Below are 72,089 nucleotides of genomic sequence, written 5' to 3'. Positions count from 1 at the left end.
AGCAGCCTCGCCCCAGGGCTTGAGCAAGCTAGTGGTGGCTTCCTCCCCATGGCTTTCTCCTCAGTTGGAGGAACCCAGGAGAGAGGAGCAATCTGACTGCTTTTGAAGGGTCATGCTTGGCTTGCAGCTTGACTCTGGAACCGAACTCTGGCCCCTCCTGCTCCCCCAGTAACCCCTTGCTTGTGAGGAGTGACCTCCCCTCCACCTCGGCTTCTTCGCCGGCTTCCTTAGCTCTGCAGGTGACAGTGGGGATTGGGGTTCTCTTGCTCAGGAGCCCCCTCAACCAGGAAAAACCTGTGTGTTTTCATTTACAAAGATGTGAGCGGGAAGGAGGCCGTGGGAGTGCCATGGTGAGGGTGTGTGTGCATGTGTGTGTACACGCACAAATGTGCCTGGCTCTGAGGGCACATGCCTGTGTGCGACATCACACAACATGAACGTGCACATGTGTGTGCGTGCACAGATGTGCACACCTTTGTGAGTATGTGCTTGCGCACAACATTACGCAATAAGCACACACGTGTGTGTGTGTGTATGTGTGAGAGAACATAATGTATGCTCCTTGGGGGTCACTGCTCACAGCTCTGGACTTTCTGGCTGATGCTTTGAAGCACCATCAGAAGTTGAGGGACATCAAGCTGTCACAGCGACTCATCTGAGGCTTGGAGGAGGATGTGAGCCAGACCAGCTTTCTGTTGTCTGACTAGCTGACCCTGCCTGGCTGACTCAGAGGCTGGCCAATGGACACTACTGAGCGGCTGCTGCTGTCTGCCCAGTGGCTGGCCCTCCCAGTCACTAGCTGGCTGGCCTTCCTGGGCTGACTGACTCATCTCACCCAGCACCCCATTCTCTGGAAAGCCTGCTTTAATCCCAGCTCAGCCTGTGGGTGATTAGCTTTTTAAAGCCATGACTCCTGATCACTATGGCTGAGGTAGGGAGAAGGGTCTTCAGACTCTCTGTCTCCCCAGGGAATAGAGGGGAGTCTTGGTGGAATGTGTTCTTCAGAGCATGGGCTCTGGCCCTCACCTAGGTGCACTTTCCTTAGTTTCCTCCTCTGTCAAAGGGTTGTAGCAAGAGAGTCTAAGAAGGGCAGAGCTAGTAGATGCTTGGGCTCAGGAAAGGCTGCCTAACACCCAGTGGTGCAGGCCCATGCTGGGGCTACTGCAAGTGCAAGTGGGTACACAGGGCCACTGAGTCAAAGGGCCCAGCTTGGACTAGAGGACGAAGGGTAGGGGAGCCAGGGAGTGCAGACCCCATGACCATCCTTCCACAGGGTGTTGGCTCAAAGAATTGTCCGGGTCACAAGGACACAGTGTGGCCTCACAGTGAATGTGGGGAAAGAGGCACAATCAGGAAGTGGGGCTGTTTTTTACAGCAGTGGAGAGAGGGGAATGTGGGGGAAGAACATGGAGTTTGGAGTCAGGCTTGACCCTGATCCTGTGACCTTGGGGAGGTCATGCACCCCTCTCCTGGTTTCTTTTTCTGTAGAAAGAGATAATAATAGCTTCTTTGTCTTATTATTGGAGCATGAGTCCAGGAACATGTATGTGAGGTGTCCAGCACACAGTAGGTGCTCAATAAGTATCCACATTGGGAGTGGTTGAGGAAATGATTACCAAGGGCACTAGGAGACCTGAGGCTCTCCATTGAAATGTGGCCCTGTGGTCCCTATCATGCAAGGGAGCTCTAGAGTCTGCTGCTCTGACACTTCCTCCTCCAGGCTCCCACAGTGCCCTGTGTCCTCCTCTTTGACAACCTTTCATGATGGACCATAGTTATCTGTTTATATCTCTGTCATCTCTGCAATTCTCTGAGCTCCTGGAGGGGAGGTGTCATGGGAGGAATGCATGTGGTTGATTGAATGGTGTCTGTCTGTCTGCCTACCTGCGGTTTTGAGTGGAGGGGAAGGTCAGGGGAAAAGTAATAATCATTTATTCAATGTTTACTGGAAGGTCTATACTTGTTATCTCATTTCTCACTAAAACCTTACAAAGTAGGTATCATAAACCCATTTTTCTGATGAGAATTTTGAGACTCAGAGAGAAGAGAGACTTGTCCAAGCTGGGCAGGAGGGGAGTTATGATTCCCACTGGTCTGTGTTTCTAACCACTGTGCCAGTCTGGTTTAAGGCAAAGAAGGGAGACCTCCTGCCCTGGCCCCCATGCCCTGGGGCACAAAGGCCCTCCGCGTATCTGAGAGCCACTTCAGAGGGCACCTCTTCAGTGAAGTGCCCATGTGTCCCTGCAGAGCCAGGACCTCAATCCTCTGGAGCCTGCAGTGTGGAGGAAGCTTGGGGGGGGGGTTCCCTGGAGACTAGAGACCTCAGGTTCCATTCCCAGGTCATCTCCATCAATAGCCTCAGGTTGTGTGTTCCTGGTGTGTTTCTCCTGTCTGTATGTGCTATCTCCACATGTGTGACTGCTCCCTGGGTGGGCCTTTGTGCTTTGCTGTGTGTTTGTACCCATGTAGGGATGTGTGTAAGCCTACGGGTGCACCTGCTGGGAGTTTGTACCAAGTGCATTTCTGTGCCTCCATGAGTTCAGACGGTGCATCTGAGTGTCTGTATTCATGTATGAATTTGCAGATTTTGGGGGGCTGTGTGTGGCTGTGTGTGGGGCTGGGATGGGCTATAGGCTGAGAAGCTGCCAGAAGGTTTGCATGGAGACAGGAGCCTCCAGCAGACCTATCTTAGTCTGACCTTCCCTCTCAGGGTCTCTGCTTCTTGAATTGAAGCATTGAAAGTCAATGCTTTCCTTTTCTCTACCTTGAAACATTCCTGGCATGGCTCTTTACAAGACGGTCCTCAACTTAATGATGGTTCAACATAGATTGGTTTTTCAACTTTACAATGGGTTTATCTGGATGTAAACCCATCATAAGTTGAGGAACATCTGTAATTAGAGAGTTCTCAGTTTGAATACCAACTTCACCATTTGCTGTTCAGGAGGCTGGAGAGTTCCCTGTGTTCCTGGGCACTGGTCTCCTCTGCGAGAAGAGGGTCGTCAGACTGTTGTGTGGATTGTAGATAGTAACCTTGTACCTAGCACCAAGAGTGTTCTCTGAGCTGAGTGTGCTATAAAAAAAAGTCTTGCCAAACCACGTGCTATCCCACTTGCAACCCCACATGTGTGTAAGAGGGGATGTTTGCTTGACATTCTTGCAAGACAATCTCCTTGCTTCCTGGCCCTGCCCACCCTTTTCCCTGGCACCAACTAATGCATCAGGAAAGCATTGCTTGTGTGGGCTTTCTCAGCTTTGCCCTGTGATGAATTGTGCTGATTTTTCATTCTCGTGGAAGGCTAGATATTAAGCTCTTTAACTAAAGAAAGAGGTGTCTCTTATTTTAAAACGAATGGAATACACAGAATTTTGAAGCAGTACACTTGGCAAACCAAGGTGCTACTTTGTTTTGCATTATGGCCTTCTCAGGCAGGGTCCACCTGGTGGCGAAGTTGAATATTGCAACCCAGCTCTACTCTGGTTAGTATGATCAGGGAAAAGATGCAGATTAAAAATGTTTATCTATGGGCTGACCCTGTGGCGCACTCGGGAGAGTGCAGCACTGGGAGTGCAGAAGCGCTCCCACCGCGGGTTCGGATCCTATATAGGGATGGCTGGTGCAGACGACACCACACCAAGGGTTGCGATCCCCTTACCAGTCACACACAAAAAATGTTTATCTAGTTCCTGTACTGAGCCAAGCATTGCACTGGATTTGTTGCCCATGTGACCTACTTTATGTTCCCTGGTCAGACAGCAACCCCAACTTACAGGCGAAGTGCCCAGTCTGCTCAAAGTTACTCATGATTAAGAGATAAAGGCGGGATTTAAATCTTGGTCTCCTAGCTCCAAGTCGGCTCCATGAAGACAGCTATTTTTCAAGCTCTTTGAAAGAAACCGGATCCTATTTTCAGATGAATTTGATGTGGAAGCCAAACAAGTGAGAAAGTTAGTGTGAGGCTGTGCTGTTTGTGCTGGTGGTGGTGGGCTGGGAGATCCCCTGCCTAGGTCCCCTGAGGTGGCCTCTGACTCCACAAGAAAGACTGAGCTCTGAGAACTGGGTGGGCAGACAGCTCAGGAAACCCTGGGGAAATATAAAGGTGACTGACAAAAGAGGGAAAATGTGAAAAATACTAGAAACAGCTGCCTCCTACACAGGAATGTAAGGACAGGGAGCTGCCGGTGTCCAGTATTCCCTAGGATACATTAGGGCTCTCCCAAACCACCCCAACAAAATTCCTGGGTCCATGATTCTGTACCCTGTGGCTGTTTCTTGAGGGAACATATCTATGATTTCTAGGTACATGTTGCAAGAAAAATAGAACTCTACTGCCTCGAAGAATTTTTTGAGGTACATCATGGTTTAAAAAACACACTTACAAAATTTTTTCATAACAGCTTATCTCACTATCATGAGCTGTAATGATCTTGCTTATTTGTTTCTTTTCTTACTATTATCTGTTTCCTCAGCTAGACCGTGAGCTACATTAGTGCAGGGACCTTGTCTGTCTGGCTCAATTTGGCATCTCAGTGCCTGGCCCCGTGGCTGCCTGTGGTGGGTGCTTAATAAACATTGGTGAATGACGGACCAAACCAACAGGAACATTATTTCCATTTTACAGATAAGGAATGCAAGGCTCAGGGACATTGCAGGGCTGGGCATGATCAAGCAGCTTCTAGACAGCCAAGTCACAATTTGGACCCAGTTCCTGGCTTTACTGTTAGCTGTGGAGAAACAATGAAGTGAATGAATGTATTCACCTCATGCCCATGCAGCTGAGTAGACGTGGAGATTGCCCAGGTTCTGGCAAAGGTCTTGCCCAGCAATTCCCAAATCCACCTTCCAGCCTTCTGGTCCAGCACTTTTCAGTCTGAAAGCCACCAGCTGTCTGCAGAATGGGGACACAAAGACAGGGAGATCTCTCTGGGAGTTGGGGAGGATTAATCAACAATTAGTGTGCAAAACACTTTCTAGACAAATGTTAAGTATTAGTATTTAAATTTAGTTTCCTCTTTCCCTGCATCCCAACAACAAAAGAGAACAGATGGCCCTGGCTCCAGGTGGAGAGGGGAAGGGTGGGGCCCTCTCAGCGCCAAGTGGGAAGTTTTTAAGGCACTGGCTTCCAATTATCCCCTGCCTGATGCAGGAGCCCGTGGCAACACCCTGTGGGGTTGTGGGGAGGCCTTTTCTGTAAAAGCCTAGTAAAGGTCACGGGAAAGCGCGGCTTGGGGTCTCCTTACAAAGCCTCAGGTTGGTGATACTGCCTTGCAGGGTTGGAGTGGGAAGCGAATGAGACCAAAAGTGAGAAAGCAACTGCCCTGTGCCCAATGAGCCATAGTTCCCTTCTCCCTGATTCCTTTAGCACATGCATGTTGTGTCTGGTTTCCTCTGGAGAGTTTTTCTGAGAATTGAAAACACTCAGGACTTGGAATCTTGCAGATCTGAACCCTTTGGCTCCACCACTGGTGTGATTTCCTCCACTCTGGACCTCATGATTCTTCCCTGTAAAATGGGCATGACATCGGCACCTGCTCTGCCTGCCTCACAGGGTGAAGATCAGCTGAGACAAAAGTGATTGGAGTTTTGCAGGTTGCAAAGGGCGGTACAGATGGGAACGATTACAACTGTTTCCTTCCACTTCTCAGCAGCTAGCTTCCTGGTGACATTTTTAACAGCCTGGTTCCAGCTGTGCCCGAGTTTTCAGAAGAATGAACCAGTACTTTGCCTTCTTTTTACTTGTCAGTTTGTTTCTAAGAACCACTTACAACTGAGACTTTTCTTACTAACCCACCTACAATAAATAATTTGATCTTAACAAAAGCTTTGATTTCGACAATGGGGATAGTTCAGACAAGAGTGTCTGGGAATAAGGTTCAGATGTTTGGATTCCATTTGCTAATTTTCTGTGAAGATTTTTTGTGTTTGTGTTCATGAGGGATATTGATCTGTGGTTTTCTTGTAATGCCTTTGTCTGGTTTTGGCATAAAGCTAATGCTGGCCTCTTAAAATGAGTTGGGAATGTTCCCTCTTATTTTCTAAAAGATTTTGTGTAGAATTGGTATTATTTCTTCCTTAAATGTTTGGTAGAATTTACCAGTGAAGCATGATTCAGATTTTTGATGCTACAAATTACTTTAAGAAAAAAAAGGAGCTGTTTTGCTTACCATTTCTGTCTTATGTGTGGATTGAACTAGTTTCCAACATTTTGTTTCCCAACATTTTCCCTGGATTCTCATTTTGGGCTATACAAGACTCCGGTAACTGTCATATGATCTAAATTTAAGTGTTATGGTTTTGAGATTTTTACTTTTTGAAAAAATCAACAATTTGTTTGCAATTTATTTAAAAGAAATGAGCAGATAATGGTTAACTTTTCTCTTTCTTGAAGCTGATGTGTCCTGCTTACCTTTTGATCTCTTGCCCTTTGCGGTGTTCCAAATTGACCCTTCTGTCCTGCCTCCCACCTGTGTGCCATGTCTCTCTCTGGAGCACTCTTGCCCTGGCCTCACCTTGGCTTGCTCCACTGGGATATTGCTTCTGCAAAACATTTCTGGACTTCCCAGGCTGAGCTAGGCAACTTCCCTGGCTACCTGCACTCACCATGCTTCCCCCTACCCAAGCACGAATCATATTATATTGAAATTGACTGAGTCTGTCTCTTTCCCAGACTTTGAAGTCCTTGAGGACAGACCCTGTGTCTATTCAGTTCATTGTTAGATTCCAGCTCTGAGCACAGAGCTTGGTACACGGGCCCTTGATAAATAACTTGAGTGAATGAACATTTACTGCTGTTCATCGCTAGAGCATAGCAATGATACCCACCTACATTTACACACCTCTGAATAGTTTACGTACGATTTTCACATGCAGTATCTCATCTGAATCTTCACAGTAATTCTGTGTAGTTGGTGTCCCTACCCCATTTTATATTTGTGGACACTAAAGCCCAGAGAGATGTAGCGACTTGCCAAGCTACATAAATGGCAGAGCTTGCATCAAAGGCAGGCCTTTCTGACTTGAAATCTGGGGATTCCTCCTGCTTATCAGTTACATGCCAAGATGCTGTTGGTTTGGAAAATGCTAAGCAAAATCTTGGGCTAAAACAGCAGCCAAAGAGGGTGCTCTAGGGAGGAATGTTAAGCCATTTCTCCAGCTGGGGGCTGGAGCCAAGTGTAGGAGCCAAGTGCCTTGCAGAAGCCTGGGCTTCCAGGTTAAACGGGTCCCCAGCTAACCAGGAAAGGGGATGTAAGGCAGGGAAACTGGAGCAGGCAGCAGAAGGCAGGTAGTAGCCCAGCCCAGGGTCTGAGCAGAGTTTCCAAAGAAGGGGCAAGGCTCTGGCAGGAAGGGATGGAAAGAATCCCCTGTAGTCTGGGGACTGACTGATGTTGGCTGTAGGATCTGCTATCCCCTCTCCAGCCTCACATCCTCACCTCAGATTCCTGTTGCCAAACTTTCCTGGACCACACTTGTCCCATGGAAGTGTCAAACCAGGGCTTCTAAAAGAGTCATGGGGTGGAATTTGGGCTTTGAACTGCATCCTCTGATCTATTGCATACTATTTCTTCCCATTTCCATTTGTCTGACTAACTTTAACTCATCCTCAGGTCTCGGCTTAGATGTCCACTCCTCCAGGAAGCCTTCCCTGATTCTCTATGTTGGAAAGGGAGTCCCTCGTGTAACACTACCTGCCCCCCAGGCTTCTTTTTAGTCACAGGCTTGTGCACCGTAGAGGCTCACTGTGTGTTTGTGTTTCTTGACCACAGATTCTTTGAGGGCAGAGGCTGTGCTCTTTTCATCTCCATGTCCCTAGCAGCCAGTGCTTCTCATTTGAGAAATGAGGGTGGCCATTCCTAATCACAGGGTGAATTATAAAGACTCAGTAATAAGTGAGATTTCAAAAAACTCCAAAACTTTCTAGCTGACATGAGTGCAGGTTAATCATTTTTTTCTTAGCTAATGTTAAAGAGGCAAACAGAGTGCTTTGAGCTTTATTTGTGCATCCTGGTTGGATCTTCTCAGTGCACACGCCCTTCTCCTTTTTTTGGTCGGAATAGCAAGGAGTTCTGGGCAGAGATGCTTCCTGAAAGGCATGGAAGACTGAGGGGTCCACTCATGTCCTCTGAATTCCTTGCTCTCCTCCACTCTCACCTCAAACCTGCTGGGCCCATATTGGTTCCTTGGGTGGGGAGGATTGATTCCACTTTCTTTAATCCCAAGGGCAGAAAATCCCTCTACTGCCTCGGGTCCCCTAGCTTGGCATGAACTGAACAAAACTGAAAGCTTAGGGGGCCCAGTAGGAAGATGGTTAAGGCAAAAGAACAGCAGAAACAGCAGTTTCCACAGCCCATGTTCCTGGTTGTGCAGGTAGTCCACCAGGTGCTGCAGAAAGAACACAGATTCTGAGTCACACAGACCTGGTTCAGATCTTAGGACTGTGTACAACCTCAAGCAAGTCAGTTTATCTCTCTGAGCCTCAGCTTTCTTTTCCAGAAATGGAGCCAACAGGACTTAACTTTCTCTGTTGTTGCAAGGACCTGTGCCTGGCCTAGCAAGGGTCTAAGTGAGCTTCCTTTCTCTTTCCTGTGGTCTTCTCCATACCATGCACAGACCACAGGACCAGGCACATAGGCAGTGAGGAGCTGTGGTTGGTTGACTATGTATTACTCCCACCCCTTGTCTTCAGACATTGAGACTATGCTTGAAATCACATCCGTATCTCCCATATGACTCTCAGGGCCAGGAACCATTTTGGTGCCTAGAACACATCTGCTGAAGGAATGAATAAATCCCAGATGGTGGGAAAGACAGGAGTACAGACAAGAGACATAGAGGGCAGACCAGGGAGGAGCTGGATCTCTCTAGAAAAAAGCATCAGGAATGGATAACATGCTGTTGTAGAAGATGTGCCCCTAGCTTGGGATGCCTTTTCTCTTTCAATGTCTGAAATACTTATTTGCCTCTTTGTCAAATGTCACCTCTTCACTAGCTTTGTTTGACCCTCTGGGCAGAATCAGTTGTCTCTGCCTCTGTGACTCTTTGGGATTCTGTTCATGCCTCCTATAGGCACTTTTAACCTCACGTCATAGATTTTGGTTCACCTTATCTGACCTCCTGCCAGACTGTGGGTTCCCTGAGGGCAGGAACCATGCCCAGACTCTCTTAGGATCTCTGTGGGTTCAGGGCTATGAAATGAGTAGGCTTAGTTCTTGCTTTCCCCAAAAAGACTGTTGAACTAGTCAATGTTCTACTCAGAGCAGATAACAGATGTGTTTGTGTCTGGACACCTCCCCGCTTACAGCAGCCAATTAGAAGCCCAATGAGGTGATGGGCCCAGTTGATCCTTACCTGTATGGAGATAGGGGGTGGGGGGAGCAGCTGTTGACCTTGGCAATGGAGCTTGTATGGGGCAAATGAGTACATAGGCTCTGGGAGCCAAGAAGCAAATCTGAGTGCCAATCCCCTCTGCAGCTGACTGAGCTTCTCTCTGAGCTTTGAATTCCGCTTTGGTGACTTGAGCGTAGGGAGAGAAGGGATTGAGCTCCAGAGATAGCTAATGCTTCTTCTACTGATAAAATTCTATACATTTATTTTCTGGGTTTCTTGGAGACTGACAGATGCACATAAACACTCGTGCATACACACACCTACACACATGCACACAGAAACAAACAGATGCAAACCTACCCCCCTCCACATGCACATGCAAAAGCAGACTCATATCAACGTACTGGCTTTAGACAGGCAGAGACATACATGTGTCTAAATGTCACATTTACATAGGATTTGGAGACACTCAGGCTGCCACAAACATGCACACACCTCTCTGCACAAGGTTTGACTTTGCAATAAACACACTGATGCACAATCTCATTGACACCCACAGGTGTGTAGGCACAAGCATATGCACATTCTCCTTGGAAATCCAAGGCCCCTTCCAGCTGGTGGAGTCAGTAGTCATTTAAGCAGACCCACATCTTTTCCCCTGGCAGATGACATGTCCTCTTCCCCTCTCCTAGACCTGGGCCAAGCAGAGGAGCTGCTGGGCTTCTTGGATGAGCCATAAGCAGGGTGAATGCAGGTCTCGGCCCACAGGGGTGAAGATCGGGATGGGGATTCATCTCCCAGGTTACTGCCTGTGGATGCTGCTTTTAAAAATAGCTTCCTGCTGTTTCCAGGAAAGCTCTGGGGAATGAGAACTCCAGAGACTGGATTTTACTTGTCCCTTGCTTGTCTGAGGAGCTATGTGCCAGGGTTCCCCAAGGAGACTACCAGAGTCCCTGTTAGTGCCCTGTGGCCTGTGGCAGGGGGAAAGAGGCTAAGCGGGGCTGGATAGCTGGGGTGGGTACTTCACACTAAACCTCCTCCTCCTAGAGGGAGGCTACCTTGCTCCGCTCTCCTGGGTGGGGGCAGCACGCACCTTGAGAAGGGGTGCCAGCATGACATGATGGTTTATACCTGGGCTCTGGTGCTCCCTTGGCTGTGAGATCTTGGCCAAGTTGCTTCATGTCTCTGAGCATCAGTAATTTCAACTGAAAAATGGGGCTAATCATCTCTCCCTGTCTCATGAGTTTTGAAAATTAAGCTACAGAAGGTAGGCCTGATCATCTCTCTCCTGCTTGCCTGTATCCCCTTCCCTACTGCCCCCCTGCTAGCTCCTGTGGGCATCTCTGGGCCTGCTCTACAATGGCAGCTCCCTTCCTTCTGTCCCCCCCCCCAGCCTCCTCTGCCCACACTGCCCTTCATTTGCCCTCCCAGCTCACATTGCTTCTATTCTAGAAAACCAGGCACCACACGTTTCTGTTTGCAGAACCTCAGAGAGTGCAGAGGGACATACAGCCTTGACAGTGGGCAAGAGGGACCAGCAGGCACTGAACTGGGTTTGGCTCCCTGCAACAGCAGAAGGCACAGCAGCTTTGATGGTGCAGAAACTGGGCTTCAGTGAGGCCCTGGGAAGGAGAGGCTGGAAGCTGGTGGGGCCCAGGGCTGATCAGCATATTGGTGGCTTACCCCACATCCCTGTGAATCTTGTGGTGATGGGGCCTGGGCTCAGTGTCCATGAGAGTCCTGGGTAGGCACTATCAGAGTGTTAATGATCTTGGCCTCCCCCTGGCTTTGTGTCTTCCTACCTGTATGATCTTGGGCACAAAATGCAACCTTTCAGGTTTTTCATCTGTATAGCGGGGTCCTCCATTGTCCACATGGCAGGGTCATAACAGGGCAGATGAGTGGTGGAAAATGCTTTGTCAGCCCATGTATGGCCAGAAGGTTTCATCTCCACCAACATGGAGACCTGGGGATGGGGGGACTTAGAATGTGGAATCCTAGAATGTTAGTGCTGGAAGGCCCAAGTCCCTTATTTTATAGATAGGGGGATGGAGGCCCAGAGAGGGCAAGTGGCCTTTCCAAAAGACCTGGCAGAGTTCAGAGGGCAGGTGGAGCTCCAGGCCCACCCAATCTCCTTCATTCATTGGCAAACAGTGACAGAAGAACTTGGGGGTCAGATCTTGCTCTGTCTGACTGTCCTGGCAAAGAAGCACTGCCTCGGAGGGGTCGGTGCCTTCTTTTGGAAGGTGAGCTTCTACATAACCTTAGGGAGGGACCATTGTTGGGCAGGCAGGTCTGGTCCAAGGCCCTCTCCTCTGTTTATTTGCCAGCTGGCCTCAGAACGTTACCAGCCCCTCTGAGCCTCAGTTTCCTCCCCCACAAGTTGGAGATGGTAATGCTGCCCTTGCAGGGCTGTTGTGAAAATCAAATGAGAGAAGCCTTAAGATTTCTTATGGAGACACCTGGGGGAAATGCACTTCCCAGCTCCAAGATGTTGGGATCTGCATCCACCTCTGTAGCTGCCCTTTGCCTGATTAGCAGTGAGAGGCCAATTCCCAGGGTCATCTGTGGATTAAGGGCCAGTCATGGGGACAGGAAGGCGGCGAGGTGGGAAAGGCCCATTTGGGTTTGATGGTGGTGGTGGTGGGGGGGGGGCAGTGCATCCTGCCCCAGTGGCTAGTTTCCTCCCCCAGACCTCACTTCTCCACCTGTCAGATGGGGGAGGCATCCCCCATAGCTATGAATCACAGTGTCTCTAGGAACAGAAGGTGTAGACAGAAGCTGCCTCACACCTGTGGGTTTGGTGGGCTGGTCTGCTCACGCACTGGGAGTCTCAGAATGTGCACAGGGCAAAAATTGCCTGAGTGTGCAGAGGCAGGTGTGAATGCCTGAGATGAGTTAGGCAAGGTATCTAGAAGAGGAAGAAACTACGGAGATTATGTAGGTCACTGAGGTTCAGAGACAGGCAGGGCCTCACCCAAAGTCACACAGAAAGACAGTGACTGAACCAGAACTACACCCTATGGTTCAAGAATCTCCTGGTTGGAAGAGGCTGAAATCATTTGGTCCAGCTTCTCACTGAAGAGTCCCTTCTTATACAACTCCAGGAATGAGAGAGAAGCTTACCACCATATATGACAGTCTATTTATTTTGTAACAGATCTGGTCCCTAGATATGTCTCTTTCACATTGAGCTAAAAATCTATTCTCAATCACTACAACTTCTACCTTCAGGATCAACAGCATTGCTTCCACTTACAGACACTCGACAATAGAGATCACAGCACCCCCAGTCTTCTTTTGTTCAGACTATAATTTTGCAGTTTCATGTTCTAATAGAACAGTTCCCAGACCCTCACCCTCTTAGTCAGTGAAGGGACTACAAATCTTCTAAGGATTTACATCCAGATTTCCAGAGAAGAAGTCAAGAAACCCCCAGAGGCTACCCCAGTGAGGGTGTTCAATAAATGTAATAATAATTAGGTATTTTTATTAGTGAGGACAAAATTGACTTAGAAGTAAAAGAGGATTTTTGGGCCGAACCCGTGGCTCACTTGGGAGAGTGCGGCACTGGGAGCGCAGCGGCACTGGAAGCACTGAGGCGGCAGGTTCGGATCCTATATAGGGATGGCCGGTGCGCTCACTGGCTGAGCGCAGCACGGGCGACACCAAGCCAAGGGTTATGATCCCCTTACCGGTCACAAAAAAAAAAAAAAAAAAAGTAAAAGAGGATTTTTAAAGGCTTTTTCAATTCATAATTTTCATGTGAGACAGTTAATCTAAAAGCAAACAAAAGCATCCAATTGCCAGAAAAAAGTATTTTTAAAAGAGTGCTATGGTTTGAATGTGTCTACCAAAAGTTCATGTGTTGAAAACTTAATCTCCAATGTAACAGTATTAAGAGGTGGGCCCTTTAAGAGGTCATTAGGCCATGAGGGCACTGCCCTCATGAATGAATTAATGCTGTTATCATGAGAGTGAACTCCTTATAAAAGGATAAGTTTGGCCCCCATTTTCTTTCTCTCTCATGTGCCCACTTGTCTTTCTGCCATGGAATAAGGCAGCAAGAAGGCCCTTGTCAGATGCCAGCACCATGCACTTGGACTTCTCAGACTCCAGAACTGTGAGCCAAATAAATCCCTCTATAAATTACCCACTCTGTAGTGTTTTGTTATAGCAACCAAAAATGAACTAAGGTAAATCTGAGGGTAAATAGAGGGTAAATCTGACTCTACTAACATATCAGAGAATTATACCTAAAATAGACTCTACTGGCTGTAAATTCCTTGGGGCAGAGTCTGGGTCTTTCTGTCACCCATGGCAGCCAGAGTTGACCGGGCACACAGGGGGCAAATAAGCACATATGAATAGTTTCAGTTGGTTGAAATTTTGAATGTGCATAAGGTCAAGTGCATCTCTCTGCTCATTCATCTTTTGGACCTTGGAAGTATGTTGTTGAGGTCTGGGTATAGAACCATGTTATGGGTGCCAAATGCTGGAAGGTATGGTGGCCTCTCTGGACAGCCCAGATGGCTGCGGAAAGGCTTTCAAGAGCATAGCTGGTGGTTTTGCATTTTAAGCCTCCATTTCCCTTTCCTTTTTTAACAGCACTCCTATTTTCTTTGTAAGAACTGCTCCTCCCCCAGTCTCCTTCCGTGTGGTTTAGGTGGGGATAAGGCCGCAGCCTGGGGCTCCAGTAGAGGCCACATGACCAGGGTTTAGCCAATCAGTGTAATCTGTCCCTCCAGCTACAGTGATTGGTGTAAGGAGTGGCATGTGACCCAAGAGAGGCCAATGAGACTCAGTTCTGGAAAATTTGCTGGAGCTGTTGGGAAGCCTCCTTTTGTGGGGGGTCACTAGTCTCGAGCTGCAGGGTCCTCCCTGGGAAGAGAGCCTGCCTGGACATAAAGCCAACACTGAGGAAAGCAGAGCCCAGACATGGAGAGAAACTGAGGTCTGGTGTCATCATTTGAGCTGCCTGATCCAGCTGTAGTGGAAACCAATCATCCCTTGAGTGTCTCATTACATACACCAATAAATTCCCCTTTTGCTAGAGTCACTTTGAGTTGCGTTTCTTTCAATTGGAACTGAAAGTGTGTTGACCAGCATAAGAATCACAAGCAGTAAACTTTCTCTTCAGTGTTGAGGGAGATAGCTGATAGGAAGCTTTCCTTCTCCAAGCTTCCATGGGAACCCACCCTGAGCAGGATAGAGGGCAGGTAGGGGCACCATTTTGGGAGATTCCTTCTTCTCTCTCATCCCCACATCCATTTACCCTTTGTAAAAATCTCTCCAGCCTGGTTCAGGGCCCCTCTGATTCATGCATGGTCTGATGTTTTGCTTTTACTTTGGAACATCTGCCTCCAGTTTTATCCTTGTGACTCTCTTTTCTATAAACAGAAAGATCTTTCTTAAACACCAGTCTGACTACAAACACTCTTCTGCATGGCTATGTGGCCAAAGGCCAGAGATCATTCCCATTGGCAATGGCATTCAGGACCTTTGACCATCTGGCTCAATCTAGTGCCCCTACCTTTCCTTTTCTCTATTCCCTTGCATTTGGACAGCCCAGAATCCTTAAAATGCTCTTGTATGATCTTGTCTTTCCATCTGTCCAGTCTATCTGAAACTGCCCATTTCTCACCAGGCTCAGCTCAAAGATCCATCTTCTTTGAAGCCTCCCATGCTTCCCTCCCCACACAGTCAGCCCTTCCTTCCTCCGGGCTCTCACAGCAACCTGCATGTGCCTTTGTTAGAGCTCCCAAACTGCCTGGTGGTCCTACTCTGTCTTCATGTCCATCTCTCCCCTCAGATTGGGAGTTCCTTGAGGGCAGGACCAAGCCGCGTTCGTCCCTGAGTCCTCAGTGCCCAGCCCACGCTGGCAGAGGGAGGTGGGAGGTGCCTCATAAGCCTCTGATACATTGAATTCCTGCGCATGGAACTGCTTTCTGCTCCAGTTCAGTTACCAAGTTTTTTGCACTTATTCATTTAAACCTACTTCTAGGGGGAAACTGGAGAGTTGGTTACCCAACTTCCACCAAGTCCAGCACGGTCACCCTCTCCAGCTGCTGGGCTGAAACTTGAGGATTTCACACATGGTGGAAATTTTCAAGCTATCTCCAACCTGCCGTCTACAAAACCATATGTGGAAGCAGATGATAGTGACCAGCAGAGCATTCAAGCTGGAGGGAGAAATCCTCATCCCACCCTCGACTCTTGTCTTAGAATTATTAGACCATAGGAAAACAGTTCATTGAATTTATAACAGAGGGAGAACAGGGCAAAGTTCTTCTGACCCACAACTCGGGAGATCTCCAAAGATGTGAGCCATCAGATCTCACAACTTGGCTTCTGCCAGCTTGGATGACTTTTTCACTAGAAAAGGGGAGAATGGAGGGAGAGGATACCATTTCTAAATATTGTGTCCCAAGCTCTGTGCTGGGGGCTTTAACCTGATTTGTCTCTTCTTATCCTCTACAGTCACTTAAGAAACAAGATGCTATCTCAATTTGTCAGATGAGGGAATAGAGGCTCAGAGAGGTGAGATCATTAGACAAATTTGAGCAGCTTCTAAGTGGTAAGAAGAACTTCTAATGTGGTCTAAAGGATCTCCTTGCCTCCATCTCAGCCAGGCCAGTGAGGTGAAAAGAGTTTTACAGTCAGTTGGCCGAACTTGCTGGAATCCCGATCCTTTTACTTCCCAACCGAGTGATTACGAGATTCATGGAGCCTTTCTGATGCTCAGTTTCCTGCTATGCACAGCAGGAATGACAATCTCACCTCCCAGAGTTATTGTGTGAGAACAAGGTGGTAGACTGTGTCCAGTGGGTCTGGCACATAGTAGGGGCACAATGAAGGGGTTGGCTATGATGCTATGATGACTTCATTTTTTTTCCCTGTCCTGCTCTCGACTTTCAGATTCCTTGGATGGTCTATTTCTTTGCCAAGTTCTAGGTCAGTTAAACGTGGAGAGGCCAGACCTCGGCCTTCAGATACCACTGATTCTGTCACCTCAGGCAAGTCCATTCACTTTTCTGGGTCTCAGTTTCCTCCTCTGTGAAATGAAAATGTTGGGCAGGATCCCTGTTCTCAGCTTGGGGTTCTTCTGTCTGGGGTTTTTCCAAAGACAATAGTGAATGGGGAATAGGAAGAGAGGGCACTTTCTGGCAGCAAAGTACGCCTGGCTAGCAATATGTCATATTTCTTAGCTTAGGGTTGGAGTGATATCACCTCATGGCTTACCTCTTGCTGACCAAAGCTCTGACTGGCAGTTAAGTGTCTTTGATTGATAAAAAATGGGGGAAATGAATTAACCATGACTTAAATGCAGCATGTTTAGAAAACAGTATCTTTAAAAAGTCAAATTCATTGGGGCCAGTGGGAAAAAATTGACCTTGAGGGTGAAAGATTAGGGTGGATGTCCACGGAGCCCTTCAGTTGTGGAAAGAGGACCTGTGTGGCCAGCTGGGGTGGGGGTGAGGTCTGTGGGTGCCTCCACTAGGGACCTGGGTGCTCTGTCCCTTTAAGGCTCCTCTCCCCCCACCAAGCCCCAGGCCTGTGCGGAGGAGGACATGCATTATTGAAAGCGCATTTCAATACCTATTCACTCTCCTCCTCCTCCTGTGGGTGGCAATCACAGTTTACATAATCTGTCTCTCTGTCCTCCCAGGCAGCTGCTCCCTTCTGGCTGAGTGGTTTGAGGAGGGAGAGGGAGGGGAGAAAGGAGAGGCATTAACTCTGTGCTGCCACTTCAAGTGGTGGCCAGCCTGCCTCAAAATGAGCGAGTGAAAGCAGGGTTTGACATCACATGTCCTGAGTCCAAGTGCTGGGTGATCATGGTTGTACCACTTTGCCCCCTCCCCAGTGATCTCGATCCACTCCCATGGGCTCCAGTATAGTCTTGATGCTAATGGCTCCCAAACCTCTGTTTCCAGCTCAGACCTCTCCTGAACTCCAAGTCCATCTATCAACAGCTTGAGGGACAGCTCTCTTTGTGTGTTCACAGACAGTCCAGGTTTAGCACATTCCAAACTTAGCTCGCCAGTTTTCTACCAAAGCATTCATCCATTCATCCCTCCATCTACCCATCCACCTATCCAGTTGTCCATCGATCATCTACATTCGCCTATTCATTCATTCACCTGTTCATCATCTATCCTACCATTCATTCACCATATATCTATTATCCATTCATTTAACCACTCAACCATCCATCCATCCATCCACCATTTACTGAGTCTAGCATTTGTCAACATTAGGGGTACAACAACGGGCAAAACAGGCACTGGGTTTGTCCTCCCAATACTTAAAGTCCTGTGAAGGAGACTGACAAGTAAATAGAAAATTGCTATAAATGTGACAAGTATAATGGTTAGGAAAGAGTAAGTAAGGTGCTGCAGGAGCACAGAGTAAGGCGTTCAACACATCCTTGGGGGATCAGAGAAGACATTTTTGAGTTGACCCTAGGCTGAGACCTGAGAGCTTAGATCTTTTCCCCTTTGTTTCTTGTCTCCATTACTCAAGGAGATTGATTCCCAGAAAGTATTTTCCCTTCTTCCTATAGCAGTGAAACAACACCTCTTCAGGAGGACTTACCCCTCTTACGTTCCCAGTCCTTATAGATTGAGTGGGAAGATCACATCATCACCATCTCCAGGCAATAGCATATGACTCAGGCTTGGCTATGGGAATGGGTTAGGGACTTTCAACCCCAGAATTTTGCAGAAATCATTGGGAATGGGGTGCCCTATTTCCATTGGAAGTGCTCAGTTGATAGAAAGGTGGTGGATCTGTTGTCACCCTGAAGAGGACAGGCCATGTAAGAGTGATGCCAAACAGAGGAAAGCAGAATTGAGAGATGTGGAAAGACAATCTTGAGGTTATCATTTGAATCACTGGATCTGATGCCAGAAATGTCCCTTTCCCTTTTTCCTTTAAGCCCTTTTGAGTTGAGTTTCTGTCACTTGCAGCAAAAAGAGCCCTTATTAACAGTAGGAAGCATTACCATGTCTTTTGTCTTCTTTAATTTTCACAACAGCCCTGTGAGGCTGTTTACAGATGATGAAATGAAGGCTTAGAGAGTTGAGTGAGCAGACTCATACCTAGGTCTGGCAGACACCAAAGTTCATGCTTTATTCAGGATATCTTGGAGGTTAAATAGGAAGGATGCTGGAGAATAGGACTTAGATTTTAGAGGAGAGGATGAAAGGAAAAGGAAATTGAGGGCAACACTCAGAAGTACTATTTTACGGTCTATGAAGGGACCAGTGGGGAAGAAAAAAATACGGATGGAAGAGAGAAGGAAAAAAGAGAAGGTGGTGAAATCTGTAAGGGAGTGAGTTGGAGAACTGTAAAAGTGGAAGAAAGGTAACTTTCGAATTCCCTTGATCCAGCCAAATGAGTTGGCATCTGAGCAACTGGCCCTCTGGAGAGGACCTTCTCACCACAATCAGCCCACATTTTATTGCATGATTATGTTTCAAGGTCTGACTAAAAAGTCACTTCCTCCATGAATCCATTGGGGAGCCCTCCTCCTCAATGCTCCACAGACCCCATCAATGTCTCCTTTCTAACACCGGCCTCTTTCAGCCTTTCCATTTCACTTATTTAAGTGCATAACTCACCTCCCTTCTGGGGCAGTCCATTCCTTACTCATCTTTGATTGGACCCAAGCTGCTCACCCCATGCCTGGCACCAAGTAGTGGCTCAATGCATTTCAAAAAAAAATCTATTTAAAGGAAATTAATGTCCGGATAAGAAGTAAATTTAGGATATGAATTAGAATGACAGGGAGATAGCGAGGGAAAAGAGAGATGAGACACAGAGTCAGAGAGACTGAGGCAGGAAGGGTGTGAAGGACAGAGGGAAGGGGAGACTGAGGTAGAGTCTTGGCAGTGGAGATCTGAGAGCATTTGCTGGCCATGCCTGGGCTTCAGTTGACCCTGGCCCTGGTATTTTGTGGGGGAATCATCTGGAGAGGACTCAGTTTGCTCAGAATCCAGTAGAGTTGGGAGGAAGAAACCCTACGGGATGGGTGGGAGAAGTGGGTGGACCAAGGAAGAGCTCTCATGGCTTCTCTCCCTGTGACTGGGAGCAGGAGATGCGAGACAATTGTGAGGAGCTGCTGGGAATTGAAGTAACTGGTAGGACTTGGCTGTGAGGAAAGGGCAGGGAAAAATAGCTGGGGGTCAGGAGCAACCAGGACATACTGGGACCTCTCCTTCAGGGGTCTATGTTGTGACCTTTTCCTCCAGGAGCTGACTTTGGAGTCCAAACCACAGAAGGACACACCCTTGCAGGTAGGGGTCCTGTGAGTCTCCCCACTCTTCTCTGGGATGGAGTGGCCAATGACTGTCCCTCTCCATCACAGCTTTCTCCTTCACCCTCTCCATGGTCCTGAGCACCATGGTATTGATCCATCTGCTTGTTTATTGTCTGTTACTCTTGATGCTGAGGAGACTCCATGAAGACAGCAACCTTGTGGGTCTCCTGGTGCCTAGCACAGGGCCTGGAAATGCTGACAAAATGCTGACTAAGCAGATTAATGAGTAGAAAGATGGGTGAGATGGTTACATGTGGTGTGTGTGTGTGATGGGGTAGGGGTGTTGCTTGGAGGTGGCATTTATGTTAATGAGGCACTTTACCAAGAAAGGCTTCCCAAATAAAGGCATCTGGGCTCTGAGATGAGAGCCCTCAAGAAGAGTAAGGCCCTTCTGCGGCTAATTGTGTGGCTGTCAGCCTGAGTGCAAGCAGCAGCAGGAGACAACGGTCCTGGGGGGAGGGACCACCTGCTCTCAGGCAGAAAGGAAAGTTCCAGGGGCTTGCAGTAGCTGGCATGAGACAAAAGGATGCTGATCCTGCTACTCAGGGAGGAGGGGGCCCAAAGACTGGGCCCTGGCCAGGGTGGGGAGCCCCACCAGTGCTGGAAGTGTCAAGTCGGGGAGGGCACGAACATGTGCCAAGTAAACTACTGCGTTATGCCAGGCACCTGCTGGACACCTCCTCAGTTTTGTCTCACTGACTTCTTTCTGAAAGGCTCTGGGGGAGGGATTATTGAAACATGTGAAGAGTCTAAGCCTCAGGGAGCTAAAGTGACCAGTCCAGGGCCATATGGTGAGTGCTGGCAGAGCGAGGATCTGACCTAAGTTGTCCCAGCTCCTCCCTTCACATCCCTGGGCATGCAATACAACATCAGGGCTGGGGCTGCTAGGCTTCCAGTGGCTGCTCACCTCTGCTGGGACTTCTGGTGTGATGCGGAGAGAGGGGAGGGAAGAGGAAGGAAGAGGGGAAAGAAAGGGGGAATTTCCTTTTCTGCAAAACAAGGAGTGAGATTGTAGATGCTCTTGTAGCTGTTTCTCCACCTTTCTTTCTGTTCTATTCCTTCCCGGGACTGCCCACTCCAGTCTGAGATTGGAGAGGAAATGAACACAGGGCCAGAAGCCCCCAGTTTTGGGTTCCACTCCAGCTCCAACTGTGAGATCTTGGGCAACTCATTCCCATCTCTAAGCCTGCTCACCTCATCTGTGAAATGTTGATGACAATTTTGACTTCTCTGGGTGGCTGTGAGGATTTAAGGAGGCAGAGGAAGTGATGAAGCCTGGTACCTAGGAGAGATGCCACTGGTAGTAGACAGGAGTTCCAGGGCACCTACTTCCACAATTCCAATTAACCCACTTGGCTTCATAAAATGAGATGAAGACCTTGTCTCACCCCTTCCAGGGACTTGAATAGACACTGCATGAAAGAATATATCCAAATGGCCAGTAAGCATTTGAGCACATGTTCAGCCTCACTAGTCACTGGGAAAATGCAAATAACAACTGTAACCACTACACAGTCTAGAATGGCAAAATTGAAGAGAGAGAAAATGCCAAATGTTGGTGAGGATTTGGAGTACTGGAACTTTCATACAGTACAGTAGGGTGTGTAAATTGGTACTATCATTTTGGAAAAGAACGTTTGTCAGTTTCTGCTAAAGCTAAACCTGTACCCCCTGTGATGTAGCATCCGTATTCACTGGCATGACCCAACAGAAATGCGTATATATATTCACCCAAAGACATGAACAAGAATCTTCATGACAGCAGATTTCCTAAGAGCCTCAAGCTGAAAAGAACCCATGCCCATTAACACTGGAATGGATAAATGCATTTTGGTATAGTGGGGTTAGAAACTAATCTGTGGGGTTAGAAATCAGGATAGTGATTCCTTTTGGGGAGGAGATGGTGACTAGAAAGGTGGGGAGCAGAGGGGACTTTCTGTGATGCTGGTAAGTTTCCATTTCTTGATCTGGGGCAGATGACAAGGGTATGTTCACTTGGCGAAAATTTATTTGTCTGTAAACTTATGGGCACTTTATCAACACAGGTTATATTTCAATAATTTTTTTTTCTAGGGAAAAAAACAAAAACAAAAACAAAAAAGAAAACCAATTCAGCCTTCCATGGCTCCATCATAGCCCAGGACAGGATCCCAGCTCTGTGGTTGTCATTCAAGGCCCTCTGCTGCCCTGCTGGGCCCACCTATCATCCCTCCCTGCAGAGGACCATGGGTAGTTCTTCTACACACCAGGCTGTTTCTCATCTCTGTGCCTCTGCCCATGGTGCTCTCCTCTGCCTGGCATCCCTTTTCTCCACCGTTTTTGTCTGCTTCCTCATCCTTTCCTGAACACACCTCCACAGGCAGGCCAGGTACCCTCCTCTGAGCTTCCACAGTCCCTATCACACATTTCTCTTTATGTTGGTAATGTCCACATGGTTTTATTATCATCATCTATGTGCCGGCCCACTCCCCTAAGATCAGGGCCTGCAACTGATTCATTTCTCTGTCCCCTGTGCTCAGCACGGGGCCTGGCCTGGTGGACACAGTGAATGTTGGTGAAATGAATGAAGGAAAGCTCAGTCTTATTTTAGGCTCCTATTTGCCCCTCCGTAGCTCCCTATTTTTAGTCCCAGGTTGAAATTCCATTATTGTCTTGTAGCAGTTCTCCTGAGATTTCTCTTCTCTGAATAAATGTCCTCAGTCCTGACCCTGTCTCCCCAGTGATAGATTTCTCTGTTTCTGTCTGTGAATCAGAAGTGGATACACATCCCCCTACCCTGATCCCCTCACCTCCTTCATTCTCACCAAAATCAGTTCCTCGGGACAACTCCTGAGGGCCAAGGTAGTGCTTGGCCAACCAGAGGGGGTAGTCAGGCCAAGCATCTATCCCTCAAGCCCTGGTCCCTTTGGGACATCAGATCCTGTCATCGCAAACACTGTGGGAATGGTTCAAGAATGGAGCAGGATGCTTGGAGGGGGGAGTAGGGAGTTTCTCATCATCAGAGGTATGCAAATGGGAACTGGTTGACTGCAGTCAGGGGTGCTATTGGTAAGAGGTTAGACTTAGTCCCTCCGACCCCAGTGGAGGAAAGGAAGAGGAATGACATCAATTGAGGTCCTACTGTGAACAAGACTCGTTAAATGTGTAACCTGACAGACTTTGCACAATTGTTCTGGGAGGAGGGAGTTATCATTGTCCCCATTTTAGAGATGATGAAACTGAAACTCAGAGAAGTGAAGGGTCTTGCTTAGAATTTGACTTACTAGGAAAAAGCTGGAATCTGAACCCATATCTTTCTGGCTCCTAAGCTTGTGCTCTTTCTAGAGCATGTCTAAGATCCTTTGGTTCCATCCAACAGAAATATCTGCTGTTGTGTCACATCCAGCCCGAAGACGGCATGGTGAGTGTCTTGAAGCCCCTTGGGGGCCCATCCACTCGCCATCAGCCATGGTCTGGCCAAGGCTGACAGGGTAGTGAGGGTCAGGACCCCTCAGTACATTGGCATCTGATCACAGAAGAGAAGCCCTTTAAAAGGCGCAATCACTCCCTGGTCATTGTGGACCTCAAATGAGATGCTGAGGGCACCAGGTGGTGATTTCACTCTAAATGATTTGCTCATTGGCATTTGACCTCTATTTTCTATCAAGTTGATTTTCATTTCTTAGTGTTTACTGGTTGAAAAAATAAAGAAAGGTGGAAAGCTCAAGCTAATGAAATTCTCTCCCCGCTCCTTTCCCAGTCTTCAGTATGCATTGAGTTACATGTGTAAATTAAGAGGTGCTTCCATGTACTGACCACAAAGAGTCCAATTGCTACCTGTGAATGTTGGGCGCTGGTTGCCTCTGCCCCACCAATAGCCCAAGTCCACTTCTTGGACCTCTGGGCTCCTTAGCACTGCCAGCTGCAGGTCATAGTCCATGTTGCAGAGACATGGACTCAGTGAACACTTATGTGCTCCTATATTTCTAGACTCTTGTAGTGAGACAGATCATTTGACTAGCTTTGACCAATGGGCTGTGAAAAGAATCAATGAATGTTATTTCTGGGCCAAGGTATTTAGCAGTGGGTGTGAGTTCTTCATTTGCTTTCTTCCCTTACTTCATACTGGTGGAACCAGCCTGGATCCCTGAGTCACTGCTTAGAAGAGAGCTGCCTGGAGAGCTGCTGGCTCCACAAGCAGACTCAGTGTGAGAGAGAAACAAATCTTTGCTGTATTAACCCACAGAAATATCAGGATTAACTGTTACCACAGTATAAACTGTCCATTTTGACACATGCGGTCCCCATAGTCCCCTTTCATCAATGCCGTAGCACCTCATATATGTCAGGCACTATGCTGGACATAGATATAAAAAGACACAGTGGTCACGCTCATGGAGCTTATAGTCAAAGAGCACCAGCCAAAAAGAAATGAGCTTTATATTGCCTCCAACTAGTACAGAGTCAGTGCTATGATAGGAAGAAATATGGGGTCTGTGGGAATCAGGGAAGGGCAAGTTCCAGAAGACTTCCTGGAGGAAGTGACGTCTCAGCTGAGTTGTAGTGGCTGAACAGAAGTTAACCCTGTGGTCATAAACTAATGATATATATTGTCTGGTCAGCACAATACTTACATTTTTTTCCTGTTAATTAACAATATTTAAAAATGAGGAGTTTCACATAAAAATCTGGATTTGGGGTTTCACTTAAAAAAATCAGGATATTTATCAACACTGGGGCCATGGGCCTATATGGCAACAATTGGCTGCCCCTGTAGATGGGCATCTGTATTGGAAGTTACCACAGTTCTCTCGGTGCATGTGTTGTCTGCCAGCCCTGCAGCCAGGTGGGTTTGCAACCCCTGAGTGAGTCAATTCTCATTAGATTTCCTCAGTCCAGCAGACTCTCTTCAGCCCTGGGGCCAAGGACCAGACTTGCCCAGACACTACCCTCCCCTGTGGTCCCCAACCTATCAGAGTATCTAGGAACCCCTCACTGGAAACTTAAGGAGGCCCTGCATTAGGTGCAGCTGACCACTGGGCCCAGATTAGGATCATAACTCTGGTCCAGTCGAGGTGAGTAAAAAGAGGCCCATGGGACTCTCCCTGAGAGTCAGGCCCAGGGGACTCATTGCCTGGTATGCCTTTGGCTCCTCATCGTAGACATTCACTGGTTTTGGCTGCCCACAATCCATTCCTCCTCCTTTTAGTAACAGCCCCTTGATTTTTCTTTTGGGGAACCACCCCTTCCTCAGTGTTCAATCTTGGAGGCAGTCTGATCAAGCTCCATGCTTTCTGCTGGCCAGGAGGAGGACACGGGATCCAAGCCAGGCCAGCTGGTCTCCCTCCTGGGCTATGAATCACGAGCAGAGTGTTGCAAGGAGAAAAAAAATGGTGTGGCTGATGCATCCTATAGAGGGACCTCAGGAACACTGGCCTTTGTTCCTGCTTCAGACCCCCTGTGCTGCTTTGGTTCCTGTCCTTTCCTGAGCCTTATGGCCAGCTCTCCCTTTGATGCTGGGTCCTATCTGATAACCTCTTGATAACTCCCTTTCCTGTTTGAGTGTGGCAGAGTTGATTTTTATTGCTTGCAATCAGTGTACCCTAACTCATACACAGCCCCTCTCAAAGGCTGGTGTGAACTGTTTGGGTCCACACCAGATTCAGGCTGCCTCTTCCTTACCCCTAGCTCCTTCCTTCCCCTCTGTAGGAGCCACTGCACCATCCTTTGCAGACCCAGCCTTGTCAGAAACCAGATGCTTGAGATCTGTTCCAGACCCACCTCTGGTGGCAGCCCTGATCATCCTGAGAGCCTGTCAGGCTGCTGTCCTTGTCCCTGGACTCCTGGCTCAGCAGGAAGCTCTGGGTCACCTGCCTAGCCATCTCACTCTTTCTTGGGATGGGGCCTCCTTTGTCCTCCCCAGGCCATAGCTTGTGGTGGGGTCTGGAGACATCTCTGCTCTTGGGCCCATCATGGGCTCTGGAGCCACAAAACCCTTTGCAGTGCTTTGGCAGGTTGGCTTTTCCCCCAGTCATGGACCCCCTATATCTTTTTCCTTGCTTGTACTGTTATTCACATTATACTTAACAAGTAACAGATTTACTTTTTAACCTTTAATACATATATTTGAAAAGGAAACATGAGACCTATTTCATAAACAGGGAACTAGTATCATGTTCTATAAGTGGGAGGTAACAGTAAAAAATAAATACATGGAATATAAAATATTGTTATTCAATTCCAGCTAGATACTGTTGCCAGCTGAAGACCCAGTCTCTTTGTTGAAAAGGAAGATTACAAAGTATTAGGGAGGTGTTTAAGGAGATACTAACCCTCAACTGAGACTTTCTCCTTGATATAATCAACTGAAAAGGCAGTAACTCTCTCCCGGTTGTATTTAACTTGTGCCTGTGTAACTGTTAATACTGTTTCATGGACTACTGAGGGTTTGTGCCCACTTTTTGGATAATGCTGCTCAGCAGCCTCCGCCTGTGCTGAGAGCGTGCAGCCAGCTCCTTGACCAGACTTGACCACTACTGCCACCTGGGCTTGATCCACTGCTGCCTGTCCCGTGCCCACCACACACTGCGTTCCAGGCCAACCGGGCCTGGGCACTGCTTTGTCCCACTGGGTGAGCTTCGTTCTAGGTTCAGCTGCCTCAAGGAGTTAAAATGTAGAGAGGTTTATAAGAACTAATGCTTTTGAGCTCTTCCTATGTGGCTGGTGTTTTACATAGATTATCTCAATTTCCCCCCAAGTTCAGTCATTCATGTACCACCTTCATGATATCTGCCCGATTAATTTTATTCATTTATTTAGTATTTCTCTTTAAATAGATTTGCCTTTAAAAAAAGCACACAATTTTATTTTCAAAGGAAATGCTATATTATGTCCATAAATCACAGTTTGGTGTGCTTCTTATATATTTCTAACATGCATCAATTGTGAGCTATTAAATTACTAAATGTTCATGCATATACCACCTAAAATAATCTTATGCAGCATCAATTACACATGTGCCAGCCTCTGGGAAGCACTGCAGCATGTTAGCTAATGCTCACACATTCCTACAAGGACAGTTTCTAGATAAGAATGTGGAGGCTCAAAGGGTCACCTGCTCGGAGTCCCATAGGTGGAAAGAGATGGGGCTGAGATTTGAATCCATACAGTCTACCTCCAAATGCCTAAGCTCTTTCAATATCAGTGCTTTCCAAATGCATTTTTTTTAAAAACCAAAGAATCTTTTAAAAATGAAAATATACAAAGGTACTTCAAAAAGTTCATGGAAAAATAGAATTAAAAGATAACACTACTCTTCCTTGAACTTTTTGAAGTACTCTTGCATATGGAAATCCAATACATAAAACAGATAGAAGTGGAGCTTTTGTGATTGAAATGGGGTTGGGGGAGTCCAGAGTTCTTCTTTGGGGCCTTTCTTCCCCAAGCCCATCCTATAAAGGCCTTTGGGGGCCCTTCTTAGAAGCCTGGGACTCTGAGGAACATTAGAAATATTTTAAACCCACACTGCCCCACACTGTCCTTTGATTCGATTTAGTCCAATTTTCCCTGTGGTCCAAACTCTTAAGGGGCAACTTCTTGGTCTATGTTATCCTTTCTTGCTGGGCATTTCTACCTTGCACCTTGGCCATCTTAAGATCTTGAAGTTTTCCATCTTGCCACCTTGAAATCTTCCACTGGCTTTCTAAACCTTACTGTGACCTAATTATTCATTCATCGAACACCGATGTCTAATGTGTACCCAGATTTTCAGAGGGCACAAAGGGGGGCTGAGAAGAATAGAATATATGAGATTACTTCAAAAAATTCACAGAAAGGTTTGTATTACGTTTTAATTCTATTTTTCCACCAACTTCTTGAGATACCCTTTTATCTGCTTTGATGGGCTCCCATACCAGTGTGGGAGACAGATACAGTCGTGGCCAAATACAATAAGGGTTTAGCAGCCCCTGCTCATCTGAAGCTCATTTGTCTTCCCACTCCCTGTCTCCCTCAGGTGTCTGGGTGAGTTCTGTGGCATGCAGTGCCAGAGGTGGGGCCAACCAAGGGGCCCAGCAGTGCTGGCTGTCCTCTACATTGTGATGCCAGAAGTCTTACATGATTTCTCATTATGGTTCCTGGGTACTGTTCCCCTCAGCAAACACTGCCTGATGTATGCCTGGAGTTAGAATCATACTTCACTCATATCCCAAAATCCTCACTCCAAGAGGAGGAACAACTTACAACTGTCCTGCATCTGCAATATGAAGCTCTGCTGGGCTCCTGGCCTTAGCCTGTTTTCTCTCCTCATTGCTGAGTCTCCTTGATCCTCCAACCTAGAGACCATTCTCCCACTGAAGTGGGTACCCACAAAGGGCCCTTCTATGCCAGGAAGAGAGTGATATGTCACCTTAAAAATATGGAAAGATCCTGGCAGAGTTCCAATAAATTTTAAAGATTCCGAACAGACATTCAGACTTGTGATACCCCCTGATCAAGCCAAACATCATGATATCCATTCCCTCATTCCTGGCTATGGCCCTGATCCTCTCTGAGGTGCCTTCATCTTTGGAAGGCCCTGTATTGTTCCCAGAACATCACCCTTGTACTCTCCCCTGTGCTGTGGGACTAGGTCTTAGCCAAACCAAAGTTCCAGGAAGGTTCTTTCTTGGTAGGCCTGAGAGTTGGGTCCATTAGTAAACTTAAAACAACTCATGTCAATTCAAGCCAAGTCAACTCAGGTCAACTCTACCCAGGCCAAACCAAGTCAGTCAACTCAACTCAATCCAACTCAACTCAACTCAGCTCAACTCAATGCATGCTTACTGTGAACCTCTCTACCTGTTCCATACTACCCTGAGCCATGCTTAGTTGGGTGAATGGTAGAAATCAACAGTTCACAAGACAAAATCTTGACTCTCAAGGAGTTTTCTGTTTTGAACCTAGATTCCAGACTTAAAGTTTCCCTTGAGCTAAGGGAACCCCTTGCACAAGGGGCTGGAGGAAGAACCTCATTTTCTACCTGGAGACAGGCCAACAAGCAGCCCAACCCCTGGGGTCTATTTCCTGAGACTTTTCAAACCACCTTCAACCCCTGGGATTGTATGGCCTCGAGACCTCACATTGCAGAGTCAGTTGGTCCCTCCACACTTTAGGATCTGGCTCATGTGGGTTGTGAACCATTCATTCATTTGTTCATTTATCACAAACCTGCATTGAGCACTTACTATGTTCCAGTCACCTTACAGACATTATCTCATTTGTTTCTCATAGCAATCAATGTAAATGCAGAACCAGTAAGTGGCCAGCTAGAATTTAACCTGACCCTAATTCCAAAGCCTGTGTTCTTTCCATCTCATCCCACTGTTTCTTAAAAAGGTTGAGTAGAATCTATAACAAACAATAGAGATCACTGAATGCTTAAACAAACATATTCTATATGGAGGGAAAGAGTGGATTCATGAATATTTTATGTAAGGCCAAATCCCACCTGACCAGTTTATTAGAATTCTTTGAGAAGTGAACTATATAGGGAGATAAAGGATGATGTTCACAAAAAGCCTTTGTCAAGTTTCCATCCCAAAGCCTATTAATAAAATTGATTCATTATAGAATTGGGCAGAGGTGGGTGGTGAGTGGGAGGGAGTCTATTTTTGCATGGATAGAGAACTGGCTTAGAGACAAGAAAGAGAGGGTGGCGATAAATGGGTACTTTTTCAAATGGAGAACTAGGGTTCCCCGAGAACTGGTACTGAGTTTGCTCTTCTGTAACACTCAGTACATATACATTGAGCACTCAGTGTGTGTAGGTCCTTCACTAAGCATGGGCACAGGGGGTTGTACCAAAACAAGCGGGACTCAGCTCCTGTCCTGGAGGAGCCCAAGGAAGGAGGTGCCCAGTGACAACTCCAAGTTTTCAAAGGACAGGAAGCTCCTCAGGGGGCTGCAATGACAAGACATTGGAGATAAAACTCAAGAAGGTGGCTGAGGGAGTGAAAAGATCCCCAGACAGCAATCACAAAATTTGAGCTGTAGTACCAGCTCTGTCACCGACTCTCTGTGCAACACTGGGCAGGTCCCTTCCTCTCTCTGGGTCTCAGTTTTCTCTCCTATACAGGGAAGGAATTGGATGAGATGATCTGTAAAGATGTAGTGCTCTGGATAGAGGACAATGACTTGAAATTGGAGATGGTTATGAGAAAGTCTCCATTTCTTGTGGTCAAAACGCTCCCTTCTGTCCCTGCCCTGTGATGGGGGGACCGTTCTCTCTCTCTCTCTCTCTCTCCCCTTCCCTCCCATTTGTGAACAGTGAAGATGAGGCAGAGAGCCATGAGGTCTGTGAGGCTGGGGCTCAGAGCCCAGCCTGGAATTCCTCAGTGGCATTCGCTACAAATGACTCAGCATCATAAATAGCTCCCATCTGGATGAGCCATGATATCTATAGCGATCGAGCGATCTCTATATCCACACACACTCTCTCTGTGCAAATATGTGGCTCACTGTAGGCTAAATATGAGGTGGCCTGGAGACGTTCCTCCTCTTAAAAGACTATTTGGTATGAAACTCAAGACTGTTTATTTAAAGAAACAAGTTTACAACTATGCAGGTTGGATTACTGGTAGTGGGCGGTAGGGAAGAGGCAATGTGGTGAAGAGCTGCTGGGTGTGATCTGAGCCGTGCCGGCCACCTGGAAGAGGGGCTGAGGTTGACTTCTCCATCCTTTGTCCCTCTCTCTACAGCAAGAGGGGGTGACGAACACCACACATGAGATGCTTGAGATCCTGGGGTGGGATGGGGGTGGGAGCTCATCAGTGCAGGAAGCTGTGGTTCAGCAGAAAGAGAATAGGACCTGGTGGTGACAGGAGAGCCAGGATCCAGCCCAGCCCAGCCCTACCATTCATCTTGGACAGTTCATCAGTTCATTCATTCATTCATCAGGCACATACAAGCACCTACAATGTGCATGGGCAACTGGGATGCAGACAAGAAAAATTAAGTCAGAATTCAGCCTTCGCCACCTACCAGCCATATGTCTTTGGACAAGTCCTTTCCCCTCTCTGAGATTCAGTTTTCTCATCTGTAACTGGGGATAATAATATCCACCTCAGTCTTATTGGGAGGGGGCATTGAATAAGATATTGCACAAGAAAGCATTTCTCTGTTGTAAACGGCCTTGAAGATGCAAGCTAGCACCTGTCCACCACGTTGCCCAATTGTTCCATCTCATTCCAACTTAGGAGTATTCTTGGTGATTGCAGGAGAAAATGTCATCACATCACCCTTCATTGGGGTTCCAGGGGTGGGAGGCACCCTTAACATACCCATGGGTGAGACCCTTACCTTTGCTTCCTGGCTGAGCTGGGATACAGGGGCCTTCAGTCACTGAGCAGAGCAAACAGCATGTCAGAGGTGCACAACTTCCTGGAAGATGAGAGAGGATGCTGAGGGTTGAGGAGAGAGCTTGTGCGGGAGTTGCCTTCCTGAATGGGCATGGAAACCCAGGCCCCAAGAAGGCATGCCCTCACCTCTCCCGAGGCCACCCCTTCTTCTCTTGGTTCCAGCAAAGGCCTGGGCAGGATGAGGCCCTTCCTGGCATCAGTCCTAACTCTTGGCCACCCCAGCTAATCTGACAGCAGTTACCCATGTTATTCACTGGTTCAGGCAACGCTTGTATTGTACCACAGACCACCCTGTTCTCTGACTTAAATGTGATTTCTAATCTGTGTCAATGGATGGAATTTATTGTCAATTACATCTGGTTTTGAATTCTGGTTTTAAGGGCATTCATTACATCTCTCTGAGCCTCAGTTTCCTCTTCTGTAAAATGGAGTTCCTAATAGTACCAACTCCACGCATTAAGTGTTTGTTATTATTATCGTTGTTGTTAAATAAGATTATGTCTGTGGAGATGTCTGTCACATTGCAGCCCTTCAAATTTTAGTTACTGTCCTCTGCTTTATTCTAGGGGGCACCAAACATTCCTCAAAATGCCAGGGTTGGCTCTTGCAGGACTTTGTTTCCAGAGCCTTGCACAGGCCTGACAGAATGTAGGAACCCAGTAAAAACTTGTTGACTGAGCACTGCTTGACAAATTTGCTAAATTTGCCATCACATACTTAGGATTAGTGAGGTTGATATTCTATCCACATTTTACAGATGATAATACAGATGTGGAGAGGCGGGGATGATCTTCTCAAGATCACACTGGGGTAAGTGTGGAGCTGGAATCAGAACTCCCAATTCTCGTTCTTTCCAGCTCTTGCTTTCTGCTGCAGCCAGGGTCTCTCTGAAGAGACCCACAGTGTTTGCTTGGAGATACCCCTGAATACAATCTGTCACCTTCTCCCTTCACTCTCTATTTCCCCTTCTTTCAGTAACCATAGTCCTGCTCACAGTGGCTCCAGGAAGCAGATATATTGTCTCATTTACAGAGGTGGGGAATGAGATTCAGAGGAGTGAAGGGTTTGTCCAGATCACAGAGACAGCATAGGGCAAAGCAGGGATTCCAACAGAGGTCAGCCAACTCCTTTACATGACTGGCAGTCTTCCAGGACCACCCTGGATAACACAGCAATCTGACCTCTCAGTCTCAACCACATGACCATGCTTAGCTTTCTCCATGGCACTACTATTTCCTAACACAACCCTCACCTTCCCCCACTCCTGCCCCTCCCCAATCCCACTGCTAAAACAGGAGCTCCGTGAGGCAGGGTGGCTGTTTTCCCGGAGCCTGGCACTTAGCAGGACCTGGTAAATATCTGTTCAGTGAATGAACGATCGAGTAACTAAGTGGATGACTGACTGTGCCTGGCCATGTTCTAAATGCTGGTGACACAGCAGTGAAAAGGGCACGCATGATCCCTGCTCTTAGGGAACTGACAATATTTGAATTTAAAACTGGCAACTGGATTGAAAACAGGGCAGATGTTACTATTTGCCAACTGGCTGGGTTGGGGAGGTGTGGAAGGCGTGCATGTGGGCTGGAGCCTGCTGTCTGCCCAGGGAAAGATATCTGGGAGCAAATGGCAGCTTCCTTGTCCTTGGGTGGGGCCACCTGAGTGCAGGGCCAGGAGGCTGACCTTTTAGAAGGCAAGGAAAGAAAGTAGGTGATGCAATTAAGTGTTTGATGTCTACCTACTGCTGAGTCCTGAACAGCTAGCACATTGCTTGGCACATAGTAGGTGCTTAATAAACTTCTGTTCAGTGAATGAAGGGTGGGCAGAGATCATGTCAGGATGACTAGGTCTGGGGACTTGCGGAAGTCAAGAGTCTTAACTCTCAGATTAATTATGCCATACACTTGAATGGGGCCACGCTTTTTCCAGGGCCCTTTCACGCACCCATTATTCTTACTGTGCAGTGAGGGACCCATGCAGCACACACTTGTTAGTGAGCACCCTGTCCTGGCCTCTGGTGGCATTTGACATAAACAACAGAGAAATGACCCTACTTTCAGTGTATCTATTGTGGGCCAAGCCCTTCACATCTGTAATCTCTAACACCCCCATTAGCCTGGCAAGGCCAGTGTCAGAATTCCCATCACATGGAGGATAGCAAAGAAGCTTTGAGAAGTCTTGGTCTTGCACAGTTGGAACCCAAGTCTCTCATCTTACTCTAGCAGTGAGACATAAAAGCTCACAGCCTGATGGGGAAACAAAGAAGAAAGCAGATAACTAAAATGCAATGTGATACCACCCAATGCCTGTTTGTCAAGGGTGCTTCACTCTGCCAGGAGCAGCTGGGAGGGCTTCCCTGAGAGAGTGATTCTGGAGCTGAGGCCCGGAGGAGGCCAAGTGGACAGTGGAGCAGGAAAGGCTTTCCAAGCAGAAGGAACAGCATCTTCAAAGGGAATATGGTCTAGTCAGGGGACTTGGAAGAGTGTGGTTTGGTTAGAGACTTGTGGCAAAAGATGAGACTAGCAGGTTATTGGGGTCATTTTATGAAGGGCCTTAGAGGAGCTTGGGTTTTACCTTGAGGGTGATGAGCTGCTGCAGGGCTCAGCTCTGTATTCTAGAGACATCCTTCCAGGGGCAGTGGGGGGCATGGGGAGAATGGGAGCATGAAGGTGGGGAGCCTGGGATCCTCTTCCCAGGCCACAGACAGGGAGAGGCACTAAGGTGGTGACTTGGGGGGCAGCAAAGATGGAAGGAGTGGGTGGCAGGACTTGGTGCTTGATGGGGTATGGGGTTGAGGGAGACTGGGACTCAGCCTTCTGGCTTGGGTAGGGTCTGTGAGAGTCAACATTCCTGTTGGCTGACCCATCCTGTGGAGATTTTCTCCTAGCAACCAAGAAAATCACTGTGGCAGGTCCTGGTCTCTGCCCTAGTCTCAGGCCCAGCAAAGGCCTTTTCTGCTACCTGACTGCTCCCAAAGTGTGTCCTAGCAACCTTGCAGCCCTCGCCTTGGCAACACCAGCCCTGCACTCTGTTCCTCTGATTGGGCTAGAAGGGAAGGAAGAGCAGGATGCTTTCTGACTGCTAGCCTTGCCCAGGGAAGCAGCCCAGGGCTGCAGTGCAACCTGTGCCCCTGGGCTGGTGGGGTGAAGGCTGACCACTTAGGTGAGGGAGGTGGGTCTGGACACTGGGAAGGACTCTGGACTGTGAACCTTGCAAACTGGGTTCTGACACCAAGGTTGATGCTCTGCCTGAGTGACCTTGGGCAAGTCTCTTCTCCACGGGCTTCAGTTTTTCGTTCTATAAAATAAGAAGGGTGGACAATACCATATCTAGAGTCTAATTTTATTTTCTTCCATTTTTTCATCTTTTCCATGGTTATTGGTTGAATGCTGTGTTGCTGACACAGTTTTTAGTGTCAGACTCCAGGGATTTAAAACCTGTTTCACTTGGATGAATCACTTCACCCAAGTCTAGTCTTTTTTTTCTCTGTAAAATAGATATATCTCATGCTGTCTTACCCAAAGGACTATGAGAGTCGTTTGAAATGGGATAAACTAATATGCTTTATAAATGACAAAGCGCTATACGAATGTTATCTAATTCATTTCATCACACAGGCTGCACTCAGTAACAATGTATTGAACCACCACCACCACCAGCAGCAACAGCAATAGCAACCATTTATCGCATGGTTACTATGTGCCAAGCATTGTGCTGAGTGTTGTCTTAATATTATCTCAGTTTATCTTCACAACACCCATGTAAAGTACCTGTTATTATTATTACTGTGTTACAGAGGAACAAAATGGAGGACCCATTTGGTTAAGTATAGAAAGAACTCTGCCAGGCACCCTGGTTTCAAAACTTGAGTGTTTAAAAATTTAATGAGCTGTCCATCTTAGGAACTCTTCTCTCTATGCTGGGTTTTTCCTCTTGCCTGAAGTCAGAATCTAACAGGGTTTGGTGGACAGGGGAGTAGCACTAACATTTAAGAAGCATCTTTGATGTGCCAAAAATCGACCAGCTTCTCAGGCTTTAATGTGCATGAGTCTTGTTAAATGCAGACTCTGCTTGAGTAGGTCTGGGATGCAGCTGAGATTCTGCATTTCTGATAAACTCCAAGACAATGCTGCTGTTGGTCTGTGGCTCACCGTCTGAGTAGCCAGGCACTAGAGGATTCAATCATTATCTTTTAAAATTCTGGGTGCTAGGCTTTATTAGCCCCAGGTTCACAGGTAGGGAAACTGAGGCTTGAGAGGCAATGCACCTTACTCAGAGTCCCATAGCATACAGGATAGGGGTCTGGTCCTAGGCTTCTGTCTCCACAGCCCAGGCAGGCAGTGGTCTCTGGGGCCCCGACTAGGGACTATTTCTTACTTTCAGTTCATTGTGAGCCGACTGGCTCCCGGGGCTAGCTCCTATGGGAGTAGGGCCTTGGCCCAGGTGGTGTCCCTGTAGTTGAGCAAATGTCTTAGGGCCAAGATAAGATTCTGCATCTGCACAACTTACTTCACTTTCCTACCCCTGGTCCTTGCTCTTTTGTAGGCTGTCTTCATTTAAAATTTTGATATTTATTCATCATGGATTTTTTTTACATTAATTTTGATTTTAAAAAAATGTTGCATAAAATGTTGTTTATCTTCATGACTGAGTTTTTAGCACCACCTTAAATTTTGCACCCGAGGCAAGGACCTCTCCCATCAGCCTCACCCCAGTCCCGGCTGGTCCTATGTTATCTCCCTCCTTCTCTGGCCTTATGGCATTAGGATGCTGCCCACAAGGTACTGTGGTGCCCACCTGGCAGCCAGCCAGCCAATGGGTTTATTTCCCAGCAGGTGAATCCTGCAGACACATCACTTGGCCTACCCCTCGGTTGACCTGCTCTAGAGATGACAGCAGGACTGTGGGCCTGAAGGAGGGTCTGAGGCATCACTCTGACATCGGCTTCACCCTATCCAGCCCCCTACTGGCCACTTGCCTGAGGGAATTGACTTTGCCACTCCTTAGATATGCCACCTCTTTGTCTCACATATAGACTCTACATAGCCTTCAGGCCCTGCCTGACCTGGCCCCTGCAACCTCTCTACTCTCATCATCTACCACCCTCCCACTTGCTCACTCAGTTTCTGTCTTGCAACCTTGTCAGGTTTTTCCTGCCCCTGGGTCTCTGCACTTTCTGTTCCTTTCGCCTGGACACTTGTCCCATAGCCAGCTTCTTCTCATCATTCAGATGTCAGCTTCAATACCTCCTCCTTGAAGTCTTCCCTGGCCACCTTATTTAAACAGTCCCCATCCTCCTTGGCACACGCCCTTCTTTTATTTCCTTCCTAGCATTTATATGACTTGGAGAAATTAGTTTACTTGTTTACTTGCTTGTTTTCTGTCTCCGCACTAGGACGTGAGCTTCATGCATGCATGGCCTTTGTCTCTTATTCTTCAGGGTCTCTCCAGCTCCTGAAATGGTTATTGGCCCATGATAAGTACTCAGTGAGTACTGATGAATCAATGAGCCAATGCCTGGGCTTCAGTTCCCACATTTGGGAAATAGAATGATAACCCTGACCCCAGAGTGTTATTGTTAGAATTGAAAGCCCATTTACCGAGCACCTCCTATGTGCCTGAAAGTCTGCAAAATGACTCAGTGAGGCCCTGGCAGTGTTACTCCCATTTCACATGAAGCTCAGAGAAATGATGGAACTTGCCAAAGACCACCCAACTAAGAAGTGCTAGGGCTGGGATTTTCTCCTGTTTGAGAAGCACCTGGCCCCGTGCCCCACTCTAAGTAGGCATTCAGCAGTGTGAGAGCTGGAGCTGAGTTTCTCTGAGTCTCTTGCCGTCTGCTGTTTGAACTGCAAGACCCTACTTGCTCGCCTGGCTGTCACAGCTTCCCGAAGAGTCAGAGACAAGAATTCTAATGGTAGGTTTTTGTGGAACACAAAGGCCTGCCTCTTGCAAATGTAAAGATACATTTTCTTTGCATTGGCAATTACCACGCTGAATGTCTGGGGAATGGTTTTCATCTTCCAGGCACTTTACCAAGATTAACTTCTGAACCCTATGCAGCAACGTTTGTTGCAGATTGAGGGGGTGGTGGAGGAAGTGTGGGCATTGGTGTCTGCTGTCACAGGAGAACCTGGAGTTTGGAGGGGCTGGAGACCCCCAGGTCAACACCTCTAGAAGTTTGGTCTATTTTCCTGAGAATGGCTTCTCCACTGTTCAAAATGCACTGACCTTCTCAAGGATTCAAGGTTTCTGATATTTCCTGCTCTATTTGGCCACTGATTTCACAATGTATTCCACAAATACTTACTGAGAACATTCTAGCCATTCTTTCAGACCCCAAGGATGCAATGGGAGATCAAAATATATACCACCCTTGCTCTCCTACAGATATTGAATATTCGTATTCAATAGGAGTGACCGGTCACAGAGAGTCCTGCCAATAACTGGCTGTGTGACTATGGGTAAGTCTTCCCTCTCTGGGCCTTTGGGATTTATCTTACTTTCCACTCCTAACCCCCCTGCTTGAAAGTCTTTGATTCATTGAGCCACAGCAGGAAGTGCCCCAGGCTCTTCCGAGAGCCAGGTGGTAGAGGGCCGAGGGCTTCAGCCATGCCCCCCCCACATGCAACATGTGCAGCCAGCCCAGCGATGACCACCAAGCCTCAGCAAGAAGGGCCCCCAGTTCCGGAGCTGGAGTGGTGGTGGGTGAGGGCTTCAGCCACACCCCTTTGACCTCTGAACCCAGCCCAGCAATGACCAAGCCACTGCTGGAAGTACACCCCTCCCCCCCCCCCCCCGTGGGAATGAGGGGGGTGCCACAGGCCTCAATCCCGCCCCTCCTCCTTCCTCCTTCCATCCCATTTCCTTCTTTCCCCTCTCCCTCTCCCTCCCAACTGCCCAACTGCTCCACAACAACATCCTAGAATGCAAAAAAATAATATTAATAAAACTACATCTTCTTAAAAAAAGAGTCTTTGATGGCCCCTCACTGCTTACAGTGCAAGATGTGGCCTGGGATTCATGGCCCTCAGAGTTAGGCTCTAGGTGACATTTTTCCGCATTTGTTCCCTGCTCTCTCTCCCCCATTTTGCCCTGTTTCTATTAAGCACTTTCTAGGTGCCAAGACTATTTGAGTGCTTCACAAAGTTTAGCTTATTTTATCCTCACAGAACTCCCTTGAAAAGAGTATTCGAATTTTCATCCATTTTAAGGATGAGGACATCGAGGCACACAGAGATTAATAACTTGCCCAGCCACTATATGGCAGAGCTGGGATTTGAACCTATGCAGCCTGGCTCCTGGGTCATGCACTCCACTTCTGCCATATGTGCCTCTCTGTCTACCTGTGCACTGGCCCTACCACTCTCATTCTCCAGGTACAATTCAACAGCCATCATCCACCTCCAGGAAGCCTTCCTTGATGCCTCCCAAGCTGAATTAATTTTTCTTGTCTCTGTGTTCACACAGTGCCTTGAACCCATGGCAGCCCTTACCATGGGGTGCTGCTGTTCTTGTTTGTGTATTGTTTCCTTGGCCAAATGCTGAGCACCTCAAGGCAGGGGAGGCTGTGTCTCACCCTCCCTGCCTCCTCTGTGCCCAGCCTAGTATCCCCATATCATCCATTCTCCATGCAGCAGCCAGAGGCATCTTTTAAAAACAAAACCAGGGCCGGCCCCGTGGCTCACTGGGGTGAGTGTGGTGCTGGAAGCACTGAGGCCGCGGGTTCAGATCCGATATGGGGATGGCCGGTGGGCTCACTGGCTGAGCGTGGTGGGGACTGCACTGTTGTGATCCCCTTGCCAGTCAAAAAAACAAAACAAAACAAAACAAAACCAGCTTTTATTACTGCTCTGCTGAAAACCATCTAGCAACAATTCATCTTATTGAGAATAAAATCCCAAATCCTGACCATGACATACAAGGCCCTGCATGATCTACTTCTTAGCCTCATCTGCCACCACTCTTCCCTTCACTCACTCTGCTCCAGCCACACTGACCTCCTGCCTGTCCTCAAACAGTTTGGGCTCACACAAGGGCCTTTGCCAGAGCTATTTCCTCTGCCTGGAATGTTCTGCCACACATCCACACATGACTGACTCCTTATTATTTGGGCTTCAATTCCATGTCACCATTTCAGATGGGCCTTCCCTATGTGTCTGTATGAGTGTTTTTGTATTTACTTTTTAATTGTTATTAATGACTGTGTCTATTGTGAGTCTGTAAGCCCCAAGAGAACAGGGATCTGAGGTGTCTTGTTCTGCTGTATTGCCAGCACCAGTGCCTGACACAGAATAGCCACTCAATGAATAAGTTTCTTGAAGGAAGAGTAGATGATCACCAAGTCCCTTTGGGATCCTACATATTGCAATTCAACTGGGCTCAGGTAATATAATACATCTAAATTGGTCTTATCCCAGGCTGATATCTGGGATAAGTTCATGAGCTGAAGTTCACTATCTTTATCACCTTCCTCTGTCTTGCCTGCAATTGTACTCTCAGAAGTAAGGCAATTTTATTGGCTATTCTCTGCTGACTTCCCTTCACCAGGAATGCTAAGAGCTCCTTACATGTGTTCTCATTTGTCCACCTAAGACTTAGGGAAACTTGTGAGATACTGCCTTCCCAATTTTGCAGGCAGGGACTTCCTTGAAAACTGAAAACACTAGATTGTGAAGTCAGAGCCCGATCAGGTAAACAAACTTGTCATGGCTGTCACATTTCATCAGTAACTGGAAGGACTTTATGTTCCAAAAGGCACAAGAGCTCTGAGTCCTGCCAGGGTCTGAGCCAAACATTACTTCTTTAATACCTCAAAGGAGCTGCAGTCTGTAGCCAAAAGGGATGTGCAGCCAAGTTCAGAGCAAATGGGAAAAGTGAGGCTTCATGTACATCTTTTCAAGGCAAGCTGGGCTGGCAAAAATCCACAGAAATGAGGCCTGGGTATCTGACTGCAGAGTCCTTTGCTAATGAGAAATAAGAGGCCAGCCAGGAGATTAGCACAGCAGCCAGAAGGTAGGTGCTACCAGGATCCACTATTTATCAAGGGGTATGAAAGACCAACTCATACGTTGCCATCATGTTGGCAACCAGGAAGGCAATTTCTTGCCCCACCTCCCTTTTCCCCTTGCAGCCTCTTTGAGCTGGGGAAGGGAATGGCATCCCAAGTTTTGGGCTGAGAGACTCCAAGGCCTGATCTTCCAGACAAAATGGTGAACTGAAAGAATTTTAGATTATGAGTTCAAAGATGTTGACTCTGGTCTTGGCACTGTAGAACTTTGGGCAAATTCCTCCTTATTTCTGACTGTTGTCTTCCTCATCTGTAAAATGTGGCTGTTGGGTTTCATGATTTCTAAATTAATGATTTCCATAACTTTAAGAGCTCACAATTCAGATTATTTTGGAAGAGAAGCTCTCACGTTTTTGAGGAGTTTGATTTGTCTTTTGGTCAGCCTTGCAAATAGTCACTGGCCTATGGCCTCAGTGCAGGTAGTGGTGATAAAAAATTCTGGCTTGGTAAAACCTGTTGAGGGCTGATGTACTTCTTGATTTTACTTGAAACAGTGTCTTCTAATGCATGTGGCTCATCACCATAGTGTGGTCTATCAAAACGTTTTGCTAAGGACAGGAATGTTCAGAACAGATTGAGGTGGGAAGGTCACAGTTTGAGTTAGGGATTTCACAGGTGGTACAGCATCTGAGTGGCAGAAGTTGTTATTGATGTTAAAATCCTTCTGCAGGAAGTGATATGATGTCTTGGGTTTGCTTAATAAGTCAGTGTGTGTGTGTGTGTGTGTGTGTGTGTGTCATGAGAGTAGTGTGAGTACAGATAAAACAAAATTGGCTAACTGTTAAAGCTGTTTGTGATAGGTATGTGAGGGTTTATTATACTATTTTTTTCTATTTTTAAAAATACTTTTGAAATATTCCATCATAAAAGGCCTCTGAAGACAGGCTCCAGCCTATCTCTCCACTCTCATTTCAAGTCCCCATCCTGAGGACCCTCTGGCACAGTGGCACCACCCTCGTGGCAGTGATTTCACACCTCTAGGCCTTTACACACAGTTCCATCTGTCTGAGGTCCTTTTCCTCTTCTTTCCCCACAGTTCATCGCTCCTGCCTCTGAGATCCCACAGCCTTGTTTTCTTGCCTCAATACTTATCACATCACATTGCAACTGTTTGTTGTCCTTTCTGCATCCTCTGCTAGTCTGTGACCTTCTTGGGCCACTTCTCTCTCTCCTCAGTGCATAGCCAGTGCCTGGCACGTAATAGGTCTTCAGCACACGTTCACAGAAGGAACAATAGCAGTAACGGAAGCTACCATTTTTCAAGCACTTACTCTGTGCCAGGCACCACGCTAAGCTCATTACATAGCTATCTCATTAAGTCCTCACCACAGGTGGGTACTATTAATCTTATCATTCCCCTTTGATAGCTGAAGATAGTCTCAGGGGATCACTTGCTGAAGGTTCACATGCTAGGAAGTGTTAGAGCTGATATTGGACTCAATGGAAACCACTCTGCTCTTTACTTTGCATGTGGGATTTTAAAAGACTTCTCTATGAATGTTATACAACAAGCCCAGGAGTTAAGGAGCCTGTGTTTTAGGCCCAACTCCGCTACTAAATTGCTGAGTGACCTTGGGTGAATCACCTCTGCCCCCTATGCCCTGTCTCTGGGTAGGACTATCAGGGATCTAGAGGATCACGTGATCCGAGGGCCCTCCCAGCTTCTGCTCATAGAGAAAATGTTTCTCTTCCACGTTTGGTTTTCTGCCTCTGATCTGGCTTCCCAGTATGGGAACCTCCCAGCTTCTCATAATCACTTAACCTCTTTTCTTGCTAATTGCAATCTCCCAGAGCTAAGCCGCGTCCACAACCTGCTGCCGGGGTCGCCCCTTCGCCCTCCCTTCCTTGCGGGCTGGGATTTCTCTGAAGGTGGGGGCGGAACCCCGGGCAAGAGGAAGAGGGAGCGTGTAGCTGCCCCGTTCGTGCGGCTTCCCCGCGGTTTCTCGGCCCCCTCCCCCCCCCCCGGAAACTCAGCCTCACACTTTCTAGGGATGTTCCGGGGACAGCCTGAGTCAGTGATTGCAGCTGCCAGCCGCGGGCATCAGTGTTAGGCTTTCCGAAGTCCGTGGTCCTCAGCTGGGGGAATGGAGGTGGGGCCTGGAGAGAAGAGGGGGAGGCGCACTTCTTCCTCCCAGCCGGGTGCTCAGCCTAGGCCCAGCCTGTCCAACTGGAGCCCGAGACCTTTCGGTACCTGTTTCCCCTTCCACCCTTTTTCCAGCTCCCAGCTGGAACCCGCCATTGCACGGCCAGGCCTTGGCAAACTGCAGACCCAAACCGAAGACACGCGATTGTGAAAAGGTCTCCCTCCCCAGCTCGCTTCTGACACGGCTCTGAGAAAAGCCGAAACCCCCCGATCGATGCGACCACCCGCCACCAACGAACGCGGGAGGCTCCAGCCCCTTCTGCTTTGTGCGCCGCTCGCCAGGAAGCTGGCAGCCGGCAGGAGCTGTCCGCCGCCGCGGTGCTGACGCGGGGAGCGGAGCCCGCGGGGGCGAGGAATTGTCCTCGGCGGCCGTGCTACTGAGCCCGGCCTGAAAGAGGAGAGGAGCCCGCCGGGCGGACGCTGTCCGCCTCTGCAGTGCTGCCCCGGGGAGAGGACTCCGCCGGGCGCCGGAGCTGTCCCCGAGGTGGTGCTGAAGCGTTAAGGAGCGCCCGCAGCCTCGCCCCGGAAGAGCCGCTGGCGGCTGAGCGCTGCCCTGAGAGGGAGAGGCCGGAGGAAGCCGCCTTCAGGGAGCTCCGCAGAGCGGGGCCTATGGCTAGGGTCTCTCTGGGAGGGGGTGGCGGCTCAGCAACGGGGAGCGAGCGTGCGTTCTACGAACCTGTTGGAGGCTGCAGCTCCTCCGTGGCCGACCAAGGCGCCCAGGACTGAGATTCTGGCGTGCCTCTCCCTCCCCCTTCTTCCTTGATTCCTCCGCCAAGGCGCTCCCTCCTGCCTGGGCTAGCACAAGTACATGCGGAAGGCGCCGAGCCCCTCTTCGGTTCGCCACGATTGTCAGCAGATCTGCAGGGCACAGAGCCGAGAGGCCTCCCCCAAGGGCAGACCCGCTCCCCGGGAGACCCAAGCTTCCTGAGAAAGGAGGCGGGGGCTGGCGGCGGGGACGACAGAGAGGGCGCCAGCAGAGGTGGCTGTGAAATCAAGAGAGAGACGTGGGGATTTCCCCATACAGGCAGTTCTGCCCTGAAGTTTGGAGTCTTAGGGATCTGTCACGAGGGCATCCTGCTTTGGAAACATCTATCCCTCTCTCCATTTCTGTGACCAGTAACCAAATGCAGGACACATAGCTGCTCTGTTGCAAACTCCACTCACTGGTCTGACTGCTTCTAGTACCTCATTCCAGTCCATCATCTACCATACCCCACAGAGAGCATTCTAAACATTCCTTGTGTGTGTGTGTGTGTGTGTGTTATATATACACACACACAAGCTCTTTGATATGGCATTTAAAGTCTTTCACTAGCAAGACCCAGTTCCTCCTCTGCAGCTGTGTTCCCGTCATGACAGAGGACCACTCTGAACAGGCTAACCCCAGCGCCTTAGGACCTGCTGTTCCCTTTGGCGGCAGTGTCCTTCCCCCTTACCACTTATGCTTTATCTGCAAGTTAGAGTCCTCATTCTCAATGAATATTTCCCTGACCCCTAAGGTACAGTCAGTTACTCCCTCCTCTAGTCTCCCTCAGCCTTTATATCACTCTGTTATACTGTTTATCACATTGTATCATAATTATTTGTGCCTCTATATACTCAGCTACCAGGCTCATAAAAACTGGTTCCATATTTTATTTTTCTCTGTATCTTCATCTCCTATCATGGTGACTGACACACAATAGATGTTGAATCATATCTTCTGAATGAATGTGCACATGAGAAGCAGAGATCAAAGTAACTTCCTTTTCTTTATATGGTTGCTCATTTGATTTCTGTATTTTTATTATAGACTGCAAGGCTCCACTGGCAGCATCCATGCCTAACTCTCCTGTCTTATCACCAGAAAAATCTCCCCTGACTCAGTAACTACACCTACAATGACCTCCATTTTATACCAAGCTGCTAAAAATTAAAAAAAAAATTTTTTTTTTGTTTGCTGCTTTCTCTGCTTGGGACCTTCATCACCTTTGTTGTCACATGGCTGAATCCTTCTTGTCATTTGGATTTCAGCTCAAATGTCACTTCCTCAAAGAGACCTTCTCTGGCCACCTATCTAATGCTTGTTTCTCTAATTACTATATAACACTGCCTATTTTGTATATATATATATTTTAGTTCTTGTTACTCTCTGAAATCATTTTATTTATATATTTTCTTGTTTATCATTGGCTTTCCTCCAAATGGAATTGAAACTCTATCGGGGCAAAGATCGTGTCTGTTTTCCTCACTGCATTGTTCTCAGTGATTAATGTTCTGAGAGAAACTGAGCTTACACCCATGCATTCATAGTCCCTTTCTCCTTGGAAAGGCTTGAGCTATTGCACAAATCACAGTGGAGTCTGGCATTAGTTATAAATTAACAAGAATATTTAATGAAGGAGGGTCACACTTCCATGGGACACACTTCCATGGGACAGAAAAGGAGAAAAAGGGAAGAACCACAGACACATGGCTGTGAGGTTACAGGCCTGAGCCACATCTCTTTTTCACCCAAATGGAAAAACCATAACAGCAACCCACTTCTTGACACCATTCCAAGCACTTTCACATTCATGATCTCATTTGATGTTTATGACAACTTATTTGATAGGCATTATTCTCCCCATTTTACACCTAAAACAACTGAGGCCAAAAGAGGCAGACAGCTTATAAATACTGACACTCTTCCTGGTACAGTGTGACAAGTTGGAGATCTAGAAATAAGACATAGCTTCTGCTGTTCAAGATTTCACATTAGTAGGAGACATAGATACATAAGCAATGGATTATAACACAATTTGACAAATGCTCAGCAGTTATTCTCAACCTGGAGAGGGAGGGGGCAGGGTGGGAAAGAAATGGATAGGCTGTCAAAATCAGAAAAAAGAGAATAAAATTCTTTTCAATAACAATTACAATTTGTTGAGTGCTTCTTAGGTGTCAAGCACTGTACTAAGTGTTTTATATACTTTATCTCAAGTAGTCATTCATGCCTATTCCTATCCCCGTTTTATAGAGAAAACTGAGTCTTAGGGAAGTTAAGTGAAATGGCCAAGGTCGTGATGCTGGTAAATAGCCAAACTGGGACTTGCCCTGACTTTGCTTGACTCAAAGCCTGAAATCTTAACCATTATGCACCCCCGACTACGGAATCTGAATTTTTGGTGAGCAGAGATGAACCTGGGATTTGAAGATGATTAGTAGGTTATTCTGATATATCTTCACTCCTACTGAGAAACACTCATGTAGAGAGTGCTGCAAGAGGAGGGGAGGGAGGGGTGGATGGGGAGGAGCTACAGCAGGCTACAATTGGACCTTGAAGGTTTAAGTGGGGTTTTACAGGCTGACAAAAGGGGGAGAGAATGTCAGATAGAGGAAACAGAATATTCAAGGGCCTTAGGAAGTGAAAACGAAGGGACTGTTAGAGATTTGGTGTGGATGAAGTGTAGGACTGATGTAGGCAATAGGGAATGGGAAATTAGGCTGGAATTTGGTTTGGACTTGGCTGCCATGCCTTTATCCATAGGCAGTGGAGAGCCATTGAAAGGCAAGAGCTCTGCTTTAACATCTGCCTTGTTCACACCTATAGCAACAACATTGGATCAATACTTTATAATTTGCAAAGTGCTTTTTACTAGCATTACAAATATCACTCTGGAGTGATGTGGACCTGAAGCTCCAAAAGGACACCATGCCTGGGCATTTCATCTTATTGTTCCCTAGCACTTAGCAGAGAACCTGGAGCAATGTTGGTGTTCAGTAAGCATTTGTTGAAGAGGAAGAAACTGGACACAGGGGGAGCCTAGTTTATTTTATTAATTTTTAAAGCATTTTATTTTATCATTTAATTAATTAATTAATTATTCAAAATATTTTAACATTTATTTGTACATATTTGTGGTGTACAGTAGGTTGTTTCAATACATGTATATACTGCACAATGATTCACTTAGGGTAGATAGCACAGTTTTGTACCTATTAGCCCACCATATTTCTTCCTGGGGTGAGTCTATTTTAGAGGCAGCTGCAATAATTTAAATTAGAGAGAAAAGATAGGAAGTATCACTTAATACAGGAACGCACAACTCTTTGTACTACTGACTCTACAAAGTCAAAATCTATTGTCTCCTACCTCTGAGCAGCTTGGGGAGGCTGGAATTTAGCTCTCCAAAAATGGTTGCTGAATAATTGTAACAATTTCCCTCTCCAATATGCAAAAAAGCATATTGGCACCTAGGCAGCCAATACCCAGACAAGCAAGAATTTCCTCTGTTGTATGCATTTTATATCTTTTGGCTCCTGGATTTTGGTCCTGATGGTCTCTATTATGTGGCAGTAACATTATATGCCATCATTTGTTTCCATGTTTTAAAGGACAATCACCATGCTAATGAAACTCAGTCTTGGCTCAAGAACTAAAATCTACCTTCTGTCTCTCCACCCCTCTGGGAAGTCCACACAGACCCTGAAAAATAGCTAACTTACAGAGGGCTGACTTGTATCAGGCCCCTTTGAAACCCTTGACATATATTAACCCTGTGAGGCAGGAATGACTCTCATCTCTACTTTACAGAGGAGGAAAAATGAAGGCAAGAGATTTAACCAAGGTTGTACTTTGGCAGAGGAAGGCTTCAAACACTGGCTTTTTGACTCTAGAATCTGGGGACTCAACACCCGATTGCTTTCCAGATAAACTGACTGCTTCCCAGGTAAAATCTTTCCATTCCAGACCTGTATAACCCTGGGCAAATCATTTAATCTCGGTGATCCTATTTTCTCTTCTGTAAAGTGGGGATCAAAATAGCTACCAAGGAATGTGGCTGGGGAAAAATAAGTGAGGTAATGTATGGAGGCTTCTATATGGTGCTGATTTCTTTCCTGGTCTTCCTCATTGGACCTGTGGCTCTGCCATCTGCCCAGTTGCTTGGGTCATAAACCTAAGGCCGTTGTTGAATTATTACTTTTCTTTAGCATCCAACCCATCGGTAGGTCATTCAAGCTATTTCACCAAAATACATCCTACACTAGTCTATTTCTCTCCCTCTTCACCACATCCCCTCTAGGCCACACCATCTTAATCTCCTGCCTGGACTACCACAACATCCTCTCACCTGGCCTCTCTAGTTCCATTCTTTTTCCTCAAAGTGATTTGTAAGATATTTATCCCATACAGAAAAGAACGAAAATCATGTGAACATCTTGATTAATTATTAGAAAGTGAACACAACTGTGTAACTAGCACCCAAATAATGAAACAGAACACTATTAGCCCCCAAATTGATACCTTGTTTACTCCTCTGCAAAGGTAACCACAATTCTGACTTCTGAAACTATAGATTAATTTTACTGATTTTGAAGCTTATAAAATGGAACCATACAGTTTGTACTCTGTTGTATTTGACTTCTTTTGCTCAATATTATGTTTGTGAGACTTATCCTGTGGTTGTTGCCTGTGTCAGCAATATGTTACTTTTCTTTGCTGTGTAGTATTCCACTATATGAATATATCTCAATTCGTTGATGGATTTTTGGGTTGTTTGCAAGTTTTGTGCAGATCTTTTGATACATATATGTAAACATTTTGGCTGGTTATAATCTCAGGAGTGGATTTTCTAGGTGAGGTGTGCATATATTCAGTTTTAGTGGATATTCCCAAACAATTCCCTAACGTGGGGATAACAATTTCACTCACTCCCAAAAGCTGTGCATGAGAGTTCTATTTGCTCAAAATCCTCACCAACATCTGGTATTGTCAATCTATTTTTAATTTTAGCCATTCTGTAAATATTTAGTGGTTTTAATTTGGATTTAATTTGATGAAGCACTTTTTCACATGTTTAATAGTTATTTGGAAAACTTCTTTTGTGAAGTGCCTGTTTATGTCTTTTGTCAGTTTTTTAAATTGTGATATCTGGCTTTTTCTTTTCTTTTTAAAAAATCTTTATAAAAAGATGACTGGTAAGGGGATCTTTACCCTTGACTTGGTGATGTCAACACCACGCTCTCCCAAGTGAGCAACCAGCCATCCCTATATAGGGATCTGAACCCGTGGCCTTGGTGTTATCAGCACCACACTCTCCCAAGTGAGCCACAGGCTGGCCCTGGCTTCTTCTTGATTTATAGGATTTAAAAACATATATTCTGAATGAAATCATTTGAGGTTGTATGTACTATAAAAGCCTTCTGCATCCTGTGGCTTGCACTTGCCCTGTGTTAATGGCGCCTTTTGATGAACAAAAATTGCTAATTTTATTGGAGCAATTTGTCTATTTTTAAAGTGCTTTTTTGTGTTTTGTTTAGGAAATTTTCGCCTATCTAAGTTCATGAAAACATCCTCCTTATCTTTTAGAATCTTTATTGTTTTATCTTTTATATTTAGATTTCTAATTCAGATAAAATTGATTTTAGTGTATGGGGTAAAGTAGGGGTTAAGATTTTTAAAAAAGCCATATGGTTACCCTATTGATGCAATTTCATTTATTAAAAGTAAGACTGTTTCCCTCCACTGTTCTGCATCCTATTTTTGTCATAAATCAAGTGTCCATATTTGTGTGGTTTCAATGTGGCTTTTAAAAGTATGAAACAGATCAAGTTGCTAGCCTCCTGCTAAAGACTTCTAAGGTATCTTTCCTGTTGAACTTAAAATAAAATCCAAACTTCATATTATGGCCTTCAAGGTTTTACATAATCTGGTCTCACCTATCTTTCTGACCCTATTATTCCATCTCTAACCCTGTTGCTCACTCCACACCAGCTGCAGAGTTTCATTCCTTGAATATACACATCTCATTCTTGATTCTGGGCCTCAGCTCTCTCCATGGATGATTACTCCTCAATATTCAGGTCTTCATACAAATGTCTTCTTCTCAGAGAGCACTGACCTCCACATTCTCTAAAATAGTCTCCTCTCACCCTAAGTTACACCATATAAGTATCTTATTTTATTTTTGATAACACTAGCTGCTCTTTAAAATATTTATTTATTTATTTTCTGTTTCTTTCATCAGAATGTAGTCTCCCTAAGAGCAAGGACCATGTTTGTGGTGTTTATCTCTGAACTCACTGTCTTGGTCTGCTTTGTGCTGCTCTAACAAAATACTTGAGACTAGATAATTTGCAAAGAACAGGAATTTATTTTCTCATGGTTCTGGAGGTTGGGAAATCCAAGATCAAGGTACCAGCATCATGGGAGGGCCTTCTTGCTGTGTCCTTATATAGCAGAACATCAGAAGAGAGCAACCCCACTTCCATGAGTTTTTCTTATAGCAGCATTAATCCATTTATGAGGGTGCAGCCCTTATGACCTGACCACCTCCCCAAAGGCTCCACCTCCCAACACAGTCACATCAGGGATTAGATTTCCAACAAATAAATTTTGGGGGACACATTCAGACTAAAGAACCCACAGTGCTGGGAAAGGGGCTCAACGCATGTTTCTTGAATTAGTGAGAATGGTGCCTTCTATGCTCTATTTTCCATGTCATCTAGCTCTAGTGTCACTGCAATGCACAGCATCTCAAAAACTGTAGCATTGTGTGACACACTGAGTAGGTAGGTAGACAATTTTCAACATCATCAATTTCACACCTGACTTATTTTTCTATTTTTATCGATGTTCTTAAATCCCAGTTGTCATAATTTTAGCAGTTCAATTTATATTAATTTTGAGAGGAAAAGAAGGAAAACATACTTCTTGAACATTTATTATATCTCATTCAATCCTTAAAACAGCTATTTGAAGGGAAGCATATCACCCCCAGTTTACGATGAAGAAACAGGGTTTCAGTGAGACAAGCAGAGTAAGAGCTCACAAAAGTAGTTCAGATGGATTATAAAAAAAATTACTCTAATGAAACCAGTTGAAACCCATGTCAAAATATGCTATAGGAATCATAAAACATGCAATTGAGGCAGTTAACAGAGAGTTTAAATATTGGCTTTGGGCAGCCTAGACTGAGTTCTAGGCCTGGTCTTACCCCTCACCAGGGTTAGATGACTTTGTGACACTGGGCAAGCTACATGAAACTAAGTTTCCTCATATGTAAAATGAGAATAAAGTAGAACTATTCTTTATGACTATTGAGAGGATTAAATGGTAATGTGTCTGTAAAGTGCTTGTATGTAAGAGCTTAGTAAATGTTGGCTGTTATTATTGCTATTGTTGTTGTTGTTATATAGTAATTCAGTTTTCTATTCCAAAAGATTGCCAAGGAGTTGCAATAGGAGATAAGATGCTTATAGGTAATTAATGTAGAGCTTTACAGTTGTAGGTAAAATCCTTCAAACCAGAACTTTAGAGAGTAATTCCCTTCTGATGGGAAAGAAGAATGTGTCTTAGCATGTCTTCACTTCCTTGTGCATTGGAAGGTAACAGGCTCAGGAGGTGAAATGACTTGCTTCAGGATACAGAGCTTGCATTCAAACCCCAAACCATCTGACACTCAAGCTTTGGTGCAATTCAAGTCGCAAAGATGCTTGGTCCCCTCCCCCGAGTTCTGAAATCACAGCCCTTCCCCTCTCTACCATGTCTGCCACAAGCATACAGAAAATCCACAGATAATCCCTAAGCCTCATTTGAGGCCAGTAATCTCATCCATTTATCTCCCCACCAAGCTGCTTATCGCAGCAGTGGACAAGAGGTCCAGCTGATCAGGGTCTGCAGTTTCTCTGGGCTCTGCTTGGTTGAGAGTAGGAAATGTTCTAATGACTGAGTGGTAGACAGAGCCCTGCAATAAAAACAGCAGAGAACCAGACTCTAACTTATTCTCTATGGGTGGCATCCAGGGGCCGAGGACAATACCCACAGCTGTCTGGGACAATTGAGAGACAAGTACTTTGTGTGCATTTATCAAGTCTCAAAGACCAGAGAGAAAGGACTTTCTGAGCCTCAGTTTCCCTATCTGTAAAATGGAGATGAGGACATCTGCTTTGCAAGGTCCTTGTGAGCATTCAACTATACGATGTATGTGCAGCAGGGTGTTAGTAGTCTGTTTCTAGCTTGATGTCAGCTGAAGCCACAGAGGCCAGAAATAAAATATAGATACCAAGCACCCTCAGGCAAAGTGAGGTGCCAGTCCACCCACAAAGGATATATTAATTGGTTTTGAAACAGATTTGGCCAGCCTTGAGGGCATAAAAGGTTGAAGTTAAAGAGAGAAGGAGAGAGTTCTTTTTGTTGTTAGTGGAGTGCTGGTATTGCCCCACCCCTCCACTGTCATGGGGGAAGGGGAGAAGTATCTTCATAGAGGGACTCCAAGAAGAACCCCTGGAGAGTTTCATCTGGGTCTCCTGACATTTGAGAGCACTTAGGCTGGTGTCACCCATGCCTGGAAACCCTAAAGGTTATAGCTAGCAAGCTGACAGACTTGATAGCATTCATTATTTCCCCCAGTATTTTCTGAGTACCTACCATGTGACAAGAATGGTTCCAGATACTTAGAATTTATCAATGAGCAGAACAGACAAAAATCCCTGCCTTTGAGGTGCTCACCTTCATGTGGGACACGGAGACATTCAATAAACACATAAATGTGTGACATTTGTTGTGATAATTGTTATGAAAAAATCAAAACAGAAATGACTCTGGGATGACTGGGGATGTTGACATTTTTTTTCTGAGTCGTCAGAGAAGACTTCACTTACAAGATGATATTTAAGCAGAAACTTGAAGGAAGCGAGAGAGTGAACCAAGTAAGTAGAGAACAGAGGCCCCAAGGTAGCAGTGTGCCCAGCATGTTTGGGGAACTGTGAAGAGGCCAGTTGGCTGGAACAAAGTGAATGAAGGGGAGGTTGTTGGAGGGGAGGTCAGAGGAATAGGTGTGAGGGGGCTTAAATGCTATGGTGAAGACAGTGGGTTTTAGGAGGTGTTCAATAAACATTGGATGGAAAAAGGGAAGAATAGAGTGAAGGAGGGAGGCAAAGGACTTGGAGTCTAGTTGGAGCTGATGTGGATACAGCCAGGGAATCTGTCCAGTGGGAAACATGGGGCCTGAGGGTGGACCATGTCATCAACCAGACTCACAGATGATGGAATTCAGAGCATCCGGAACCAAGAGCAGCATGAAACAGGCTGTCCTGGTGGGCATATTTGCATCCTGAATGGGGGACCGAGAACGTGGGCTCAGTCTGTGTCTTACCATTTGGGGGCAGCTTTGAGTTTAGTTTTCTAGAATCTCATCTCCTAAGAAGTCAGAGACAATGTCAAGAAAAATATAGAACTTAGAAGTTCAAGTCCTACCTTTGTCACTGACCAGACAAGTGTTCTTGGCCTGAACCACAATTTACTCATTGGAGTTATTAGTTACTAGCATCTAACTTTCAGAGAAAAGGAGAGGCTCTGAGAAAGTAAGGGATGAAACAGAACACTGTGAAAAGGCGTGCATAAAAGCTTATGTCTGCAAAAAACCTGCACGCAGATGTTTATAGAAGCTTTATTTATAATTACACAACAACTTGGAAGCAGCCAAGATGTCCTTCAGTCGGTGAATGGATAAATAAAGTGTGGTGCATCTAGACAGTAGAACATTATTCACTGTTAAAAAGAAATGAGCTATAAAACCATGAAAAGGCATGGAGGGAACTTAAATGCATGTTACTAATTGAAAGATGCCAGTCTGAAAAGGCTACATGCTATATAATCTCAACTCTATGAGACTCTGGAAAAGGCAAAACTATGCAGACAGTAAAAAGATCAGTGGTTGCCAGGGGCTGGAGGAGGGAGAAAAGAATAGGTGGAGCATAGAGAATTTTTAGGGCAATAAGCTACACTACAAGGGTGGATACATATCATTTTACATTTGTTGAAACCCACAGAATGTACAACACCAAGAATGGACCCTAATGTAAACTATGGACTCTGGGTGATAATGATGTGTCAATGCAGGTTCATCAAATGTGACAAATGTACCACTCTGGTATGGGATGCTGATAATGGGGGAGACTGTGCATATGTGGGGGCAGGGGGTATATGAGAAATCTCTGTGCCTTCCACTCAATTTTGCTGTAAACCTAAAATTGCTCTGAAAAAAATAGTCTATTTTTAAAAAAGGCACACAGACATGCATTATTATCAACATCTTGGGGACATTTAACATGTCCCTCATCCAGGAAGCATGTGGAACTTGTGATCTGGAGTTGATTTCTAACATTTTAACATTCATTTCTTCCTTGCATTTCTCATCCATGTGGATTGGTTAGTATTGACTTTATCACCAGAGGATGTACCCAATTAACTTAAGCCAACTGGTATCTCTCATCTTTTTGACCGTAGAGATTACATGAGGAGAGGCCAATGACACACAATTCAAGTCAGTTAACCAGGACCAATAAGACCCAATTCTGAGACTTGTATTAAGCTGTTGGTGAAGAGGCTTGTGTACCCTTTGGAGATACTGAGTGATGTCTTGTGTCCAAGAGAGGAGCCAGCTTTAGGATGAGGCCTTAGGATGAGCTTCAGGATGAGAGTACTGTTACAGAAAGCAGAGAGGAGAGTTGGAATGAAACTGGATTCTTGGTGGCATCATTTGAGTTGCCAGATCAAGCCTTACCTGAAGCTAGGATCTACCACTGACCTTTTCACTTCTATCAGGAAACAAATTCCTTTTATTGCTTAAACCAGTTTGAGTTGAGTTTTCTGATACTTTCAACATAGTGAGTTGTAATTGCTATTTAGGGGGCACTGAGCCCCCAAAGTTTGGTTAAAAAAAGGGTTGGATTTAGAATTTCCCAATGTGAAGTCCTATCCATAAGCTTCCTGCCCCAAGACCCAGCCCCAAAGCAGTGTGAAGTTTGTCAATATTTCCTAAGTATGACATGGTTAACTGCTGCTTGTTTCTCTTCATAATGATTGGGACCAATTTGGCAGAACTGTCAGCGTCATGGTCTGGCATTGGGAACTGGATGGAACTGGTTTGGGTAATTTCCTGAAAGAGTCTGATATAATCCATGTATACAGATGGAATGACAAAGAGCACCAAGGACAACACAAGGGAAGAGGATGAAGAGAGATGAAGAACCAAGGAGGTGGAGACAGTGGGAAAGCAAGTTGCAGGGCCAGTTGGAGTAATACAATACATAAGGGGGCTTTGGTATGAGGCAGCTGTTTTTGATGCTCTTTCTCAGTGCGTGCAAGGAGGGACTAGGTATTTATTGAAGGATGGGCAAGCTGGAGGTAAAAGAAGACCCTTACAGGTTGGGGAACATCTACTTCTTCTGGTCCTGAAGAAAAAGCAAGTCTGGCAGGCAGAACCCCACAGCCAAGGGACACACCACTGACAGGTTATGGTCCAGGCATATAGAAGAGGTTATTGGTTTTTGTGATGGTTAATTTTACGTGTCAATTTGACTGGGCCTTGAGATGCCCAGACTGCTGGGCATTATTTTTGAGTGTGTCTGTGAGGGTGTTTCTGGATGAGATTAGCATTTGAATTGCTGGACCAAGTAAAACAAATGGCCCTCCCCAATGTGGGTGGGATCATCTTACCCCTTGAGGACATGAATAGAACAAAAAAGTGGAGGAAGGGTGAATTCCACTCTCTCAGCTCGAGCTGGTACACCCATCTTCTCCCACTCTCTGCATTTCTGGTTCTCAGACCTTCAGGTCCAGTCTGGAATTTACAGTATCAGCTTTTTGGCTCTCAAGCTTTAGTTGAGCCTTGCTTAAGACCAGGTTTCCTGAGTCTCCAACTAGCAGATGACAGATAGCAAGACTTAGCCTCCATAATTGTGTGAGCCAATACCTTATAATAAATCTCTTCATATGTATATGAAAAACAGACATACACTCAACCACCCACCCACCCACCCACCCACACACACACACACAGTTTCTCTGGATAACACTGACTAATACAATTTCCTGAGAATAAATGAGGACCAGAAAAAAAATCCTTCTTAATACAAACCACTTCAATTAGGAATTCGAATTTTGGCATAAAGGCAGGTTTATATATTTGATTTGGGCTTTGTCAAGAGTTAAAAATATGAAATAAAATTATAATATCCTATATTAAACAAAACATAGGTCATAATTGAAACTATGTGCTGATTTTAAGGACAAACAAGAATTGAATCAAGTGCTGTGTTTTGAGGGTGTATATTTTAGCAAGTGTCAGATAGCTCATTACTATCACCTTTATTTTTTCATTTGAATTTTGTAGTACATTTATCAAGAGGATCATTTTTGCACAAATATTCATGGGCTTTAAAATTTTTCCCAAGGGTGTCTCTTAATATTTTGATATCAAAATTATTCTCTTTGAAGTGCTTTTGCATCTATTTGCATGGTGTTCCAGTTACTTTGGCTACATTCTAAACCACCCCAAAACATAGTGGCTTGAAAAAACAACAGTCATCTACTTAGCTCACAAACATGCAGTTTGGGAAGGGATTGGTAGGGAAGGCTAATCCCTGCTCCATGTGGGGATGCTCGACTGAGACAGGAGGACCCACCTTCAAGATTGCTCACTCACATGACTGGTACGTGGGTGCTATCAGCTGGGAGCCCAGTCAGGGTGAGAACTTGAGTGCGCATCTCAAGAGAACCAGCCAGAAGCTGCAAGGCCTTTTCTAATCTAGCCTCAACAGTTAATAGTGGACATGAGGAATAAATTTAAGAGATCTATCATACAACATAGTAGCTACAGTTAATAACAAAGTGCTGTATACTTGAAGATTGCTAAGAGAGTAGATTTTAAGTGTTCTCATAACAAATGAATAAGTATATGAGGTAATGAAAAAAAAAGTCAAATAGTGTCACTTGACATACTCTGTTGACCAACCAATCACTATGTTTGTCCCTGATTCAAGGGAAATGGACATAGACTCTACCTATCTATGAGAGGGATGTCAAAGAATTTTGGGGCTGTGTTTTAAAACTACTGTAGTTAACCCTCTGGCCATAATCTGTTATGTTTTTTCCATGTGCAAAATTCACTCACTCCTACTAATACTCCCCCGTAGTCTCATCTATTATGCCATCAGGTACAGGCTCAGTGTCTAGGATCTTGTCATTTAAATCAGGATTGGCTCTGGATGAGCCTTCTCAGGTGCAGTTCTTTGGGTTCAGTTCCTGTAGCATCATTCCTCTTGATGTAAAGACCAGTGAGCTAAACAGGCAAGTTACATGCCCCTCCCCCACCTAAATGATGAGCAAGCAGAGGATAATTGCTATGAGCACTTCACCTCAATAACATATACCCCCATATGAAGCCATGAAGTAATTGAGACAGGAGGTGTGATCTTGGTAACATAACATTTGCCCCAATTTGGAGGTTTGTACTTTAGAGATCTCACCCCTTAATCTTTGTTTGAAAGACTTTGATATGTTTATTATTTTGGGCCCATCCAGCCAGCCAAAGTTCAAACGTTCCTTTCCAGACCAATGCTCCCAACATCCCGGGCAAGTCAGGTAAATTCTCCCCTTTTTCTATCATCCCTGCAGCAAAGATAAAGCAAATATAAAGATGACATGAATCTTACTTATGGGAGCAAAGGATGGCAACTACGCACTACACATTACATATTAAAAGTTTTCGTTTGGAAATAATTTCAGGCTTACAGAAAAATTACAAGGATTATACGAAGAACTCCAATGTACTCTTTACCTAGACTCAAGATGAAGAATTTCAGTGAATCACTTTCCAATTCCAAAAGAGAGTTTAAGTGAAAAGAGAAGGCAGGATGTCTCTGAGAATATAGGCAAACACTGGGCTCACCTCCAGGTACAATTTGAGCATGATAATGTGGATCTTTTGACTGCTGGCCAGGAATCTACCCCCTTCCTGAATGGTAATAGAATCTCACATTTCCCTTGGGAACCATCTCTTCCCTTATTTTCAGACATGTGGTTTGCTTGTGATTGACTCAAGCACGGTTCTCTTAAACCAAACAAAGATGGGACCTAAAGTGATCTAATCAGGATGAATTTGTTCAAATTATGCTAGGAATTCTGGGATAAAGAGCTATTCTTTTCTGCTGGACATATCGCCCTGGGGTCTACTTGAAGCTCTCTTGGGAATACCAGGGAAACAGCCTTAGGATGAAGTCAACACTGCAGAAGATAGAGCTAACAGAGAGGAAGAAACCAGATCGTCGGTGATGTCATTGAGCTACTGCATCTAGCTTTGCCTAAAGCCTGACTATTTCTGGATTTTTTATGCCCATCAGACAATAAATTTCTTTTTTCTTTCTTTTGAGTGAAGCTGTCTCTTACTTTCAACCAAAAGTTTGCTAATATACTTACTCAACGCAGGTGGCCATACAGGGATTCAGGATATAGGGCCAAGGATAAATTCCAGTGATGAAAACAGGTCCCAATTTCAGGGCCAGAAGTGTGGTACAGTGTGGGATGAGCCTTAGAGAATGGATTGGAGTCCTTCCAAACCTCTTGCTTTGTCCATATTTGGAGGAGAACTGTGTCTGCAAAGAGTGGTGGTCAAGAGGCCTCAGCTGTGAGGAGACGGGGAGAGTAAAGGCTGGAGCCTGATGTTGGAGAGAGCAGAGATCATGTCTGGAGTAAGTTCATCTCAGAACACAGAGAAAGGATAGAGGCAGGTGCTGGACAGTTTTAGGGGCAGGCAAGAAGGGATGCCTCAGGCTCTTAGAAACCCTGCCTGAGTGTCAGAAGACTCCTTTTCTAGATACAGTCGGTTATAGAAGAGGCCACACAGGAGCAGTAGATCACAGAAACACACAGGTACAATTTGTTACTCACCTGTGATGATGATAACAATAATGTTGACAAGGATGATGACAATAATAATGAAGATGAAGTTGATGGAGATGACAGCATTTTTTGAACATTAACTCCCTCACATGTTTATTGATGTCTGCTATTTTAGCATGCCCAGTATCCATGCCCTCTTTTGTCTATAATAGCATCCTGATTTTCCTTTGTACACTTTTTTCTCTAGTATCAGTCCCTGTTATCTGGGTGGAGTAGAGCCAAGCTATAATCCAGGATTCCAGATGTAGACACATGACCCAACATTGGCCATTGGGGATATGGTCTCTCCCTAGGCACAGTGATTGATTGAGGAGTGAACATATAACCTAAAACGGTCCAATCAGAGCCAATGCGGGCTAGTGTAAGACTATTGGGAAAGAAACGCTCTCTCTCTGCTGGAGGAATGTAAGTCTACAGCTGCTGGTGTCCATCTTGTCACCTTGAAGGGAAGACTCATCTGTAAGTAAAGCCATTCTGGAGGACATTAGAATGGGCACAGGGATGGTGGGGTGGAGTGGGGAGATGAGGAGGAGGAGGAAGAGGAGAGAGAGAGAGAGAGAGAGAGAGAGTGTGACTGATTTTTGGTGTGGTTTGAGCACCTAGTTTCATCTGTGGCTGAATTTAGATCTACTCTTAAACTTTTCTGCTACACATTGAATCAATAAATACTCCCTCATTGTTATTTTGCTTTGTTTTTTGCTTCACTTGCCATTAGGTGAATGTGTCATTTCCAATCAAAAGAATCCTCATAGTGTTTATCCTACACAATCCTTATGATAACCCTATGAGGTAGACATTTATTATCCCCCTTATACAGATAAGGAAACTGAGGCTCAGAGTAAAAAAGTGACTGCCTCAACTCACACAGGCAGCAAAGAGACAAGTTCGCTGAAAATCAAGCCCTTTTCTGGCTCCAGGTGCAGTGAGTTGCACACTCCATGCCCTGGGTGGGTTCCACGTTCCTGCCCATCTCTCAGATTCTATCTCTCTGTCCTCACTTCCTCAGAGTTGGCCAGGCGCCAGGTTGGGGGCAGCAGGTAGTGGACCAGCTGCTGCATGGGTCGGGAGCCCAGCATGTTCTCAAGGACACAGATGGGCTGGCAGCCTTGCGCAGGGGCAGGGAGCCTGAGGCGGGGGTGGACGCTGGTTCCTGGAGAAGAAGCTCATTCAAGACTCGCTGATGCTCAGCAATGAGCTCTCCGCCTCCAGGGCCCAGACCTGGCGCGACTCCTCTTGACGTGCCCAGTGCCCAGTGTGGGATGTCTGTTTAACTCAGCTCTCGAGAGCAATTTGGCAGGCAGGGCTTGGGGGGGGGGGAATCCCCTCTTTGGTGATCATGACTGTCTGCTTGGATATGTAGGGGGAGTGGGAAGTGGGAAAGCATAGAAAAATCTGGAGGCTCCTTCTGAATTCCCAGGTCCTATCACACCCAGGGGAGCCCAGAAAAGTCTTATTGGATTGAGATGAACACATACCTGTTTCTCAAATACCTCTGAGTCTCTAGACTCTTCACTCCAGAATTACAACTCTTGAATTTCGGTAGGATTAATAAAATAATAGATGGCATTTTACAGATTACAATTAAAATATCTCTACTAACTACTAGTTAGTACTGTTTATGGAACAGCTACAATGTGTGAGGCACTAGCTTGGTGCTTTACATTCTTGATCCCATTTGATTCTTATTCTAGTCCATGAAGAATGTGTTATTATTAATTTCCACTTTTCACCTGATTCAAGCAGCTAGCACAGCTAAGCTTAACATTTCTAAGATGCCACCTCCCTGGTAGTTTTGAATGTCTCTGGGTTCTTGAGATTCTCCTTCTGATACCTCACAAGCAACACAGGCTCAAATGGCCAATGCAGAAGCCTTTATCTTTCTGACCCCAAACCCATTTCCACTCCTGTCTTCACCCTCTCGCTGGATGGGGCCAGTTGGCAAAGACAGGAACCTGGGCGTCATCAAAGACTTTCTTTTTCATTCCTCATCTCTAATCCATTGTTAGGTCTGGTCCCAGGTTGTACTCCCATTCCCGCCTCAGCTCCCCATATTTGTCTGGGCTTCATCACCTCTTGCTCAGGTAACTTCAGTAGCCTCCTCACTGGCCTCCCTGCCTTCATTCTCCTCCAAAACATTCTCCATGTCAAGTGCCCAAATGATCTTTCTGTGGCACACATTCAATCTCAATGGCTCCTCATTGCTTATTAGGATAAAGTCCAAATACCTTTGCCTGGCATACAAGGTCGTCACAAACTGATGCCTGCTCACTTCCCAGCCTTACCTTCTACCACATCCTCCTCTCTTAACATCACCTCAAAACACATACTCCTACAACTTTTTGTCACCAGTATGAGGCAGGAGACGAGAGCTGAGAACGCTGAAGAGTGAGATGAAGAAGAGAGATGACTGTGACATTGCTGCCGTTTTCCACTAGTAGAAATATCTGTTCAGTGATTTAGGATCTCGCTAGTTAGAACTGCATTTCCTCTTCTTGGGAGAATAAGAAAGGGGACGAGGAGTGGCCAGAGCATGGACAGGTCCCCCACTCCTCATGGATGCTGCTGGGCTCAGAAATATACATAAGTACGGTAGAAGTTCTCTACCTGCCTCCACTTAACTGTCTCACTGGATCAAAGACCTTTCATCTGCAAACCTATTGCCTGATGCTGGTGGCAAGCCAAAGGGCAAGGTCAGTAGGCTACTGTCCAGTTGAGTTGAACCAAATCTTTATGCTCTTACCAATTGAGTTGCAGTTTAGCAGGAATCGGTTGTATTTGTTACCCTGTACAACCCTTTTCTTTTATGTCTGTATTTATTTTTTTTCAAGTGTAATTGATTATACATATTTGTGAGGTACAAAGTTGACAATCAATAGTCGTGTACAATACATGGTGGCAAATCAGGATACCTAGCTTATTAATCATTACAATATGTAATCATTCTGTGTGTCCATTAACCAATTTGTCATTCATTTCTCACTAACCCCCCTCCTTTACCCCCTTCTGCTCCCCCTTTCCACTTCTGATAACTGCAGTTCTGTTCTTTCCTTCTAAAAGTTCAACATATTATTGTGATTGTTGTTTCTTTCTCTCTCTCTTTCTCTCTCTCTCTTTCTTTATTGTTTGTTTGTTTATTTACTAGTTCAGCTCCCACTTATGAGGGAGGACATGTGGTATTTCTATTTCTGGGCCTGGGTTGTTTCACTTAACATAATTTTCTCCAAGCTCATCCATGTTGCTGTGAATGGCAGAATTTCATTCTTTTTATGGCTGAATAGTATTCCATCATGTGTATATACCACATTTTCCTTATCCAGTCATCCATCGATGGACATTTAGGTTGGTTCCATAGCCTGGCCATTGTAAATAGAGCTGTGATGAATATGGGAGTGCATGTATCCCTTTGACATGGTGATTTCCATTCCTTTGGGCATATACCCAGTAGTGGGATTGCTAGATCTTATGGTAGTTCTATCTGTAGTTGTTTAAGGAAACTCCACACTGTTCTCCTTAATGGCTGCAGTAATTTACAGTCCCACCGACAGTGTTGAAGCATTACCTTTTCTCCACTCGCTTGTCAGCATTTGTTATCTCTGTCTTTTTGATAATAGCCAGTCCAACTGGGGTGAGATGATATCTCAATGTAGTTTTGATTTACATTTCTCTGATGACTAGTGATGCTGAGAATTTTTTCATATGCCTGTTGGCCACTTAATATGTCCTCCTTTGAGAGAGGTCTATGTAGCTCCTCTGCCCATTTTTAAATCAGATTATTATTATTATTTTTTTACTGTAAAGTTGTTTGAGTTCTTTGTATATTCTGGATATTAATCCCTTGTCAGATTTATAGTTTGCAAATATTTTCTCCAACTCTGTAGGGTGTCTTTAGACTCTTGATTATCACTTTTGCTGTGCAGAAGCTTTTTAGTTTGATATAATCCTATTTGTTTATTTTTTCTTTTGTTGTCTGTGATTTTGGGGTCTTATTCATGAAGTCTTTGTCCAGCCCTACATCCTGGAGTGCTTCCCCTATGCTTTCTTCAAGGAGTTTTAAAGTTTCAGGTCTTATATTTAAGTCTTTAATCTGTTTTGAGTTGATTTTGGTATATGATGAGAAGTATGGATCTAGTTTCATTCTTCTACATATGGGTATCCGGTTTTCCCAGCACCATTTACTGAAAAGGCTCTCCTTTACCCAATGTATGTTTTTGGTGCCCTCGTCGAAGATCAGTTGGCTGTAAATACATGAGTTGATTTATGATTTCTCTATTCTGTTCCATTGGTCCAAGTGTATTGTCCAACTTATTTCTATGGAGTGTTTCCAAGCATTCAACTTAGCTTTCATAGGAAGAACCACTGTCTGTTTTTACACTCATATTTCATCAGTTTACATCGTATTTACTAAATAATATAGTTACAATGAGTTCAATACGAGTAAAATATAGGAAAGATCTATTTTCTATGAGAAATAAGTTGAATGCTTTGGAAACACTCTGTAAAGGTTAATTGCTCTAAAAACTATTTCTGTCCAGTTATGTGAGAGACCTGTAAAGTGTTAGGGAAAAGAAAACCCATAAAAATCCAGAAGGATTCTGCACCCAGGTTCCTTTTTCTTGTTCCACTTTAAGGATGCCCAAAGTGTGAACGTTAGACATGTCATGGCTATGGTTTATAGAAAAAAAATGAGCGCATAATTCCATCTACAGACCTATTCTTAAAGGCCTTAGAGACTTCCAGCTAAAATTGTTCAGATATATGCTTTAAGTTAAAATAAGATGTTTAGGCAGTGTGTGGTTTATTATTTAAATTATTTCCTGCTTTTACTTACTTTTTTGATTAACCATCAACTCCAAGCGTCAACTGTGAGAGCTCAATTATAATTGTCATATGGAGAGTGGAGAGTGGGGTGGCAGTTTTGCTCAGGAAGCCTGAGAGAGGAGAGATCAGATTATAGCTGGGTATAAATGTGGATATAGACAAAGACATAGATATAGATACAGATGTGGAATACAGACATAGACAGAGATATGGATATATACATACATAATCACCATCTTTCCATGCCCAGATCATGAGATTCCTTCCCCAGACAAAGTAATTCACTCTGGCATTTGTGTTCTTTTATTTCACATTTCATGTTGAGTAGTAATATTTCCTCTATGTTTTGGACACAGCCAATAGAGATAAAGCTTGATGAAATGGATGAAGACCAAGTTTTGAGACCAGACAGACTTGGGTCTGAATCTCAACACTACCCGTTACTGGCTGTGTGACCTTGGGCAAGACTCATGACCTCTCTGAACCTGAGCTGTGACCTTAGACGGGAACATATATAAAGCACTGAATATATGGCAGCTATTATGATCCTTATTTATTATGGAACATCCTATTTTTTTTACATTTCTATTGATACATCATTTTTCTCTGGAGATCCCCAACGCAGGACTGTGCTTCATTCAACTTTCTCTTCTCAGGTTCCCTTGATCAGAATGCACTAAATGTTTGTAGAATGAGTAAATCATCTTGAACTTTTTCGATGTTGCTTGTAATTTTTGGATCATTGTCAGAGGCCATGGGGCTGCTTCCTTGAAAGTTTCAGAAAGGATGAGGGGAAAGAGCAAGGAGAGTCAGAGTTGGGAGATGGACGGAGGGGTAAGGGGGAGGCAGAGAGAAGAACAAAAGAGAAAGGCAGGACCTGGAGGGTCTGGGCTGGGCCTATCCTCACCCTTCTTCTGGCTTCATTAGCTCTCAGTGTGCAGGTGATAGGGTGCTGCCCTGGGTAGATGCCTGGAGGCTGGGCAGCCGGGTGGAGACGAAGCTGCTGTGTCAGCTGGAATGTGAGGGCTCGTCCGTCACTCGGGTCCCTCTGGCTGGGAATGAAGCTTGCGCCAGAAGCCCCAGGAGAGGTGATGACAGGTGAACTAATGGGGTGGGGTGGGGTGGGGAGATTACATTTCCTGAGAACCCGCTGTGTTTTTGGCAAGGTGCTGGGCACTTCTACAGCTATCCATATTTTCCATTCACATTGACCTGAGGAGTAAGGCCAATTGCTGCCAAGTTAAAGATGAGGAACTGAAGCCCAGAGAGACTGAGTGTTCCAGCCAAGTTCACACAGCGAGGAAGAGGGTTTGAAACCAGATCAGTCTGGAGCTGCGGGCTGGGCTCTTTTTTCACAAGGTGTCTTCTAATCCATTCTGTTTGGGTGGAGCTGACCAAGGCTGCATGGTTGTGCTGAATGGTCAGCCTTGGGATTCCTGGAATGGAAAGGGCACTGACTTAAGGGTCAGAAGCTTAATCTGTTTGTGCTGCTATAACAGAACACCTGAGACTGGGTCATTTATTTATTTATTTATATTTCTTTTTAAATCATTTAAAAAATTATTTATTTATTTATTTTAATTTATCAGTATACAATGTAGTTGATTTTCATGTCCCTTTACCGATTCCTCTCTTCCCCCTTCCTCTCTGTCCTCCTACCCATCAACGTCATATCTGTTCACTTGTCTTTTATTTTTATTTTTATTTTTTTTATTTTTTATTTTTTTAAATTTTATTTTGTCGATATACATTGTGGCTGATTATTGCTCCCCATCACCAAAACCTCCCTCCCTTCTCCCTCCCCCCCTCCCCCCCAACAATGTCCTTTCTGTTTGCTTGTCATATCAACTTCAAATAATTGTGGTTGTTATATCTTCTTCCCCCCCCCCGTTTGTGTGCGTGTGTGTGTGTGTGTGTCTGTGTGTGTGTGTGTGTGTGTGTGTGTGTGTGAATTTATATATTAATTTTTAGCTCCCACCAATAAGTGAGAACATGTGGTATTTCTCTTTCTGTGCCTGACTTATTTCACTTAATATAATTTTTTCTAAGTCCATCCATGTTGCTGCAAATGGTAGTATTTCACTCTTTTTTATAGCAGAGTAGTATTCCACTGTGTAGATATAACACAGTTTCCGTATCCACTCATCTGATGATGGACATTTTGGCTGGTTCAAACTCTTGGCTATTGTAAAGAGTGCTGCAATAAACATTGGAGAACAGGTATGCCTTCGACTTGATGATTTCCATTCCTGTGTGTATATTCCCAGCAGTGGAATAGCTGGGTCATATCGTAGGTCTATCTGTAATTGTTTGAGGAACCTCCGTACCATTTTCCATAAAGGCTGCACCATTTTGCAGTCCCACCAACAGTGTGCGAGGGTTCCTTTTTCTCCACAACCTCACTAGCATTTATTATTCTCCGTCTTTTGGATATCAGCCATAATAACTGGAGTGAGATGGTATCTCAAAGTGGTTTTGATTTGCATTTTCTGAATGCTGAGTGATGTTGAACATTTTTTCATGTGTCTGTTGGCCATTTGTATATCTCCCTTTGAGAAATGCCTATTCAGCTCCTTTTCCCATTTTTTAATTGAGTTACTTGTATTTTTTGCTGTAAAGGTGTTTGAGTTCCTTGTATATTCTGGATATTAATCCTTTGTCAGATGTATATTTTGCAAATATTTTCTCCCAGTCTGTTGGTTGTCTTTTAACTCTGTTAATTGTTTCTTTTGCTGTGCAGAAGCTTTTTAGTCTGATATAATCCCATTTGTTTATTTTTCCTGTGGTTGCCCATGCTTTTGGGGTCATATTCATGAAGTCTGTGCCCAGTGCTACTTCCTGGAGTGTTTTCCGTATGTTTTCTTTAAGGAGTTTTATTGTTTCAGGGTGTATATTTAATTCCCTAATCCATTTTGAGTTTATTTTGGTATATGGTGAGAGGTATAGGCCTAGTTTCATTCTCCTGCATATGGATATCCAGTTTTCCCAGCCCCATTTGCTGAAGAGGCAGTTTCTTCCCCAGTGTGTAGACTTGGTGCCTTTGTCAAAGATCAAATGGCTGTAGGCTGATTTCTGGATTCTCTATTCTATTCAATTGATCTATGTGTCTGTTTCTATGCCAGTACCATGCTGTTTTGGTTATTATAGCTTTGTAGGATAGTTTAAAGTCAGGTAATGTTATGCCTCCAGCTTTATTTTCTTTGCTTAGGATTGCTTTGGCTATTCATGGTCTTTTGTTATTCCATATAAATGTTAGGATAGTTTTTCCATTTCTGAGAAAAATGTCATTGGAATTTTGATGGGGGATTGCATTGAATCTGTAGATCACTTTGGATAGTATGGAGATTTTTCACGATGTTAATTCTTCCAATCCAAGAGCATGGTATATCTTTCTATCTTCTTATGTCCTCTTTAATTTCTCCCTACAGTGGTGTGTAGTGGTTGTAGAGATTTTTCACATCCTTGGTTAACTTTATTCCTAAGTGTTTTATTTTTTTGGTGGCTATTGTAAATGGGCTAGCTTTCTTGATTTCTTTTTCTGCATGTTCACTGCTGGAGTATAGAAATGCTACTGATTTTTATGTGTTGATTTTGTATCCTGCAACTTTGCTGAATACAAAAGCTCTAAGAGTTTTTATCAGCTCTAAGAGTTTTTCTGTAGAGGCTTTAGGCTGTTCAATATATAGGATCATATCATCTGCAAACAGGGACTGTTTGACTTCATCTTTTCCAATCTGGAAAAGATTTTATTCCTTCTCTTCTCTGATTTTATTTCCTTCTCTTCTCTGATTGCTCTGGCTAGTACTTCCAACACTGTGTTGAATAGGAGTGGTGAGAGTGGGCATCCTTGTCTAGTTCCTGTTCTAAAGGGAAAAGCTGAAAGCTTCAGGACCATATTGGCAGTGGGCTTATCATATATGGCTTTAGTTATGTTGAGATACTTTCCCTCTACACCTAACTTGTAGAGAGTCTTTATCATGAACAAATGTTGAATTTTGTGAAATGCTTTTTCAGCATCTATAGAGATGATTATGTGGTCTTTGTCTTTGATTTTATTGATGTGATGTATCACATTTATTGATTTGTGAATGTTGAACCACCCTTGCATCCCTGGGATGAATCCCACTTGATCATGGTGTATAATTTTGTGTATATGTTGCTCTATTCTGTTAGCTGGTATTTTTTTTGAGGATTTTTGCATCTATATTCATCAAGGATATTGGCCTGTAGTTTTCTTTTTTTGTTGTTATCTTTATCTGTTTTTGGTATCAGGGTGATGTTTGCTTCATAGAATGAGTTTGGGAGAATGGCCTCTGTTTCAATCTTTTGGAATAGTTTGTAGAGAATTGGTATCAATTCCTCTTTGAAGGTTTTGTAGAATTCTGCAGTGATCCCATCCAGTCCTGGGCCTTTCTTTATTGGGAGCCTTTTGATAACAGCTTCAATATCTTTTATTGTTATTGGTCTGTTCAGATTTACTATATCTTCTTGGCTCAGTTTTGGTAGTTTGTGTGTGTCCAGAAATTCATCCATTTCCTCCAGATTTTCAAATTGGTTGGCATATAGTTGTTTATAGTAGTCTCTAACGATTTCTTGTATTTCTGAGGTATCAGTTGTAAATCATCTTTTTCATTTCTAATTTTTGTTATTTGCGTCTTCTCTCTTCTTTTTTTAGTTAGCCTTGCTAATGGTTTGTCAATTTCATCTTTTCAAAAACGAACTTTTTATTTCATTGATCTTTTGTATCATTTATTTGAGTTTCAATTTCATTTAGTTCTGCTCAGATCTTAATTATTTCTTTCTGTCTGCTAACTTTGGGTTTGGATTGTTCTTGTTTTTCTAGTTCTTTAAGGTGAAGTGTTAGATTGTTTACTTGCCATCTTTCTATTCTTCTGAAGTAAGCATTTAATGTAATAAATTTCCCCCTTAGTACTGCTTTTGCAGTATCCCATAGGTTTTGGTATGATGCATCATTATTTTCATTAGTTTCAATAAATTTTTTGATTTCCTGTTTAATTTCTTCTTGGACCCATATGTCATTGAGTATAATGTTGTTTAATTTCCATGTGTTTGTATAGTTTCCAGGGTTTCATTTGTTATTGATTTCTGATTTTAATCCATTGTGATGTGAAAATATGCATGGAATAATTCCAATTTTTTTGGAATTTGTTGAGACTTCATTTGTGACCTAACATGTAGTCTATCCTAGAGAATGTTCCATGTGCTGATGAGAAGAATGAATATTCTGAGGTTGTTGGATGGAATGTTCTGCAGATATCTGCCAAGTCCAATTGGTCTAAAGTGTTGTTGAGATCTTGTGTCTCTCTTGATTCTTTGCCTAGATGATCTGTCCAATATCAAGAGTGGGGTGTTCAGGTCCCCTGCTATTATGGTATTAGTGTCTATCTCATTCTTTAGGTCTAATAGTGTTTGCTTTATAAATCTGGCTCCTCCAATTTTGGATGCATATATATTTATGATTGTTATGTCTTCTTGATCGATAGATCCTTTTATCATTATATAGTGGCCTTCTTTATCTCTTTTTGTGGTTTTTGGTTTAAAGTCTATTTTACCTGATGTAAGAATAGATACTCCAGCTCGTTTTTCACTTCTATTTGCATGGTATATCTTTTTCCATCCTTTCACTCTTACTCTATGTGTGTCTTTACAGATGAGGTAAGTCTCTTGAAAGCAACATATAGTTGGGTCCACCTTTCTAATCCAGTCAGTTGGTCTATGTCTCTTGAGTGGGGAATTTAATCTTTTTACGCTAAGAGTTGTTATTGAAAGATATTGATTTACTCCTAGCATTTTACTGATTTTTGTTTGGATGTCTTCAGTATCTTTTGTTCCTTTCTTTCTGATTTACTGTTTGTCTTCTGTATTTGTTGGTTTCTTGGGGTGGTAGATAAACTTTTTTTTCTCTTTATTGTTAGCATTTTTATTTTACTAGTGGGTTTTGTTCTTTCTTGAGTATTTATTTTTGTGGTGGTGGTTTTTCAGGTACCAAACTCAGTACTCCCTTGAGAATTTCTTGTACAGCTGATTGTGTGGTAGTGAACTCCCACAGTTTTTGTTTGTCTGAGAAATATACTATTTGTCCTTCATTTTGGAAGTGTAGACTTGCTGGGTAAAATATTCTTGGCTGACAATTTTTGTCCTTTAGTATTTTGAATATATCATTCCATTCTTTTCTGGCTTTTAGGGTTTCTGATGAAAAGTCTAATGTTAGTCTGATTGGGGTTCTCTTACAGATGACTTGCCACTTCTCTCTTGCAGCTTTTAAGATTCTCTCTTTGTCTTTGAGTTTTTCCAGTTTGACTATAACATGTCTTGAAGAGGACCTTTTTGGGTTGAATATATTTGGGGATCTTTGGGCCTCCTGAATCTGAAGATCTGTGACTTTCCATATACCTGGGAAGTTTTCTGCCATTATTTCATTGAATATGTTTCAATACTTTTTCCTTTTTCCTTCCCTTCTGGAATACCCATGATTCGGATATTTGAGTGCTTAAGGTTGTCTATTATTTCTCTTAGATTTTCTTCAATGTTTTTAATTCTTTTTTCTTTTTGTCTGCCTGTGTTGTTTCAAACAGCCCATCTTCAAGGTCAGAAATTCTCTCTTCTACTTGTTCTAGCCTGCTGGTTAAACTCTGTAGTGTTTTTTATTTCATTGAATGAATTCTTCAGCTCCACAAGCTCTGCTACATTCTTTTTCAGGGCATTGATTTCTTTGTGCATTTCTTCTTTCAGGTCCAGTATGCTTTTTCTCATTTCATTGTGTTATCTAACTGAGTTTTCTTGTATCTCATTTAGTTTCCTTAGAATTGTTGCTCTAGATTCCTTGTCAGTCATTTCAAGGACTTCCTGTTCTATAGGATCTAGAGCTTGAGAGTTATTATTTTCCTTTGGTGGCAGTGTATTTTTTTGATTTTTCATATTTCTGGTATCTTTCCTTTGGTGTTTAGTCACTGTGGCATGGGATTTTTTGGTCCACTCGTTTGACCCTAGTGTCTGGCTAGAATTTTGCAGGGACTGCCAATCTGGCACAGCTGCCTCAGTGCCTGTTTGCTGGAGGCTCGGTCCTTTCTGGGCCATGGGGACTGGCCTGTGCTGGGAGTTCCATGGGGATGCCTACCCATTCCAGCAAGGGTGGCTTGAGGTCCTGTGGGCTCAGCAGCTCTCAGGCCTCTCTGGGTGGTGCAGACTGGCCTGGGCGAGGAGTCCCGCGGCGGCTCCCATCTGCTCTGGTGTTGGTGGCTCAGGGTCCTGTGAGACCAGGTAATTTATAAAGAGCAGCAATTTATTGTCTCACAGTTCTGGAGGCTGGGAAGTCCAAGATCAAGGTGTGGCAGATTCGGTTGTCTGGTGAGGGTTGCTCTCTGCTTCCCAGACAGCACCTTGATGCTGCATCATCTAGAAGGGAAGAAAGCTGTGTCCTCACATGGCCAAAGGGCAAAAAGGGGACAGAATCCCTCTGTCAAGCCTCTTTATAAGGGCACTTAATCCTATTCATGAGGTAGGAACCCTTGTGGGCTAATCACCTCTTAAAGACCCCACCTCTTATTACTATATCACATTATCAATACCTGAATTTTGGAGGGGACACATTCAAGCCACAGCAAGAGCCCAGTTCAGAGGTCTCAGCTCTGCCATTTCCTGACTGTGTGGCTTTAACCTCCCTGAGCCTTACTTCAATCCTCTGTGAAATGGGGCAATGAAATTTATCCTGACTACCAAGTAGTCATGTTGGGAAGATGGAAAATGTTAATGACAGTTATAGAGTGCTTGTTCTATGACAGGTACTGTGATAAACCCCTTGCATGTATCAACCCATTTAAATCTCACACAACACTGGAAGCTAGGATTCTTGTTAACCCTTCCAAAAGATGTGGAAAATGAGGCTTTAAAAGGTTATGCAACTTTCTCTCCACTAACATAGTTAGTCAGAGTTGGAGCTGGGCTGCATTGCTGACAGTCTGCTCCAGAACCTGCATGCTCGGCCCTACCCTAAAATGCATGTAAAGGGCTTTTTAGAATGTAGAAGAAAAATGGAAATCCATTGTTTATTAGGGTTGAAATGTGCCAGACCTTTAGCTTGTAGCTTCACATGAATTATTACATATACTCCCCCCTTGGGAAACAGGGCCCAATACACTGTGGTTCAGAGAGGTTTGTTTACCTATCCAAGGTCACACAGGAAGAGCTGGAGTGTAAACCAGGCATGCCTGATCCCAAAATGGCAAAGGATGATGCTACTGTGTTGATAATGATAATGGCGATTGGCCTGGTCCTGGGGTGACTGAAATCCAAAATGGGGTAAGACCCAAGGGGAAGCTGTCACTTCCCAAATGCTGAGCAATGAAGTAATGTCCTTAATAGAACCCTGTGCTTCTGCCTGCTTTGAGACGTCCCTGTCGATGCTGTTATTTTGTTTTGCTTTCTGTATTTTCACTAATGTTTCAGCTCAGCTTTTCTGTCCCGAGGCGTTTTAATCACCAAGGGCCCTGTTCCAAACGTTCTGAGCATAAATAATAAAGAAAATAAATAATGCCTGCTGCTCCATGACGAAGCCACCTAACGGAACCCCAGGCAGTGCAGTGGGGGGAGCCTGGGAGTTGCAGCAGTCTCCCAGGTTTGGAGCCCAGCCCTGCCACTTCCTGGCCGCATGACCTTTGATGGGTCTCTTAATTTCTCTGCACTTTAACATCCTAATTTGCCAAATGGTGAGAAAAACTGTTTGGCAGTTCTCACAGAGATGGCCAAATCAAATAGTTCCTGCAGAAATGTTTGGAAAATGTGAGGTGAATGAGGTCAGAAGGAAGTGATGGTGACAGCTGTTTACTACCCGTGCAACTTAGTTTTGTGATATTCCATGTGCTCCTCGCCTAATCCTGCAAGGAAGCACTAGGAGTATTGGTTCACTGAGACTCGGGGTAAGTGTCTGGCGCAACATCCCAGAGCTGGGATTGTGGGCCACATTTTGGGTCTCCAAAGCAGTGCTCTTTACTCTGCCCTGTGAAGAAAATCCAAGGAGAGCAAGTGCCTGAGGCTGTTCTTCACAAGCCCAGCAATTTTTCTTTGAGCTGAAATCTGCAGTCTTGCAGAGCTCCTGACTGCGAAGAGATAAACAAGGGTTTTGCGTTGGAGTGGGAGGGGCCTGGTTACTCCCTGGGCCTCCCAAATGCAAACCAGACATCCTCAGAGACATTCAGGGTGGATGGGGCATGGAGACGGGGGTGTCCTCAGAGGGAAGTATGATGAAGCTAGGCTCAGTGTGAAAAGAACAAGGGCCACCCAGAGGCTGGTGGTGGGGAGAGGATATGGGACAGGA

The sequence above is a fragment of the Cynocephalus volans genome, chromosome 2, assembly GCF_027409185.1.
Source record: "Cynocephalus volans isolate mCynVol1 chromosome 2, mCynVol1.pri, whole genome shotgun sequence".
In the NCBI taxonomy this organism is placed as follows: domain Eukaryota; kingdom Metazoa; phylum Chordata; class Mammalia; order Dermoptera; family Cynocephalidae; genus Cynocephalus; species Cynocephalus volans.
The sequence above is the reverse complement of the archived record's forward strand: the minus strand, read 5'-3'. Positions refer to the sequence as shown.